Here is a 71,362-nt window from a genome sequence, read left to right as displayed (position 1 = left end):
CCGCCTCCCCACACCCTCCAGCCCCGCCTTCTCTTCCCCTCGGACTGACACTGTCTTTCTCTAATGTTTTGTTCTTTTGGCGAAAACCTGGAACAAGTCATGATATAACTACGTGTAAAATTAGCTAAGTAAAACCTTAAACGCCCGTTTCATCTCTACCATGAACATAAAACCTGCTGAATTTTTTAACTAGAGGAGTCATATCTTCATTTCCATCCTTCAAAATTTGCAAAATCTAAATTAATAAATATTTTATTAGATGTCTATAAAACATCATATCGACTCACTTAAATTAACTGTTCAACTGGGTATTCATAAAACTTCATTGCTCCTGAGAACAATTTATACATTGGTTGGACATACTCACCTCCCAGAATTCCTGAATATGCACCAGCATTGCCAAGAAACCGGGCCAATTATCATTTAACCAGGTACCACATTTTGAAAAGTGATTGGCCCTTACATATTTACAAATTAAAACATCATTGTTTCTGGGCATCATAACATGACACTGGAAAAAAAAAAAAAGCCACGGTTCACTGAGATACAACACCCATGAAATCGGCAAATCAGGGCATAAAATATTTACATGCCTACCAGTGGCCATGAAATAACTATCTGGACAGTTCCTCCTGAGTCTCCCCTGCTGCCCCAGGTCATCCTGGTACTAACCCAGGACTCCTGCCCTGCCCCGGGTCTACATGATATGGAACCGAGGCTTGGAACTGGTGGCAAAGGAAAGCCTCATTTTGAACAATTCTTTACAGCTGCAACAAGACACATTTGCCCCAAACGTTCTTAAAACAAAAGCCAGTAAAAATATGCTTCCAAAAAAATCCTGCAACCATAATAGATAACAACAAAAATTGGCTGGAAAAATGTTTTCTGATACATCCAAATCTTCAGAGTTTGGGGGTTTTTTTCATCCAGCAATGAAAACTGCTGAAACTACTCTTCATCTCCAGAAGATTCATCCTTTCCACCCGCTCCATGTGAAGAGAACAGAAGTAAAGAGCTGTGAAGGAGACATTTCCAGGTACAAAGCAAGACTGCAGACACGGACTGTGAGACAGGCTGGGACCTGGGACCAGGGACCCTCTGCTGCAGTGCTGGCACCTGCACAAACGTGAGGGACTACAAATAACCGCATGCACAATAAGACACAGAAGGGCCAAAACCCAACCGCCGCTTCTGAGGTGCTGGGGGCAAAAGCAGGGCGCTGCGCACGATCCCTGTACACAGCGCCACCAGGAGGGTGGGCAGACGCCCCTAGGCCAGCCCTCCAGCCCCACCCTCACGCCATTTAAGGGAGCAGCCCGCCCCGCCTCGGGGGGCAGCAAGGGCACCTGTTACGTGGTCTCGCTGCCCCTGCTGCAGCAGGAGCCCCAGTAAAGCCTCGCCTGAATCCCTCATCTGGCCTCTTACCAATTTCTATTGATTAAAGAGCCCAAGGACCCAGGTGGGTATCAAAGCCCCCTGCTGCCACCCCACACCTCCGCCCTCATGGGAATATAGCAGGTCAGCCCTGTACACAGCACAGAGAAGTGGTCGGCCAGCAGCTCCCACCAAGAACTGCTCCCAGGGACACGCTGATTCCCTAATTCAGTGCGTGCTTTCCCATGAAGGCTCCTGGGGTCTCAATGCTGTGTCCCCCCAGAATTCAGATGCTGAAGCCCTAACCCCCAGCGGTGGTGCTGATGGGAGGGGGGGCCTTGGGCAGGATGGAGCCTCACAGTGGGATCAGTGCTCTTACCAGAGAGACCCTCACTCACCCCTTCTCCATGTGAGGGAAGGACGGGGAGTCTGAGCCCCAGAAGAGGGTCCTCGCGGACTGGGCGGGCGTCCTTATCTCAGACTCCGGCCTCCAGAGCTGGGAGCAGGACACGTCTGCCGTTGCTAAGCCCCCATCTGCACTGTTGCGTCACCGCAGCCTGAACTGACTGAGACTAACGGTGGCCAAAGCTCTTCCATCCAAGATCCCAAACTTGAGTTTTCATTTCATGTTAAAAATTGAAAACCTGCGGGGCAGCTGGACCGAAATCTGCTGTTGACATCTCAGCAAAGTGTCCACACCACCTTCCGACGGGGAGCCCAAGAGGACAGCCCACCCCCAAAGGACGAACGTGGATCGGGGAGGGGGTTGATACCGGGAAGACGAGGAGAAGCACGTGGGGCCTGGGAGACAGCCCCCCAGGGAATCTGCAGCCCGTGCGCGGCCCGCCCATGGCCCTTTTCCTCCTGCCGCCAGGCAGCCCCAGGCTCGGGGTCACAGCTGTCAGGTGCCTCCGGGAGTGACTTCGGCCTTTCCCAGAGCCAGGAGCTCCAAGCCCGGCCCAGGGTGAGGGCTGTACAGCGCAGCCCTCCCGCCGGCAGCCTGGGCCACCCCGCGGCACCTCTGCCGGCTCTGCTCCTGGCCAGTGGGCGGGCACAGAGGGTTCTGGAACCTACGGCCCAGCGCAGGAGCCTCCCACAGGGCCCCCTTCTGCAAGCAGACCTCACAGCCCCACCTGTCTCCTCTCCCTGTCACAGGTGTCCCCCCAACCAAGCTTTTGGTGTCTTTTTCCCAGGTGACATGGAGGACACAGATGGGGGAAGCCCCTCTTCACATTCACTAACCTCCACGGAGATTCCAAAGGACCCTCGGTTTGGGGAGCAGACGGCAAGGAAATGCAGTGGCACCAGCAGGGCCCATGTCTGCATCCGAGCTGGAAAGCACGGCCCCTTCCTGTCACTGGTTCCTATCCCCTCGATAACCTGTAACTGGAATCCTGACGCTGGTCAGTACGTGAAGCTGTGGTGACCGCAACCATGGCTGCAGGTCTTGCTATACGATTACTGATTAAAAGCGCATATATAGTACTCTTATAGATATACTGTATGTAACACCTTGATTCTCACATCTTAATAACTTGTACTTCAGTATAATTTGCTTCCCTTGAACTCGTACGTACTTTATTTTGTGCATTTTAAAGCATTCTTCTGATGGGACCCGCGGCTTCACCAAAGGCACAGGTGGTGGTCTCAGACTCTGCCCTGAAGCCGCCACGTTCACCGCCCTGCCGCCCAAAGGATGGTGAGGGGGAAGAGATGCTCAGGACGGCTGCACAGGACAGCGTCTGCAGGAAGGCGAGGGAGCGTATGCTCCCGATTCCTCCCGAGTCGGCCCCAAGTGCAAAGGCAGAACAGAGCTCCCGCCAAGGCCCGTTCTCTGAGCTGGACCGGGAGCTGCGGGAGCCCCCCAGGCGCTGCACCACCTCCCCTGACATCCGTGGGCCCCCGGGCCCCCACACCCCCACCAGGTGCGGCCCCGCACTCGCGGGGCTCCTCACGCACCTGCCCGTCCACCCGCCCTCGGGGCCTCTCTGGGGCGACCAAACCGCCACGTCCCCGAAGGGCATCCCTGTTCAACCCCAGGACCTGCTTTCCTGCTTCAGGGTGCCCACGCTGGCCCCGGGAGCAGCAGCACCCCCAGTTCCCCCTGGCTCCCCCTCCTGAGGGCTCGCCCAGCGGCTCTCAGCACGTCCTGGGCTCCAGCCGGAGCCACCCACAGAGGCGGCAGCTTCCAAGCCGCTCCCAGCAGGCCCCCGTGCTCTCCGGGCTGCAGCAGGCGTGCCAAGGGCACCGCCCCCCCACGTCCCCTCCACCCACCCCGGGCCTCGCCTTGTCTTCCTTTGTCCGGGCTCGCTTACCTGCCTCTGCCCCGCACCTGCTGTGCGAAGCGCCCGAGGCGCCCGGTGGGCGGGGGCCGCGCATCAGTACGGCGCCCCCAGGTAAGCAGCTCATCCGTACATCCGTGTGGTGCCCACGCACCTGACAGCCCATCTGCGCGTGCTTCCTGAGTGTCGACACCACACAGCAGAGAGCGGCCCACCGCAGGCTCGATCCCGCAGTTGGAAAATCAGCGCCCGTCCTCGTTCATGGAGATCTCCAAACGAGCCTGCGAACTTGGTCATCTCTGCAGGACTGCTGCACAGACCCAACCCCTCCAGTTAAGAGCGAAGGCGCAGAACCTCTCAGGTAGCACCAGCCCCTCCCCAGCCTCCAAGCCCACCACTGAGAGTGGGCTGTTATGGATCAGATGCCCCGTTCCGACCGTGTGGAAACTAGGTGAGGCCTTGCAGAAGGAGGCGGGTAGTTAGCAGAGCTGTGCGACGGCAGCCCCGTCACACCGCAACGTCGGGATTTCCACACGTGCTGGAGCCAAAAGGCATCAGCTGAGATAGAGAGTGCATCCTCCAGTCATCGCGGCGGCCTCTCGAACCTCCCCTCCTGTGTCTCTACCGCTGGCCCATCAGGACCAAACGGACTTGACCCCCGTGGCTCAGGCAGGGCTCCCGACACCTGTCCGTCTGTGTGGCGTCCACACAGCAGCAGGAATCGGCTGTGAACACACAGAGCTCATCGCGGGGCCGCCGGCCTCCCACTCGAGGTGCACGCGGGCCTGAACTTCATTCACCCTGGGCGTGCGAGCCCCAGCGGCAGGGCTGCTCCAGATGAATTCGAACCTGGGCCCCAGCCCCAACTCTGACCTCTGTTGCCTGGTTTCATCCCCAGCCTAGCAGAGGTGTTGCAAGGCTGGGAGAGAGGCCTGCAGGGTCCAATGCACGTGGGCACCCAGCAGGACACAGCTCCGTACAGCATCGGCCCCAGAGCCCAGGGCCCCTGAGCCCCTTCCCTCCAAACTGACGCGTGTTTCTGCTCTCCTCTGTCTTCCCTGAACCTGAGAGCTACGAACGCAGGCCCCTCACTCTTACGCAGTGAGGAAGTGGGGCACACGGAAAGGGAACCAGGAGTCCAGGCACACCTGCATGGAGGGCTAGCATTCATGCTGCCCCGACCCGCAGCGGTACCCGCAGTACCGACCCGCACCCCAACCCGGTGTCCATGACACCCCCAGTCGTCGACACCTGCACCCAAGCAGGGGCCAGGCGGGGGGCGAGGGGTGGGCAGCCTTGTGGGACTGAGCCCTTAACCTGCGGCTCTGACTCTGATTCCGGGTAGACAGTGTCAGAACCGAGTTAAAATATAAATTGTAAAACGGGTGTTTCATCGGATCCCTGACAAGTAACTGACGTTTTCTCTAACAAAATAATGTTTCGGCTTGCATTGCAGGTGATGAGAGGGAAACTGAACTATAAATGAACAGCTTATATCTCTTTTATCTCAGAGCAATTACGCCTCAAGTGCATCAAGCCCCCCAGGCGCTGCACCACCTAAACGAATGGTTACCTAAACGAATCCCATGGAACCTCGACGTAGTCCTTAAGTCAGATACCTCCCATCCCCCCGGATTGGTGGAGAAATTAAAGGAGAATAGGGGGTACATTTTATTTCTCCACCCTTCCCTCCAAACCCTCCCCCAGTTAGATTTCCCATCAATGGAGAGAATTATAAATGCATTCACCTGGTCAGACACCTATTAGGTAATCTCTAAACTGAGATGCACCTGGTTCTATTGGAATCTAATCCTCCCCAATCCAGAGACGAGAGAGCTATGCCTTCCAAAACCTCTCCGATGACGCCATACAGCCCGAACGGCGCTTGCTCGGGAAAACCTGACACCTTTCTGAGGGACGATTCTGACGCCCATTACAAAGAGTCGTTTTCAGTATGACACGTTATTAAGTCGCTGTTCCCCGTCTGCCTCAGGAGGAGGGGGCCCATAGGAGCCACGTCCAAGTTAGGCCAAGGGATTCTCAAGTTCATTTAGTTTGATTATGAGAGTTGAAAGCTACTACAGATTCTGCCCTGGTTAACAACAGACGCTCCTGGTTAATGAATGCTTCTCGTTACATTGTAGCTCTTCCACTAATCGCTTTCTTTACTGCAAACGTCTCCCAAAAAGTGCCGAGTCACAACCCGCGTCCGCACCTGAATCATGAACTCTGCTCACACGCGCTCACGGGGAAGCAACTGCGGGGCACTGGTTAGGGTTGGGGGGGGGGGGGTGGAGGATGTTTATACACAAGAAAATTTAGATTTCACCCCCTCCTTGTTCATGAATTTGGACCACTCTCCCCACATCAAATACCGTAGACGCGTGGACGAGGCCCAGACTCTGCCGCCCGCCCCCGGATTTCTTTTACCTTGGGAGCAGCACAGGTGCCGTCAGACTCACCTGAGTTAGAACGTTCCCGTCCCTTCCGCGTCGCAGGCCTGGAAACCTCGGGGCTCACCGCCTCCACGTCGGAGAATCCCCGCTGCCTTCCTGCTGACTCACATCCGGCAGAGGCCACGCCCTTCCCGTGGGCGCGCCCCTTCCGGAGGCCACGCCCCTCCCCGAGGCCACACCCAGCTTGTCTGTGTGGACCAGGTACACGTGCTCCGGGCGTCCTCCTCTTCAAAAAATAAAACCCGCAAACGTCAAAGCCCTGCCCCGGGGCCCACCCTCCTCACACCCCTTCACCTTCCGCCCTGGGGGCAACCCTGCAGCTTACGCTCCAACTCACACACCAATTTCTCCACCAGGTTCTCTGGATTCCGCCTCCAAGAAAGCCTGCTCCGTCCTCACGTCCCTGGCCGCCCTGAGGCCCTGTTCTGTGGACCCTGCCATCCGTCCATCGTCCTTGGGCTCTGTGGGCTCCGTCCGGGTTGCCCTCCCAGTGCTGACTTCTCTTCCCTCGTCCCAACGCGGGGACCCCTGCCGCAAGCCTCAGCCCCGCCGCCCTCTGGCTTTCCCCTCCTCCCGGGACTCATTGACTCCGAGGCTTCAGCCACTGCCCACTGATTGACGATTTTCTAATCTGCTTCCGCTGTCTCAAACACCGGCCACCCCGATGCCATGCAGACACATGAATCTTAACACGTCCCTAACAGACATGTCACCCGCTTTCCTATAAATCTCTCCTTGCAAAGTGGTACTCGAGCTAAAAGTCTGGAGTCACTCGTGCGAATTCCCTGTCCCTGACCCGCTCCCCAAATCATGCAATGATGACGTCATGTCAGTTCTCACCCCTTAATTCTCTTCCATTTCTGCCCTTCTCTCCATCACGCGGCCTCTATCATCTCTCAGGTACATTAGCAGGTAGCCTCCTAACGAAATTCTATGCACTATTCTTGTCCCAGTCTAATCTCTGACAAAAGATCAAACACCATCCGATCACATCTCTCCTTCTGAGATCCCTCCTGGCCGTCAGGGCAAACTGATCCACGGGCCTGCGGCTCCCAGCCTTGAACCAGGTCCCATCGAAGGAACCATGTAGCCTTTGGGCCATTGCCCCCGGGTCCCTCAGCTTGGAATCCCCTTTCTGATTTCTACCCTCCCCACTTGGTCTGCATGCCTTTCAGTGGTCCTTAAACCTCAGCTGGGGTTGCATGCCTTCCAGGAAGCAGGCTCGGCCTCTGCCCTCCGGCTGAGTTGGGGACCCTGGCCAGGAGCTGGGGACTCCAGTCCATCACCGGCATTGCACTCGGTGTGTGGAACACTGCTCTAGATTTACCTGCCTCCTTCACCGGACTCTGAACTTTGAACCCTGGATTCTTCGTGTTTCTAGCCCAAGGCTTCACGCCTGGCGCACGGTAGTTGTTCAGTGAGTGTCTCTTGTATGGATGTGGGCTGGTGGGAAGGGGGTGTAGAGGTTACTGCAGCCACTTGTTTTGACTGGCAGAGACTCACAGGACCCCTATTCTACGCGTTTCTTACTTAGAGTTGACTCATCTTTAACCAGGAGATGCCTGTGCACCAGAGACAATGGGCCGAATTCGGTGCTTAGCTGATGGCTTTGTTTTGATTAAAAGCAAGCAGTTAGACAGAGACCCCACAAAGGGGGTCTCTCACAAAGGGCTGCCCTGAACACAAAATCTGCCCTGAGGGAGATTAACGGGGCGCTTTGATGCTAAAACAATGAGGGCAAATCTGTAGCTTTCAAAGGGTTGCAAGACGGTCTTAAGTAATCAACTTCCAGATCCTCAACTTACAGTCTTACTCTCTCCTAAAATCGATCTGCTTGAGAATGAGCCTGTGTCGTGAGTTCCTGTCCCCACTTTCCTTCCGTAGCAAAGGCTTGTCACTCACTCCTCCAAACGGACTGTGGCACATGCCTGGGTGTAAAAGCATCTCTGGCCAACAAAGGAACAATGCAATATCGTCGTCAGCTCTGAAAACGTGAGTGACGCCAATGACTACATAACAAACCCTCTTGCAAGTCTGATGGTTTCCAAATCTTTGCCTTCAACAAAGTTGAAGGAGGCCCTTAACTGAGTCTTGAGGTGATAGATCACTGAAAACATTTTTTGATCAATCACCATGTGACTGTTGGCATGCAGCTCAGAAAGAGTTGGAAATATTGCATGTCGCTGCTACAACGAAGTTTCTTCCATTTCTACGGTGAATTTACATTAACAAGTTTCTTAGCAAATATATCTATAACATCAGAAAACAGGAATAGACTTGAGGAGGAATGCTATCCCATTCTAGCAATGAGAAATATTCATCTACAAAGATACAACTAAATAGAAAAACAAGCTGTCTGCATTGCATCTATAAATACACTTCTGAATACTGTGTTTAATAGTTATTAACACTTACTTTAAATGATTAATACTTACTAAATATTATAATTTATTTATTTTGTTTTGATAGACTATGTCCTTACAATAATTATACTAAAAAATCCAGAAGAAATCAGAGCTTTATGAACACAAAATTTTCCCAATTATTTTAATTTTAAGCCTATGGATTTGTTTTTACAGAGAATCATGATAAGATAAAGGACCAAAACAACTGAGACATAATATTATATAACATTAGGGTAAACTCCTATTGGGAAGAGAAACAGAAGTATAAATTTAAGGGAAAAAATAATATTTAACTTCTGGCTGTTAAAGAAGAGTCTGTTCCTTGTCTTTTTATTTATTTTTTTAATAAATTTATTTATTTTATTTATTGATTTTTGGCTGCTTTGGATCTTTGTTGCTTTCCCTAGTTGCGGTGAGCAGGGACGTCTTCATTGTGGTGCACGGCCTTCTCACTGCGGTGGCTTCTCTTGTTGCGGAGCGTGGGCTCTAGGCACGCGGGCTTCAGTAGTTGTGGCTCGTGGGCTCAGTAGTTGTGGCACACAGGCTTAGTTGCTCCGCGGCATGTGGGATCTTCCCGGACCAGGGCTCGAACCCATGTCCCGTGCATTGGCGGGTGGATTCTTAACCACTGTGCCACCAGAGAAGCCCTGTTCCTTGTCTTTTTAGATTGATAGTAAAATGTACCAAATTGCTATAGTACTTAGACTCCACGTAATTCATTTTAAGGGTATTATAAAAGTTTAATTTTTAAACACCAGTAGATATTAATATAGTGGAAATTACATCTGTGTAACTATTTAAACTTCTGATGAAAAAACGCAGATGTCAGCTTAAAAGGTGCAAAGGGGTACATCGTTTTGTGATGCTCTTTAGGGACCCAAGAGAAGAAGCTTGAGGGTTGGTTATTCTGTGCCTTCGGCAAACTGTGTGTCCCAGGGGTCCCTCTGGGTGCTGGGGAGACACTCCCACCCTGCAGGATGGGAGCTTAGAGAAGTGAACAATTAACATGGGAACAGTGGGAGATCAAGGGGGCCTGAGGGTCTTGCAGGGAAGGCTCCATCCAAGAGAAATCTCGAGTCCTGGGCTGTGAAGTGAGTCCAGGAAGGTCTCCACGCAGGGAGGATGTTGAACAAAATGCCAGAGATGGGAGGCCTGAGGTGTATCGGCCCCAGGGCTGCAGGTGGAACAGAGGCAGAGGCAGTGTCCAGAGCTGGGTTGGAGAGGCTGGGCCGTGGGCAACAGGCGAGGGGTACCCCTGGGGTCTTCACAGAGCAGGGCATCGGCATCGGGTTTGGACACTAGGAGCGCCTCTCTGGCCGTGATGGGAAGCTGGGCGGCGGGGAGCCCAGCTGGGAAACGCCACGCTGTGCAGGGGAGATGGGAACGTGGACCAGGGAAGCAGAAGGAAGTGCAACCCCCGCCCTTCTCGAGGAGCCGGGAAAGGGCGAGGATCAGAAGGAACGGGGCTTGGGGGTCGCGGGTGGTGATGGGACGGTGCGGAGGAGCTGGGGGTGGGAGAGGGGATAGAACAGTCGAGAGTGTCCCGGACCCGGGGGTGAAACAGCCCTGGTTTACCGCGTACGTCCCAGCGCCCAGCACACCTGGATTAACTCTTTTAATCCTCACCGCAGTCCCACAGGGGAGGAAGGGCTCTTTGTTAACTGCCTTTGACAGATGAGAATCGAGGCACAAAGAAGAGGAGGAAGCGTCCAGGATGGTGGGACAGCTGCTTAGAGAGGCTGAGTGTGGCCAGCTGCGTCCTGAGGCCGCCTGGGGCAGCGGGCCCGGCTTGTTGTCCAAATACAACGCGCCTTGTAAAACATTACTTGGACAAAACCCAAGTGCCAAACGAAACGCATCTGCAAGCTGGCCTCTTACAGACCTCAGTCCTTGACTTGCTTCTCTCGGTCAAACAGGAAATTTGTATGAAAAGTGTTGTGGTGGGAGAAGCATTTGGAAGGATCTAGGATGAACCCCAGATTTTTCACCTTGGGAACTGCAAGCTCTTGGGTGCGGTTAGAGTGAAGATAAAGACTCAGCTTCAACCACACAGAGGCCCTCGTGGCGTGGCTTCGAGAAGACGCAGGATGGCCACGGGTGTTGCTCTCCCCACCGGGACTCCATTCAGGAAGTGTGGTCCCCTCGTCTTGCTGCTCTGCTGTCCCTGGGCCATGTCCTCATTTGCTTGGTCCTTCGTTTCCCGCCTGCAGGGAGGGGTGCGAATCCAGGGCAAGGGCCCCTTTTACTCCAGGAAGGGGGATTTCCACCCAGCACTTCTGCTCACGTCCCACTGCTGAGAACCTGTCCCACAGCCTCACCTTAGCCACAGGGAGGCGAGGACCCTTCATCTCTGGCCAGATGGTCTTATTCTAAGCAAGAAATAAAGACTCAATTCAGGAGGACAGCTGGCCATCAGCCCCAGAAAAGCCTGGAGAAAGCTGGTTTTGTGGACGTGAGAATGAGTCCGTTTCTAACGCACTGAGCTGAGATGCTCTGGGGGCATCCGGTGAGGATGCCCAGAAGGCGACAAAGCTGGACTGTGGTGCGCGGTGGCCAGAGACACAGGGTGACGGCCGCACCACTGGAGCTCACGCCCTTCTTGCCGTGCACAATGAGGAAAGAGGGGAGAGTGGGCGCTCAGTGTACCTGGAAAGCAGAAACAAACTGTGCACCGATGGGGTCATTTCTCCAACTATGGACAAAGCTCCATAATACGTCTCTACCAAGTTCAGTGTTCAGCTAAATAGTTCGAACAATCATTTAAATAAAATTTTCATTTTTCATGGAAAAATATAGAATTGGGAGTGGAAGAATGGGCCATGCTTTTTCTCACCCATCCACACCTGAGGACCTCCTGGAATCCAAGCCGACAGGACTGTGAGGGGCATCACTACCTGCCAAGTAGCGGCTACCAGTCCCAGGAAATGGCTCGGCCTGTCTACTCACCCCCACGGAGCAGGCCTGATACTTGTTAAAATTAGGGGGAATGTGAAACGGTACAGCCGCTTTGGAAAACAGTCTGGCAGCTCCTCAAAAAGTTAAACACAGAATTACTATATGACTATACTGTCATATTTCTATATGTGAAATACCACCTTCCCTTCAAGTTATAATAAATGAAAAATAACTTAAAAAGAGAGCTACCATATGACTCAGCAATTCCACTCCTAGGTATGCACCCAAGAGAAAGGAAAACACGTGTCCGTACAGAAACTCATACACAAATTTTCACAGCAGTATTATTCACAATAGTCAAAACGTGGAAACAACCTTGCCCATCCACTGATGACAAATGCGGCAGTATCCATATCCGGGAATATCATTCAGCCAGAAAAAGCAACGAAATACTGATTCAAGCTACAATGTGGATCAACCTTGAAAACATTGTGCTCAGTGAAAGAAGCCAATCACAAAAGGCCCCATCTTATATGAGACCATTTATATGAAATGTGCAGAATGGGCAAATCTATAGACACAGAAAGTACCTCAGTGGTCGCCAGGGGCCGGGGGCGTGCAGGGTGTTGCCTGCTGATGTATGAAGAGCTTCATCCTGGGTGATAAACGTAGTCTGGAGTGAGACAGTCGTGGTGGTTGCCCATCACTGAGATGGGGCATGTGAAGGAATGGAAGTGGTTAGAGAGATGGGCCGGGCTCTCCCTCCGTGCTGGGCAAGGCTCCCATCACCCAGACGAACACAGCTCCTGAGAGCGATTAGCGAAGACTGAAGGTGCAAAGGCCCGTGTGGTTGCAGGAAAGGAAGGGTGAACAGGCTTCTTTCATCTATTCTATCTTCACAAGTAAAACTGGGATCTAATTAGGATAATAGGGACAATGCCATGAGAGCATTCAGCTTGCACTGACACCTGACACGGCCGGCCATGTCAAATACCCAAAAGATGTTCCTGCCACAAGAATTTGTTGGAAGCTTTACATAATCTTATTCACGCCCCTGTAGAAGCAAACCTATCCAAAAACAAAACAAGAGAAATCAAGAGATGCAGTTTCATTACCTGCTGGAACAACAGTCCGAAAATATCTCTGTACATCTCACACCTCTGTTTGCAGAAACTTGGGGAGGCTGCACGCCCCTGCTGGTCCGCTCGCTGCCAGGTTTGGAGGTGTTGTTCCAGGAATGGAAAAAGCACTTTCCCTGAAAGCAATTCCTGCAGGAATCCTAGTGAAGAGTTAGGGATTTATTTGAGTGTTGCCATGTTTTTAAGCGAGTTGAGTGCTCAGGAGCCAAGTCAGATGAACAAGCTCATCCTTCAGGGAGCGGCCGGGATGCCCAGCAATGCCCAGACCCTGGTGCCACGTCAAGAGAGGCTGCCCCAGGCACAGGTGTCTTCACGCTGAGAACCCACAGTGCAGGCGGCAGGTTTTTGCCACTTAACTATGAGTAAAAATCAAGCCTGTGCCGTAAGTTTCCAGAAGCTGGTTTTACCACATCACAGTTTTGCTACCACGTGGGTCACGTAAGACTTAGCCATGGCTCCTACTGGACACTACGATGCTTCTTAATAAACATATGGGATCGAAAGTGATGCCAAAGCAGGACCACTGTATCCAGAGGAAGGTGCCCATCCTTCCTACTAGACAGTGGAAAGGGAGAGGTTTAGATAATTCATCTCATAAGATGTTCTTGAGAAAATCTATCATTTGCTTACGTCGATCCTGCTTTAGACAGTGGCGCTGACCCCAATGCAGGGTGCAATGGTTATGAAAAGGTTAGCAGAAGACAGAGGCCCGTGGCCGGGGAAAGATCTGTGAATGGCAGAGAATATACAGCTTCAGAAAGTGGCAAATATCCGGCACAGGTAGAAAGAAACGGTGACCTCTCGGGGCTTCGTCTACCCGCGTATAAAGTAGGAGCTGTTCCTGTTGCCAAGAAACGCTCAGGGGGCTCTAACCGCTGTGATGCCCTGAGCGAGAGGCTCCCCATCCCGTGAGCCATGGAGCACGCACACCTGCCCCTCTCAGGTCACCTGGGCATGCACAGAGTTTAAGAGCCAAGGAGGCAGGAGTGGTGAAATCTGTTTCGCTTTATGTGGTCAAGCATTTCCTAAACCTATTGGACCACAGGAGCACAGATGCTTCCCTCTCTCTTGGGTGCATACCTAGAGTGGGATTGCAGGGTCATATGATAACTCCATGTTTAACTTTTTGAGAGCCCACCAAACTATTTTTCCACAGTAGCTGTAAGATTTTGTATTTTCACCAGCAGTGTTGTGAGGGTCCCAGTTTCTTCATGTCCTCACTGGAACGTATTGTCTGTCTTTGTGAGAACAGCCATCCTGGTAGGTGAGAAGTTGTGGTTTGGGTTTGCACTTCCCTGATGACTAATGGTCTTTCGTTTGCTTATTGGCCATTTGTAAACCTTTAGAGAAATGTTTATTCAGATCCTTTGCCTATATTTAAATTGGGTTATTTGGTTTTGGTTTTTTTTATTGAGTTGTAAGAGTTCTTTATATATGCTGGGTATAAGTCTGCTATCACATATACAGTTTGCAAAATAGAAACCAAATAGAATAAGCTAATTCTTGACTTTTGGCCTCCAGAAGCCAAGATACTGGCATGAACGTCTGATTTGGGGGGACACATCTGGTGACATTTTTTTCCTCCATCACCAGAGAGAAGATAAAACTCTCTCAGGGTCAAGGGACGCTGGTGACGCGAGGAGAACCTGGATTAGACGCCGGGGGGTGTCCCTCAGAGGCAGGGGCTGGATGGGCACTGAGTGGCCGAGGAGAGATGATCACATTGTCCCGCCACGGACACAAGGACAGACATCCGCCACCTGTGAATCCGCAGGGTGGGCGGGTGAGGGCAGCCGGCCCCAGGACCGTGTGGACCACCCGACACAATGGGCGAGTGGGCAGCTCAGCAAGTCCACCAGGAGGGACAGAGGCATAGCGTCTGGACAGGGGCTACCCGAGGGCCTGCAGACTCAGGGGAAGGAGGAGGCGGATCCCAATGACTGACCCTCCGGGAGCTGGCCAGGACCGCCCTCTGCCACTGGGCAGAACCCGTGCTCAGAATGGGTACTAGTTGAATTGCAGGAAAAATAAGTTGAGTGCACAGAGCACCTGAGTTTTGTGGGTTGGAGTCTGGACCCTTGGCGCACGGCCCAGGTGGGTCAGGTGTCCCCCAGCTGCAAGAAACGTTCAGCTGAGACAGAGGGCGAGCGGATCCTCCTGAGACACCATCTCCTGCGAGGGGCCGGAGGTCTGTCCCAGCCCAGCTCCTACAGCTCTCCTTGGCTTCAGGCCTGGCCAGTGTCATGGTCCTGGGCTCACACTCCCAGGAGGCGTGGGAAACCAGGAGTGACCTGTCCTGAGCCTCACCTGGACGGACGCCAGATGGTCAGCAACGTGCTGGCCCCAGGACGGTTCCAAGGACGGTGTAGCTGAATCCCCCCCCCCACCCCCCACGCACACCCTCACGCCCAGCTGGGACACGTGTACTCAGTGACACCTGGACTGGGTCCTGGGGGAACCAACTAGAACCCGCTTTGAGATCCACCCGTGATTTCATCTCAGCACCACCCCTGTCCCGGTGGCAGGAAGGACCCTGGGGATCCAGTGGGCACCACCTCCTTCCTCCACGTCCTCAGGAAGGATGGGAAGCAGGGAAGGGGGCGGGGGATTGTGCATTGCGCGCCTGCTGAAAGCTGGAACTCACCTGTTACCCAATTTGTCTTAACTACCTTCGCCAAAGTGCATGAGAAATAATAAGCAAATTATTAAGACTATTTAATGAATAGCATTTTAGCAAAACAAACCTGCTGCCATCCATTGAGTCATCCGTGAAAGGGATGGAATGACCTGGAGTTTTGTTTTAGGGGATAAGTATGGAACTTGAGTCAGATCATGTAAAAGATGGTGAAATCATTCTAAGACACAAGCACAGTAACCTTATTTCACTTTTCACTAAAAACTTACTTCAATGAAGGAATACAATTAATACCCAAATTTCTATTTTTTTTCCTTACAGCGGTAAGCTAAAAACTCAATTATTATTAATTCCATTTCGGTTTTCTTAAAAAGCTCATGGATTTTGCTAAAGTAACTGTTCAGATAATCCCTTCTCAAAAGAGCAGAATCTTAACTGCTCAGGCTGCTGGAGAATGGTCCCCTGTTATCACGGATATGTGAGGAAACTGCTGGAAAGAGAAAAGCCCCCTGGTTCCAGGAGAACTAAACACTGACCTGTGCCCCGGAAGGAGAGCTGCGTGTGAGTCAGCAGCCGTGGGCCTGCGCAGAGAGTGGGCCCCTGAGAACAATCCTGGTTAGAATCCTTTCTTCGCCTTCTTTAGGCAGAGACAGATATGACTACAGAGATGCACGTGTGTTTGACGGTCCTTTTAAGCCCCATTTTTGCTAAATGTTTATGTGTTACAAAACATTCCCTTCCTTTTTCCTTCATTGGTCTGTGAATTCCAAACTAACAGCCCCACGCTCACCAACAGTCTCAAGAATGATGCAATGCGATTAAAACAAGAGAAGGACCGTTAGAACCCGGCACCTGCCGCCCTGGTGAGTTATTGGCCCCCGAATGCCTGCACCCCACCCCTGCAGTGACGTCTCTTATTTACCCTTAAGGCACTTGACAGCTGCTGTATGGCTGTCTATGCAGTTTGGTGCAAACAATAATAATACATTATAAATCAATGCAAATGGAGTTTTTGCTGTGATAATCTGATATAGATTTGCGAACATCTGTATGAAATTCAATTCTGTTTGATTACGTCAGCAGATGCTTCATTTCTTCCAGCACTATTGATTTTGAAGGTTCTTCTCCATGGGTCTAAATTATTTCTATTACATCCTTGCATTACTGTTCAGAAATAACCTGGGTAAACAGGAGCCATTTTTCCCTTTTCCGTTGTTTTTCCCTTTTGCTCACCCTGGTTCAATGCTCAGGTCTATAGTTTCAGTGGAGAGAGGTGCGTTTTGAAGAGAGTCTTCCTTTCTTCACCGAAAGTTAATGCTAAGCTGTCATCGCAAGGCGCCCATTTCCACTCTTAACATCTATGGTTGTCATTATTGTTATTTTCATTGTTGGTGTTTTCTGAGAGCATCTGTCTGTTATGATGGGTCAGATTTTTAAGGAGAATTTTATTTTATTTTTTTTGCGGTATGCGGGCCTCTCACTGTTGTGGCCTCTCCCATTGCGGAGCACAGGCTCCGGACGCACAGGCTCAGCGGCCATGGCTCACGGGCCCAGCCGCTCCATGGCATGTGGGATCCTCCCGGACTGGGGCACGAACCCGTGTCCCCTGCATCGGCAGGCGGACTCTCAACCACTGCGCCACCAGGGAAGCCCCCAGACTCAGTTTTGTTCACGCAGGGTCTTTAGTTAGTATCACCTGCTGTGGTGGGAACACGAGGCAAAGGGGAAAGTTAATATATTCACTGAATGAGGCTTTTCTAGTTGGAAATGAAATTGATTTCTAAATCAGTGCCCCAAGAAGTGCGCTGGCCTCAAAACAGCTCTGAGTCTTTGATATTGTTAAGGCTGAGTGATGATTACTTGCCCAAATAGTGGCACTTCTCACTCAAACTTGACCTGCCTTCTTTTATATAGCAACCTATCTATTGTAAATAAAGCAATTTAGTTTAACTGTAGCAATAGCTTTTAAAATAATGAGGACAAATCGCAGTATTATAAAGAATACACCAAGCTCGCCAGAACTCCAAAAGTAGAAGAAACCTTCTCGACCTTGGTAACTTATTTCAGCAATTCTTGCACATACCTTACATTTGTATTCACACGTGAAACAGAATCACTAGGTGCATCACATCACCTTAAAAACACAATGTTTTTATCTCCTCTGAGACAAATGCCACCTGTATCTGAGACTAGGTAGCACACAGCCATTTTTACCACAAGCAACATGGAAAGTTAGTTTGTTTTTCTTTTCTATTGCATCATCACTCTCTTTTTTTTTCATCCATGGCCCTTAATTTTTAAAGCACTGCTCTTAGGGACTAAAAACAAAACAAACCCAGTTGCTAGAGATCAACACGCGTTCTCCGTGCCTCTGCAAGGGCAGGCTCTCAGCCCCGCCTCCCTACAAAAGCTGGACGGACAGACAGACAGAGAGAGAGCAGAACAATGGCGCCGGGGATGGAGGGGCCTCGGAAGGCCGGTGGGTCCGCCCACAGCCCCATGCACTTCAGCCCAAACCATCCGGAGAGATAGGCGGCTCCAGGGGCAGAGTCCATGAGCGCCCTCGTAATGTGTTTTGGAGTTAAATAAGGCATTTCACCTGGGCTGCCTGGGGCCCTAAAACTAAGTTGAAAACATTCGGAAAATGTGTAAATATCTAAGCCAACAAAACACTTATGACAGAGTCCTCTCAGACTCTGCCCATGGTGATAACGACTCAGTAGAATTGGGGGTGGAGGCAACTTGCCTTGATTGCATTCAATGATAAGACATCAGAGTCTCTGCAAAATAAAGACAACTTTAGCAAACCACTTTCTAAAAATTTATTTATTTAGTTTTGGCTGCCTTGGGTCTTCCTTGCTGCACACGGGCTTTCTCTAGCTGCGGGAAGCAGGGGCCACTCTTTGTTGCTGTGCGTGGACTTACTGCGGTGGCTTCTCTTGTTGCGGAGCACGGGCTCTAAGTGCACGGGCTCAGTAGTTGTGGCTCGCAGGCTCAAGAGCACAGGGTCAGTAGTTGTGGCGCACGGGCTTAGTTGCTCTGCGGCATGTGGGATCTTCCCGGACCAGGGCTCGAACCCGTGTCCCCTGCATTGGCAGGCGGATTCTTAACCACTGTGTCACCAGGGAAGTCCTGAAACCGTGTTTTTTAAAGACATGCATTAACTTTATTTTACTGAAACTTTACTCCAATTAAATTAGTTTTATACATACATACATATATGTGTGTGTGTATATATATATATATATATATATAGAGAGAGAGAGAGAGAGAGAGAGAGAGAACGAGAGAGAGAGAGAAAGAGAGAGAGAGAGAGAGAGAGAGAGAGAGAGAGACATGTGAGTTATCACCAGGAGTTACTTGGTCAATAACAGCTCCCTTTAAGTGACTTTAACAGAGGAAACAGAGCTTTAAAGGTAAAGATGTTTTTTTAAAAAGAGGGAAGCATCAAGCTACTTTATCAGATTTAAAGTTTCAGGAGTTTATTTGTATGATGCCTTCGATTAACAGCTATCTTTGCCTGTTAGTCAAATGTTGACCCTGAAGACTTTAACATAAGTCTTAGTTTAAAGTTTAAATTATACCACTTCTGATTTAACTTTACCAAAGCCATTTCTGAGGGCGTTTTCTGTTGTGGTTTTATAAATCGTGTTCACACCACTCCCCTCTATTCTTTCATGCAGCAAATGTTTCCCAGACACCTGCCTGGGGACAGTCACACGGCAGCACCTCGGGGGACTAAGGGAGTGAGTGGGGGCAGCCAGTGCGTGAGGCCAGTTTCATACGGGCAGAGGCTGAGCCACACAAAGGTGAAGTCAGACCTTGTGGAGCTGGAAAATGCACAAGTCCCGAATCGTAGGCTCCAAATCATTCTTTGGGGGGGTTTTGGTGCACATACGCCATTCAAGCCCTGTTCCCTCCTGACACCCTCTGCATTTCATGCCCTAGAATTAAAGTGAGCTCTGAGTGGCCTACGGATATAAGCATCGTCTTCCGGAATGGCGTTCAACGTGAAGACAGGATCGGGGCTTCCAGGAGGACCTATTATCACACAGACACCTTCAGCTTTGTGACTGGGCTTTGAATCACTTGCCAATAAATTAAGGATATTTTAAAGTGAGAGAGCCGTGTGGGATGTGTGCGGGTTGTTAAAAATGCCATCTCTGACCTATTTCCGGGACTTCCCTTGTTACCCACTGGCCACGACCCTTCAGTGTTCTGAGACCTTGTCTCTTCTAGGTCAACCAGACCCTGGCGGAGCTAAGACCTCCCGCATTACTGTTTTCTTACCTTAAAATGCCTCCAAAGACCCCAGTGCCACTGCCTCCGGCTCTGCTGGCCTCCATGGTCACCCTGAGTGGGGTCTTGGTGCTGTCTCACGGGCTGGGTGGTGTGTCCTGGGGCCAAACATGGGCCTGGCCATGAGCCCACCCTGAACTCTGTGCCCAGCTTGGAGCGACACCGGTCTCCCCCGGCCTCACTGCTCCGTCCGGAAGGCCCAGGTTCTGCCTGCTTCTCCACGCCTGAGGCTGTTTTCTCGGGTTTGTCTAAAGGCACCTGCATTTTGCATCGTGTGGTCATTGCGAACCCACATCCTTCACCGCGAGGGACAGCGGATGGGCACCTGTGCTGCTCCGAACTCCCAAGCAGACGCCAGGTGAGGGCACACACCTCCACAGGGCAAATCAGAGACTTGGAGCCATGAAACACAAGGCGACATAAACCCGGGGGCTGGAGTCCTGGGGGCCCATTTCTCATTCCGTTTTCTCCACCGCAACACGCGGGAGGTCACTTCACAAAATATCCCACATCAGCCTCTAGCTTTTATCAAATGGCGGTACCCTTGCCAAGAAGCCCGGCTGTGGGAAGGGGCTTCCAGACCACAGGGAGAGGTGCAGAGCCTACCGCAGCGGGTGCAGGGGCGGGATTCGGTCTCTCGTGCCCTGGAACGGGCTCCGGGCTGGCTGCCAGGGGCTGCCCAGGGCAGCCGAGGGAAGGTGCCCACTGCCCACACACACACCCAGCTAGCCTGTGAAACGAGAGACGGGCTGAAAGGCCCTCAGTCGTCGTGCCAGGGCTGTGTGGTGTCCATGTTGCAGTTGCCACGGGGTGGAGCGTGTTCATTTCAGAAAGACAGTAAGCAGACAAAAGCTTCGAGGCTCCTGCTTCGCGGGCTCCGCGGCCGGCTGTTCGCTGGCTGCTGTCCCGACGGTTCCAGCAGCTTTGCAGGACTGTGCTGATGGCTTGCCCACACGGCGGACACGTTTTCCTCCACCCCTGCTTTTTCTCGCGGCTCACACGCACTGTCCGACCCTCTCCACTGCCTCCTCGTCCTTTTCAGTCTTTCTCGTCAGGCCCTTCCGTGGCTGTTCAGCCCACTTATTGCTCCCAGCAGCCCTGACATACCGCATGTCATCTGAAACCGCAGACGACAGGATGCTATGAGCTGGAGGAAAGCGGCAATCGGAGGACAGTTCTTCATTCACCCTCGCTCCTGACTCTCTGTCTTCTTACCCTACATAGAAAATAAAAAAATCAATACCACCTCACAGCGCTTGATAAAAGTGCTGGCCGAGTACAGCAGACACACTGGATATAGTAAATTAAAGTGATCAAAATTTTCCAGTCCACTCTGCCCACACCCTCCATAAACTAACAGGCCTGTCGGCCGGGTGTCCATCACAAGAAGCTTTATTTCATCTGCGCCTCTGATTATCTGGGGAATGAACGCATACCTGCCGGGGTCCGGGAGCCTCGGTATCGGGGCGTGAAGACATGTACCTGGGGGAGAGGTTATGTGGGAGCCGAGGCCGGGCCAGGCGCCTGTTTTCCATCCGAGATGCACGTGTGGTCCACGGGACACACGCCTACAGGCGCGTGTTTAAGCTCCTGAGTGTGGGAGAGAAAAGTGTCACCTGGTGTGCTGTCCAGACGCAGGTGGAAGTGTGGGCTCGGAGGGCCGGCTCTGCCCCCCATGCAGCCGTAGGCGAGAGACGTGACCGAAGCAAAGCCCAAGGGTCCTGCTTGCAAAACAACAACAATGGCAGCAGTAGTAGTAACGCCCAAAGTACAGCATTGAGGGGATAAAGACAATGCGTATAAAAGACGTGGACATCACAAGTGCCCACACAAGGTTGATTTTCTTCCCCCTGGTGTGCAGGCAGACATACACCCACACGCTCACACATACACACACGCACAAGCATAGACACACACGCGTGCACGGACACACATGCGCATAAACATATACACACATACAAGCAGACGTGCAGGTATCCACAGGCACACGCGCAGATGCGGGCACCACAGGAAACCGAAGAACTGTTATGCTTTTGGTCTCACTAAAAGACAATTTCCCCTCCAGGTAGACAGACACTCATTGTACATATTCCTAGTCGATCAAATTACGAAAGAACTATCCATTCGATAGCAGCTCTTTACATACAGTTTACCAGCATAGGAATAAACATTGTATTTCGTACAATTCATATTAACTGGACTAAAATCCAGCGGGTTGCCACCAGGAGGGGCTGGAACGACTGTGCTCCCGGCAATGACAGCTGAGAAAGCGCTGGCCCTGCTACATTAGCCAGATTCCCCCGGCAAAGCCGCGACCCGTGTCAAGTAACTGACACTTGCCCGACGTTGGAAATGAACTAAGAGCTTCCACTGACCGTCGGAGAAATGAAGAAGGAATCAGAGAGCAGTCGGCACGGCCGGGCCGGCCTTAGAGACATCACGGGACAGCGCAGGAGCCCGGGCACCACCTAATGGGACAAATCGCACCTGCCGAAGCGCATGCATGTTCCCACGCCCGGATGTGGCCCCCGCCGCGCCGCGGGGATAACAGGGCGGTGCTCGGGAGTCTCCGTCCACCGCCTGCCTTAGCGGCGCGCTCTTTCCGTTGAGGTTGGAGCCATGCGGCCTGCACGGAGGTGCCGGGTGAACCGGGCATCCACGGACGTGATCATCGGTCCCAGGGCTGGGGGCACACCCCAGGGCAGGCGGCTGGGGCCCTGCGCACACCTGGCTCTAACCCACTGCCTGGTCAGCACGGAGCGCGCTCGGCCCAAGGCTTCTCACGAGTAAAATCGGGGTACAGGCACCCACATTCGGTCTCGCTGGGAAGAACAAGGTGAACACGTGCAGGACGCCTGCCGTGAAGTCTGCCCGCGATGAATGGCAGACGCCCTTCCTGCAAAATCGGAACTAGTTCACGGCCACCTGGCCACGTGTGCTCTCGGGGCCGGTGGCTAGAGACGGACAGGAACACAGCCCGGCTCTTCCCACGGAGCGCGCTGCATCCAAGCTCAAGTGACCAGGCCACACACCCTGGCTTTGATCTCAGCCCTGTCACCATGGGTGACAGCTGGCCTTCAAAAAAGTAAACATTTATGATGGGAATGTTGGAACTCGCATAGAAACCGAGCACCGCGGTGGGCCCGTGCGGGCCCCGCACCACGATGGGCGGCGCCTGGGTCGCCTGGGTTACCTGCGTCCTGCGGGTTCTCTCCACCACACCTGCTGTTTCACAGCAAATCCTGACAGCGTTTCATCCCTAAACACCCTTCTTTTCCAACGTAGCCTTGTCGTCATTACTACACTTTAAATAATTAAAGACAATTTCCTCATGTGATCAAACATCTAGTCAGTTTTCAAACATCCCTGAGGGTCTCAGAAACGTCTTTTTATAGTTGGTTTGCCTGACTCTTCGCCACCCTTTCCACAGTCTGGGCTAGAAGCAGGCGCTCAGCCTGATTTCCGGGCACGAGACGCACTTGCTATGTGTCGTGATCTGCTCTGTCACGAGCTCTCATCTCTCCCCAACTCCTCCTCCCCGGCCTTCCGGGACCCTCGGGTTTCTCTCCGTTCAAGTTTCTGTTCTGAGTTGTACCGTAGTTGCTTCATTGCTGTTTCATTCGAGACCAACTCCAGAAGCCTTGTCTGCAACGCGAGGACTTTCCAGTCCTTCAGAGGTCCACATCTCACATCTCACGTCCTGGGCTACGGCCGAGAAGTGAGCCCCAGAGCCACCCTGCCGGCAGCACACGACCTCAACCGGGAACGGCTCCCCCTTGCCGTCGAGACGAAGACCAGTCAAATGCGAAGCACCCTCTCGCTTTAGCGCCTGTCTGAAAAGCTTGACTGGTGCGGTTCCGTCTTATGAAGCATCTCTCCTCACTGCAATCTCCTTTCTCGCCTCTTTATTTATTTATTGGCTGCGTTGGGTCTTCGTTGCTGCGCCCGGGCTTTCTCTAGTTGCGGCGAGCGGGGGCTCCTCTTCATTGCTGTGCGCGGGCTTCTCATTGCGGTGGCTTCTCTTGTTGTGGCTCGCGGGCTCTAGGCGCACAGGCTTCAGTGGTTGTGGTGCACGGGCTTTGTTGCTCCCCGGTGTGTGGGATCTTCCCGGACCAGGGGTTGAGCCCGTGTCCCCTGCATTGGCAGGTGGATTCTTAACCACTGTGCCACCAGGGGAGCCCTCTTGCCTCTTTTTAAAAAGGAAAAAGTTTCTCCCTAGACACACTTAGGGCTGGAGTCAACTCCCCTAATCCCTTTACCACGTTTTATTCCCGCCTCCATCCTCTCTCCGTGAGCTCTCCTCCCCAGGCCGCCCGTTTGCTCTAGGTGCACACGAGCCGGTCTGTGTAAACGTACATCACCTCTTCACATACAAGTCAGGGCCCGTCGAGGGCAGCTTCTAGAGCTGGACACCCAGCGTCGGCTTGAGCCGGCCCCGTTCTCATGCCGAGGTTGAGATGCGTCTCGTAACAGAATCTCGCACGACTGGCCAAGGGCGTTGACGTTCTGAGGTCACGGCCTCTCTGCCTAGCCACGACCCCCCTTGCTCTCTGTCTCCCCAGCTTTGGAACCAGACCCAAGGCTTTTCTTAGGAAGATTCTTACAGCCAATTATTAGGAGTTGATTAATAATGAACACTTCTGACAACTCTAATCTTTTCATTTATCATCTAGTTTGGGGGAGACTCTTAGAGTTTCACAAAGGATGTGATTTAAAGTGCACCTGTATCAAGCAGAGATGGGCATAAGCTATGTGACTATGATGTTTAGTAGCTCCTGCTGGATCGTGACACTTACGAAGGCTCCCTCTTCTGTCGAGCAGACTTCTAGGACTGCATCCCACAGCCGTCTGCTTGGACAGAGGCAAGGAAAAGGAGAAAACTTGGAAAAGCATTCCCATCCACCTGGCGTGAAGGTTCTGGTTGTGTCCTGATCTACAAGGAATGAGAAAAAGCACACTTACCAGTTCTCCCAAATTCACATGGAGTCCCTTCAACTCTCCCCCAAAACTCTCACTCTAACAGGACTACTCGGGCGCAGAGCCTTCCTCTCCCCTAAAGAGACAGGAGGGGCCGAGGGATGGGACAGGACACATCGCACGGGTCACCACGGAGGCTGAGCCATCCGAGTCCCAAATGACCAGCTCAGAGCAGCACAGGGTCCTCCCACCGCCAGGCCCGCAAAGTTCTCTATCTCTCCCGGAGCAGAAAGGAAACAGGAAAAGCCCTGTACACGTGGTGTTCAGAGACCTTCCCTCCCAAGCTGGTTTTGGTCACGAGCTTGGCCACAGAGAGGGACCGGAATTTAAATAATTCAGCTCATCAGATATTTTCTCTAGTGTGTGTGATGGAGACCCCAGGCTGAGCACCAGGAACCAGGTTCTGAACCTAAGATCCGATGACTCCAGGGCACACTCTGTTTAAAAGCATGGTTTTTCTCTCCCGGGAAAGGAAGGAGCTCCTGGTGGAGGCTGCCTGCAATTTCCACAGCAAAGCTGGCACCGAGTCTAGGGCGGTACTGATACGACACCCACAGACAATGGGCCCCTCATTAACCTGGCGGTGACTTCACAAACCCCACACAACGCAGACATTTGGAACCTTGAGCTCAGCGGTGTCTTTGTAAATCTCTTAGATGGAATTGCTGTTTTTATCTTACAAATAAATATCTTTCCATCTCTTTACATGTATACATTCTAAGTAATAGAGTTTTGTTTTTTTTTTTGCCGTACACAGGCCTCTCACTGCTGTGGCCTCTCCCGTTGCGGAGCACAGCCTCCAGACGCGCAGGCTCAGCGGCCATGGCTCACGGGCCCAGCTGCTCCGCGGCATGTGGGATCCTCCCAGACGGGGGCACGAACCCGTGTCCCCTGCATCGGCAGGCAGACTCTCAACCACTGCGCCACCAGGGAAGCCGTAGAGTATTATTTTAATCTGATCATCATGGAAAAAAGAGGTCACTTCTAATACAAATAAAAGGTCATTCCATCCCAAATATGACATTCTGGTATCTAAAGGCCTTTACTTCAGATCACCCCCTTGTTTAGCAACGTCTGAGGCACTTAGAGGAAAGGCAAAGCTCACCTGGTGTAAGGAAGGTTAGTCTATAACTAAAAGATGGGGCTGCAGGACATTTTTCTTAAGTTTAGTATTCAGCTCTAACCTGTGGACTCTGCTTGGTTTATGGCACTTGTCTGAGGACAGGACTTTTCAAAAAAATTGCCTAATGATTTGTAGGACTGGAGGAGAGCAGACCCTAAAGATCTTATGGGGTGGAGGGGGACATTGGATGGTGACCATCTGATGTCAGTAAGAGAACTGGTTTGGGCGCTTCCTGTGGAGTTGGGGGTGGGCTCAGAGACAACAGGACTCAGCCTTGGGACACATCCTGCGAGACTGGTTTCTCCCCTTCTGCCTCCAGGCAAATGTTGGGACACATCCAATGGGTGTTTAGATGAAGAATTTCAGGGTGTTCCCATTCTTTCATTTTCAGCAGAATTGGTATCACCTTTCCTGATGTCACTAAAGATTCCCCTAAACACAGTCGGCCTCTGGGGACTGCATTTCACACACAGACTCGCACCCTCTGAGTGCGTCTCCTAGCACTTTTTGTTATTGTCTGGGGACGGATGGTTCTGCTGGCCCTTTACTGCAGCAGAAAAGCCTGATGTGTAAACATCTACTCTTATCTGATTATTCCTTAAGCAGAATTATTCGGTCAAAATGCAGGAATGTTTTAGCCTTTGATACCGTATGGTTCTGATAAGTGAAAACTCAGTCGTTTCCCTAATTCCGAGATGACCCAGGTTTTTTCTGTGAGTGTAAAGCCTGACGTCGGAGCTACTTCCTCCGGGACCCTGGTCTGGCTGTGTCCACCCCGGCCTCCTGCCCCTAGGCTGGAAGATTCCACGTGGAACTTGGGCAGGACACCTGAGGAGGTGAAGCTGCTGGCAGCCCCTGAACCCACAGTTTCCCCAAGACTCCCCACCCGACGAGAATCCCGTTAACTTCTAGTCTCTGAAATTTAATGTGTTGCCAGCCCTCACGGCTACTGACCATGACGACGTAGTGCCTCTTGGTTCCCAAAACGAAGGTTAATGATCAGAAACCACCTGCGATCCTAGCAAGCTGTCCCCGAGCATATTTTCTTACGTCTGTTGGTCTCATTCTTGTCTCCACGTTAGCCTGCAGCTTGGAGATGCTGCTCTTAGCTGAGGAGATCAGGCCCTTCTCCATCTCACGAGCCTTCATTTTTCTAAAATCCTCAGCTGACACCCTCACGCGAGAATTCCGTGCTAGGGAACCGCACGACCAAGGGCTGCCTCGTGTCCCCCTCCACTGCCCTTATGCTCCTTCTGTCCTTAACATGACAGCAGCGCGAGGTGGACGCTCCAGACCCTCTAAGTGCCTCTCGCAGGGCCTCTCAGCGCCTTTGGTTGGTACCACATTCAATGGAAAAATCACATGTAACTCGAGATACAGAAAAGAGGAAAGCAAACCCCAGCAGGGGCAGCCTTTGTTGACACGTGAGGGAGGGACAGGTTGGAGGGCTGGTTCTTCTCTAAGACCCTCCTGAGGCCACCCACGTGGGCAAAAGTGCCCCTGACCTAGGCGCTGTGCGCCAGGGGATCTGTCCAGAGAACGCTGTATTAAGAAAGATGCGGCTATTCTTATACTGAGTTAAGAAAGATTCACATCACTATTTGAGGGGGAAAGAAGCATATTGGGAAAATAAACAGAGGAAGACAGAGAAAGGAGACCAGAGAGGGAAATGATTTAAAAGAAAAATGTAATTATATGTGGAATCAAAAAAAATGATACAAATGAACTTATACGCAAAACAGAAATAGACTCACAGACATAGAAAACAAACTTATGGTTACCAAAGGGGAAAGCAGTTTGGGATGAACAGATATACACTACTGCATATAAAATAGGTAAAGAACAAGGGCCTACTATATGGCACAGGGGACTCTAATCCATATCTTGTAATAATGTATATGGAAAAGAATCTGAGAAAAATATATACATACATATATATGTATAACTGAATCACTTTGCTGTACACTTGAAATCAACTAGACTTCAATTCTTAAAAACAAAGTTAAATGCGGGAAAAAAAGCCAAAAAGAAGAGAACTGTGAAAAGCTCCACTGGATCCTCCCCAAAGGGCAAGTTACCATCTCTTATACTCTCTACCTCAGGAACCTCAAAAACAAATGCTGCGTCTTCCCTGCTTGTCTTCGTGTGTTTGCATAAACTGCTAGAGAAGAGTCATTTCCGCAGGGATTGGTTTTGTAAACTCATGGTTCAAATAACAGCTGCAGGAAGTAGGAAGTTAGGTGATGGACAGGGGTGGCCGGGGGTGGCGACCGAGGACGCAGTTTGTAAACATCATCTAGAAGTAGCCTGTCCCGCTCACCGGCTCCCCTGCGTGGACCTGGCGTGTTCAATAAACGTCAAAATTATTTTAAAATACTTGATCACCAAGAGAAAACTTTCACCCAAAACTAAAATTCATCGGATTAGGGGGAGTGATGGCAGCAGTTAGGCACGTTCATTTGGAATGCTCTGATTCTGGTCTGTGTTTTCACAAGACCCCGAATTCCATCTGCCCGAACCTGCAGCTGCGGGGACTCTGCCCTGGCCCATGGCGTCCTGCGCTGGCTGCTTCCCGGGCGGAGACGCCGACCGCGTTCTCTTTGGTTCAGTCTGTTTTGCCCTCTCGTCTGATATTTCCAAGGCTTTTTAATCGCAACCCCAGCAGATTGATCAATGACAGATACGAGCAACAACTTTTGCATGCTAACCGTGCCGGATGTTTCATCTGAGATAATATTTCTCCCTTAAAAAGTCTCTGCACGGCTATGTATTAATTAAAATCTAAATACTAAATATTGATTGATGTGTTATCAGGCCATAGCAGTTGGGCTCTGCCACATTGATTTTTTGCTGTGATTTATTATCATATTTAAGAAAAATCATTTTGTGTGATTATACGGAGAAATAGACTTTAGTGAGGGTGTAATTCTTTTGTATCACTTTTGTTGTGTGGCGGTCAGGCCAATTCCTCAGTTGCGGCCGAGACCGCCGACACCCTTCATCGTCTCTTCTCTGCGGCTGCACGGCTGAGGCTTTAAGCCTCCTTGGTCTTGTCATTAGGAATAATGGGTAATAGGATTCCCTCCTTAATCACAACTAAGATTAACAGATGGATGAACCCACGTTCTTAAAATTATCTAGTTATTAACAAGTACTTCTCTTTATCACATTAATAACACTGTCGCAGAAGATTACTTTTTCCTTTGACGATGAGAATTAAAGCAAAGCCCCAGAACAACATCCAGGCCAGCCCGATGTGTCGCCATCAGCCAATTAATCTTCTCTCTCAGTGCAAAAGCCACGGGTGCAGAAACAGAATCCAGCCATGAGGAAAAACAGAAACACACAACTACACAAAACAGCCCGGTGCTGGGCTGTACCTGCAGTTATAAACGCAATTTATACACAAACAACACACGCTATTAAGGAAAGAAGCCTTTCCGACTGCTTAGATGCCAGTCATTTACAGAATTTCCCAAAACGTAAGGGGAGTGACACAGACTCAGCCATCCGCACTTCAACTTCCAGATCAAAGTATTCACAGAAACATATTCACTCTGTCATTTGAATTACTGAGTCTAAATATTCCTAGCATTTCATTTTCTTCTCATTTACTTGGTGTGTTCATCTTGGGAGAATAAAATTACTTTAGTATTAAGTGAACGCCGGAACCACTCATTGTTCCTCCCGCTCATCACTTCTTTCTGACCTTGGAATAAAAATAAAAGAAAACAAAGGTATTGTCTTGAACTTCATATTAGTGATTTTCCGGCTATAGTCAACGATCCTTAAATTACATGGAATTTCAGCCATGAAACCTCCCTCGACACTCAACTTACTTACGGTCTCTCCCTCTCCCTTGGCTCTAAGGGAACCACTGTCGCCAACAAACCTACCTGCACCTCATCACTGTCTTGCTCTTATCAGGAAAATCAGGATGCCCTGCACGCGTGCTCAAAAAATTCAAACAGCAGGCTTGTTCCAGGTTTGCAAAGGGATCGTAATAAGAAACATGGAGGAAGTGGATAAGGAGCCATGGGGAAGTTTGGGAAGAAAAAAGGAACACTTTTTACGGAAAAGGAATTAGACCATCCCATCATCGTTAAATTGAAATAAATTTAAAATACGAGGTCTTTTTCTCTAATTTCTCAAAAATTTAGCAAGTGTATGTAAAACATAGAATCAAAGGTAACGTTGGGAAGAGACCAAATTGGGGGAAAAATATAAATGCACTAATGTTGTGCCTATAGTTTGTGTCTTTCTCTTGTTATTGGTCTGTCCTCAGAGTGGTTTCATGAGAAGGAGGGAAGGAAAGGGGGAGGGACGGAGGGAGGGGGAAGGGACGGGAACCGTTGCTCACAATAAAGTTTATTTCGGGGGACACGAGCGTGCTCACTACACGCTCAGCAAAGCTGACTCTCAGGACCCCTCTAAGCCCAGGTCGGAGGACACAGAGATCAACCAAACGCCCGCCCTGAAGCCACCCACGGTCTTGGAAAGGTCACCTTGTGGGTAACCCGAGGCGCACACACGTGCTGTGGGGACGTGGACGGGCGGCATCTAACAGCCACAGAAGCTGGGCGTGTCCATCAGGAAAGAGCTCCTGAACTGAGTAGAGAAGAGCAGGGGTGAGGGGTCCGCCAGCCCAGCAGGGAGGCCCGGGAAGGGCAGCGGACCCGGACGCAGCACCGGGACCTCACCAGCCAGGAGCTCTCACTCGTCATGAGAAGTGTGTGTGTTTTATGGGCATCCACAAAAATGAATTCTGAATCCAGTCTCCTATATCAGGCAGGGTAGAGAGCCTGAAGCGAAATTTGTGGAAATTATTTTATAGGAAAAACACTAAACTCAGTCGTACCTATAAAAACTCTGTTTCTAAACCTTGGCGTGTGGAATTGAATTATGAACCAGAAAGTAATAATACACGGTTCCTCCATCCTTCTCACAGCTGCACACAGGCCCAGTGACGAGAGACTCGCACAGTGTGGAGGGTGGGAGGGAGGGGACCCTTCATCCTTCCTTTTACTGGGCTTTGCTTTGTACTGAACAACAACCCGAAAAGCAGCTTAATCGCGCTACTGCATCGCTCCAGCCAAGCACAGCGTCTTCCCAAGAAACGCGGTTGCCGGTCCCTCACGTGGAGAAAACTGTTGCGTTCGCCTTACTCCTTATAGTTGTGGGAAGCCTATTATCGAAACCTCTAAAGCCGTGCGCTGGAAAAACCTGCCCTGGTTTTGCCCTAGATTTCCCACCTGTTCTGGAAGGAGGGCTACTGAGAGTCCTGGACAGAGGCTCTGGCCTGTCCCCCGGCTACAGCTCACTGCAGCCAAATGCAGACGCCAGAGGAGGGGGTCACACTGGGAGACACGAGCTGACCTTGCTCGACGACAGGTCAAAGGCCCAGGACTCAGGAGAGCAAGACGGGAACCGGGAGGAAGACGACGGTCTGATCCAGATGGACACGTCCAACCAGCCCGTCCAGCATCACAGGAGGAGACACCCGGTCTTGACTCTGCTCCTGTGGGTCATGGGACCTAGGCACCCAATATCCCAACGTGTGCTACACGCACCGGGGCCCCTAGTGGGGAGCAGCGCTGAACCCAGGGAAGCTGCACCGCCTGCAGCCGGGAGGGCTGGACAGAAATCCCATCTGATTCTGGACGGCACAGGCCCCGCTGAATGAGGTAGCGTCGGCTCTTATGATGTATTCATCACGTTCATAATGTTACCTAATGTGGCCCATTAAAAGGTTATATTTACCCAGCCCCCTTGCTGTAAAGTCACTATGGGAAGATCAACTCTGTGAAAATGGGAATTTTCTGCATTGTAAAGCCTACCAGGGCCACTCGGCCCTGATCACACCGCATCGTCACGCTGACACCGGTTCAGTGCAGAACACAATGCGGAGGAACGGGAAGCACCCTCCGATCTCACCCAGAAGCAGCAGCATCCCCGCAGGGCCCCAGACCCAGGCGGCTCTCAGCCCTGCTGCCGGAGCATCCAGGCGCCCGCACCGTGCGCTCAGCACCTGGTCATCCTCACTGGTGTTTGTCCACTGCTCCTTCCATCCTGAGTCCCTCCCGCCACCCCGTTCCTGATCTGTGTTCTGCTTTGTGCCTGAGCCTGGGGCGTGATGGCGGAGCTCCCTCCCCAAAGCCCGATGTACCGACAGGAAGGTCCTTCCTCAGCCCTGGGCCAGCAGGTCCAAGGCCCAGGCACCTTCGCTCTCACCACACACTGGCTAACTAGCCACAGGTGACGGGTGTCACCAGACTCAGCAGGGCCGAGGGTGGTCCTGCAGGAAGCATGGAGCCTGGCACTTGGATGTGACCCCCAGCCCAACAGCAGTCACGCTTGTGATGGGTGCTACAGACACGCTGATGACCACAGGTGACCTGCTGACACGCGGCCATCTTCTTAGTGACCTTCTTTAGGACCTGACTCGTGCTCTCCCCACGTGAGAACGGAGTTTCTAAACTGCAGCCCAGCTCCACCCGTTGCATCCGGCCTCTGTTCATCAAAAGCTGAGTCACTTGTTCACAAATGTAATTATGTGCGTAATGTTCTTTCTTTTCCTGGGGGAGGGGGTGGGTACTGGGGGTGACTTGTGTCCGCCTGAACTATATATTAAAGTCCTAACCCCTGGCACCCATGAACGTGATCTTATTGGGAAACAGGGTCTCTGCAGATGAGGTCAGGAGGGTAGGTCCCTAACCCACTCTGACTGGGATCCTTATACGAAGAGGAGACGGACACTCAGGGAAAAGCCCACACGAAGATGGAGGCAAGGACTGGCGTAATGCATCCACAAGCCAGGACCGTTGGCCCTGCAGAAGCGGGGACAGGGCCCAAAGCAGGTTCCGCAAGAGCCTTCGGGAGAGCCTGGCTCACTGACACCTGGATGGTGAGCTTCTGGCCTCCAAAGGGTGAGAGAGTGGATTTCTGTTAAGCCTTCAAGTGTGTGGGTGCTGTGGCGGCCACAGGAAGCTGATCCAGGGGTGAAACCTAAATCTGATGCTGGTGAAATGCTCTCACCCCCAGAAACAGAAGACCTTCCTCATTCCCACAAGGACCTCACCCACCGCTGAAGAGTCAGCTCAGAGCAAAGATTTTCAAAGGCCATGCCCACCATCATGCCCATCTCCATCTCCATGACAACCCCATCACCATCACCACCATCACCCTCATCATCCCCATCTCCATCTCTATCTCCATCCCCACCACCATCCCCATCCCCATCTCCATCTCCATCCCCATCTCCATCTCCAACACCATCACCATAACATCTCCATCTCCATCATCACCATCACCCTCATCATCCCCAGCTCCATCTCTATCTCCAACCCCACCACCATCCCCATCCCCATCCCCATCTCCATCTCCAACACCATTGTCATCATCACCATGTAAGCGAGAGCACTGATTACTACATATGCCTCCAGACAGGCCACTTAATCTCTCCATATTGCTGTCCTTGTCCACAACATAAAGAGGCTGCCTTATATGCTCTCCAGGATGGTCCTCATTATCTGTGGACCTTAAAAGCTGCCCAATAAGTGATCCGTTCTGACTCTGGTGTGGGAGTCCAAATCCAGTGAGTCAGAGCCTAGTGAAAACCACGCAGGTACAGACCACCCAGTGGTCAGACTGGAAGAGCCTCAGAGAAGAAAGATGCAGGCCTGTGAAGCCGGGTGGATTAGACCCACCTTTTGCTGGCATCCCAGGTGGTGCAGCATCCAGTGATGAGTGTCTCAAGTAGATCAGCACCACGCTCTGTGAGTGCTAATACCCACATTGGCGGTATTTTAAATATCAGCCGCCGTTTAAGAAAAAACTGCATAATTACTCTGACTTTTTGAAGAAACCGGGCAAGTTTCTAACTCAGAAAAAAGAGTCTGCTGTGTAGACAGCACCTTCTTTCCCAGCGTTTCCTTCTTGCCCCTCACCAAGGGGGACACCAAGGGAGTACCCGCAATTCCAAGGCACAGCCTTCTTGGTGGCCAGGGGCAGCCCAAAATCAGCGAGATGCAGAATTCTAACGAGAACAGGCTCATCGCCGTGGCGTTCATCCCTCCCTCTGGTTCCTCTGAGGTTGAGGAGTGTGGTTTATCCGGCCGGTCCTCTCCATTTATATCAATAGCTACAGCACATCCACCCACAGTCCACAGCATTCCAGGGGGACTTCAGCCCCACGCCTCCAAGCCATCATCCTAAGAAATCTCCTGAGCTCTCCTGTTAATTATCTTCAGCCAAATGCAGAATTCAGGTACTACCTGGAGTAAATAGAAACATCATACATTTTCACAGGGCGTCCAAATTCCATTATGGATTTTCCATCACATCTGAGTCGTGTGACACCCACGCGTCCCGTGGATGTGATGGCTAAGAGTAAACTACCTCCATACAAAATCATAAAGCTACTGTGGGCCGCCAAGTAGCAGCCCTAACTTTCTCAGCGTTTTCTAACGTTGCCATCTCATGCCACCGTCTCCATATGTGTAGAGCGTGGCTGATAGAGGACATCCTCCCGGTATCCGTAGCACCTGCTACACATGGGCAGTCCCCTAACAGAGCAGCCCCTGCCACTGCAGACTGTCTGTTCCCAGAGTTCTATGTCACCGAACGCAGTATTCTTTGGGATATCTAACAATTAGAAGTCACGGAAAAGCAGCCTTGACCTTCCACGGAAACGGGCTTCTTCACGTGGAGAGCCCTGACGCTACTCCCCTCCGAAGGGCCAGCCGAATCTAAGCCTGAAAAAAGGAAGCTCTGCTCTGGCAGGACTATCGTGACGCTGGCCAGGCAGGAGCCAACAGACACCTCCGCTGCCAGCCTCGGCCCCCCGCCTGGCACCACGGCCCGGTGCCCACTGCTAGCAGGCACGAGTAGCAGCGCCAAAAGGCCAGTGGACAGAAAGGGGCCGCCAGGGCTCCGCTCCATCCTGCGGGAAGGCCGGCTCTGCTGGCGTCAGCTCCCAGCCCTGGCTCCATCACGGGGACTCGTGCCTGCAGAGAGAAACCGCCCCGAGGAAGGAAAACAGGGCGAGAGGAGCACAGAAGGTGAGCACTCCTATCAGCAGGTGTCTGTCCACCAAGATCATGTTCTTCTAGAGGAAGATGGCTTCCTTGTGACTAAGGAACAAACTGACAAACAGGAAATTTCTGAAAACTGCTAACGTGAGAAAAAGCTCTAAGCTATAATGTGCTGAGCTACAAACCCCAAACAGCCTCCGGGCGAAGGACGGAGGGGCAGCCGCGGAGCTCTCGCTGCCTAGCTGGTCCTGGTTGTGGCCGCATCTGCAGAAACGCACCTCTCTGCCCTTTCTCGTATCTTCCTGCGCAGCCTGTCAAAGTCCTGCTGGATCCTCGTTCTCATTGTTCTAAACTGTGGTTTCCAGATAAATCGTCACAGCGCTCTGGGCTTGCAGCAGAAGGCACAGGACGGGTGAGGAGAGCCAGGCCTCCCCGTCGATCTAAATCTTCCTCCGACACTCTTCTGGGGTCTGCGTACCTTCGTCAGAAGCATGTCATCCCTAACTTTCCACTGCAGAGCACACGGCCGTGGAATCCTGGCTATTCAAAGCAAGGAGCAGCTCAGCTCGCAAGGAAGGCGTGTCGAAGTTCTTGTAACCAGGAAGTAATTACTAACACATACATCGTGGGTGTTCTACTTTAAAAAAATCTTTACCATTCTAAGATAAAATAGGACCAAAGAAGTGATGTCTAAACTGCAGCAATAATTAGCAGTTATAATCAGTCAGTCTCTCCACAGCCCGGAATGTATGCCCAGAGAGATAATAGGACATACATCATCTTTTTAAGCTTACAGGGAAAAGGAGACGTAATTGCCTTTTGGGGATTTCCTCCTAAAATGGGTACTAACTGTGCAACATCGTAGAGCTGTAGCTGTTTCTGACTCCATGGATTCTCCGTGGTCAGACTGTACAAAGGACAGAGATTTTTCTTGAAGCATAAGAAGAAATTTTATTACGGGCTCCTAGAAAGAGATGCTTCGCTTGCACCAGAATTATGACATCGTCCGTCGCTGTAACTCCGAGCTAAGCAGGACTAGGGCGTGGCTTTTCCGCGGTGCCGACGCCCTAGGCCTCCCTTTCGGCTGTGGGCGCGTGAGGTTCTCAGCCCCACGGGCACCTGACCGGTCCCGGCGCTGCCCACTTACCCAAACCAGCGATGGCAGACCTTGCGGAAAAGCTGTTTAATTCAAAGCCAAGCAGACTTTTATGATGTGTTCAGCGAGCCAGTTCTGTGATGACCTGAGAACACGCTCTAACTGCATTTTGTAATTATTCCCTCCATTCCAGCCACACTATGACAAGAGAAGAAAACCAGCGCCCAGCTCTCTGGACACTGAAGGCGCCTTGCTGACCGGGAAAGTGGCCCTGAGTGGGCGCGCGGCCCGAGATGTGACGTGCACGTGAGAAGCAGCTCACTTCTTCGGCTGCAACTCAATTCGTTAGATTTAGAACCCGACCCCGCCACGCCCCACATCCTGGTGCCGCGCTGCAGGGTCCTGGGGGCTGGGCGCCCAGCAGAGGCCCTCTGGTCTCCTCAGGAGCGTGAAGCACCAGCTACTGAGATGGTCACCGTGAAACACGAGCTGCCCGGCCTCCGTGGGCGCGGGGCTGCAGCCGCCTGACCGCACGCTTGTGCAGCCGCGATTTCATCCTCACTGCAAAGATGGTGACATTTGGACATCTGACCCCTTAGCCGCCTGTGTCTGGGGAGGTGTTCCCGGCTCACACCTGGTGTCCGCACTGAAGAGCAGCAGCAGTAAATGCAGGTGTGTGGTGAGCCCTGGATGCAGAGGCCTGGGCCCGGGGCCCCTGGCACGGAAGGGGCAGAACAGCCCTTGGAGGGCCGCCGTCGCTGGGGACAACACCCCCTTTCCTCCAAATCCACGGTCTGGTAGTGCGCCGGACAGAGCGCGACAAGGGACCAGGGCAGCTGGGCTTGGGGAGCGGTGTCTGCCCAGTGAGGACTCCAACCGTGATGGGCACCATGTGGCGGAGCCCAGACGCTAGACCAAGAGGACGGCCCTGAGCCTCGCCTGGCCGGCACCCGCTTGGCTGGGGCGTGGGGAGGCACAGGGCGGGCCGGCAGCCGGAGCTCATTCCCAGTTGCTGAGAACTTCCCAGGTCCACGCCAAAACCACAGGCCCCACCAGGACTAGACATGCGGTCCAATTCACAAAGCGCAGCCTGCACGTAGGCGCCCTTGGAACGGGGTCGCGGGAGGGATGTGTGTGCCATAAAGGGCCTCGGCCACAAAAACGAGCCACCACGGGGCTTCCCATGGCGCCCGCCCGGGCCTGTGCCAGAAAAGGGGCCCCCAGACCCCAGATGCCGCAGTCCACCCTCACGGGCTCGGCAGCCACGCGGGTGGGACCAGGGCGACCTGAGACAGGTCGGTGCTCCCTTCATGTGGTCGGGCAGTCACCGCTGATCCCCTGCTCCCCGAGTAAATCAAGGGGGTCCCACCCGTCGCTTGCTAAACTCCAGCCCCCGATCCAGCTCCGGGGTGACCTACTGCGTGGAGGACCGAGGGGAGATGAGGCACCAAGCCCACACTCAGGCTCGCGCAGCCCTAGAGCAGACGGCAGACACCCGCGGAGGAAGGTGCGGAGTTAAGTTACTCCTGGGAGGACGTGAAGCCACCCGGCCACGGCTCACCTTCTCTGGAGGCCCGGCTGGCCCAGACTAAGGGGAAGGGAACCAGAGCCCCAGGACTTGAGTGCCTCCCGGGCAGGAAGAGGCCCGGAAGCCCTGGGGCCCGGACTCAAGTTTCCGGTGTTCCCTCAGCAAGTCTGATGGCAGGAAACCCCTTTAAAGGTGGACCACAGTTTTTCTCACTGAGTAACATCTTGTGTCAAGTTTGGCCACTCATACGTTCATCCTTTTCAGATAACACAGAAGTAATACATTTACCCTTGCACTAACCTCACGACAGCCGAGAACAAATGTGCTATTGGTCTCTAAAGAAAGGCATAGGATAAAAGAGTTTTCTCCAATTATCCACATATATGCCAATAATTTGTGGTCAAAACCATGTAGCTGCCATTTTTCAAGAATTAGGGGATAATCCGTTCCTGAACCGCATGGGTCCCCAGCGGCAGTGACTCCATGGGCTGCGCACACCTCCCACAGGGAATGGGAGACCGCGGGCCACTTCTCAGGTGGAAGGATGGTGCTCTGTGGCAATCACTGAAACACCTAATTACGTTTAAATATTACTCAGGGCAACCAAACTTTTCAGCACGTGCCTAACAGAAAGCAAAGTCCTCCACGCACAAATGATGCCTTTCTTTCAGGATTTTTTAAGGGTTTCTTTCCCGAAGAAAGCCGGCTGGGAGGCGTGTAGCAGAATTCTAGCCTGAGATCCCGCAGCGGCAGGACGGGGTTTGTGGTGTGAAATGCACGGCACGCGCTTCCCACCCAGCCCTCGGCTTTGCCATCCAGGGACAGGAGAGACGCAGGTGCCATGGCCTGGAGTGGGTCCAGCATCGTTCAGTGAGGGGAACACTGGGACATCATCATGTCCCCAGCCCCGTTCCACGTGAGCCCGTCCGACGGCCCGCACCACAGAGACCATTCACTGATTGTGTTAAAATTACATACAAAGACAGTTGACAACATCGACTTCCTAAAAGTAACACGTGGAGAATTGAGATGAGAGAAAAAGTTGCAGAAAAGCTGGCAGTGATCCGAGTGCAGAAGCAACAACAGAGATTTCAAAAATGCACCGGCTGATTGTCAGCACAAACACGTAAGTTTTCGTCAATTTTTTTGGAAATCACAATGTGATATTATTTTAATTCTCTTTGAAATTGGTGCATTGTGACAAAATAATAGCAGCTAAATTATCTCTGCATTGATAAGACTAAACCGTGTGTCTAACATGGAATATGAGTAGTTAATATGTTTGTGTTTATAAAGTCTTTGTAAAATTCAAGCACCAAGTGACTAGAGGGAAAACAATTCCAGCCAATTCCAATAGGAATTATAATGACAGTTCTCAGCAAGAAACTAGAGTTTCCAAATGTGTGTTTGGGTCACCCCACATACGTACAGTTCGCACAATTAACAGGTAACGATGTAAAATGAGATCCACCCTAGCAAGCAGTACACGTTCTAATTCTTTTTAGAGCAATTACCCAAATATACCACTTTTTTCTGATAGCTCAGTTCTTAAACGAAAAAGGCAAAGACCATCCCAAAAAATCTTTATCTATTATGTAATTTACATTAAATGTATTTTATAATATGCTTTCAATATTGACATTTTTCAGCCAAAATCTGATTGATAAAAAAGGAAAAGAAAAAAGCAGTCAGCATAAGCAAAATGAAAGAAAAATTAAGTTAATAAAGTGGAAAATTCACTTTATAAATAAATTTTGCTTTTTTTTTTTACTTTCAAATAAATATGGGATATGTGCCTCAATCAAAGAAAACAGTTGTATTTCCACTTAACTTTACACATGCAGCCATGGTCTAATTTCTTAAAAATATATAGTGTTACTTATGGAAGGAAGGGTTGGGATTAAGGTAAACTGAGGTATAAATCAATTAACAATTCATTCATCTGCCTTGTCCAGTATCTTCCCTTGTGTAAAAGACTAATCACTCGCCTTTCAAAAATTTAAAGACTAAAGAAATCAACAAAAAGTGAATTACAAGTCTATACTTTGCAGAAAATACTAGTATATGAAATTTGCTTTTCATAATCACATGGCAAATTGGTCTCATTTAAAAATATATATATCAGAGAGTTGGTTCAAGATGGCGGAGTAGAAGGACGTGCTCTCACTCCCTCTCGCGAGAGCACCGGAATCACAACTAACTGCCGAACAGTCATCGACAGGAAGACGCTGGAACTCCCCAAAAAAGATGCCCCGCCTCCAAAGACAAAGGAGAAGCCACAGTGAGATGGGAGGAGGGGCGCAATCACAATAAAATCAAATCCCATAACCGCTGGGTGGGTGACTCACAGACTGGAGAACGCTTAGACCACAGGAGTCCACCCACTGGAGGGAAGGTTCTGAGCCCCACGTCAGGCTTCCCAACCTGGGGGTCCAGCAATGGGAGAAGGAATTCCAAGAGAATCAGACTTTGAAAGCTAGTGGGATTTGATTGCAGAACTTCAACAGGACTGGGGGAAACAGAGACTCTTGGAGGGCACACACAAAGCAGTGTGTGCATAACGACCCAGGGGAAGGAGCAGTGACCCCATAGGAGACTGAACCAGACCTACCTGCTAGTGTTGGAGGGTCTCCTGCAGAGGCAGGGGGCAGCTGTGGCTCACCAAGGGACAAGGACACTGGCAGCAGAAGTTCTGGGAAGTACTCCTTGGCATGAGCCCTCCCGGAGTCTGCCATTAGCCCAACCAAAAAGCCCGTGGGTTCTGGTGCTGGGTCACCTCAGGCCAAACAGCCAACAGCAAGGGAACTCACCCCTACCCATCAGCAGACAAGCGGATTAAAGTTTTACTGAGCTCTGCCCACCAGAGCAACACCCAGCTCTACCCACCACCAGTCCCTCCCATCAGGAAACTTACACAAGCCTCTTAGACAGCCTCATCCACCAGAGGGCAGACAGCAGAAGCAAGAACTACAGTCCTGCAGCCTGTGGAACAAAAACCACATTCACAGAATGATAGACAAAATGAAAAGGCAGAGGACCATGTACCAGATAGAGGAACAAGATAAAACCCTAGAAAAACAACTAAATGAAGTGGAGATAGGCAACCTTCCAGAAAAAGAATTCAGAATAATGGTAGTGAAGACGATTCAGGACCTCAGAAAAAGAATGGAGGCAAAAATCGGGAAGATAAAGAAATGTTTAACAAAAACCTAGAAGAATTAAAGAACAAACAAACAGAGATGAACAACACAATAACTGAAATGAAAAATACACTAGAAGGAATCAATAGCAGAATAACTGAGGCAGAAGAATGGATAAGTGACCTGGAAGACAGAATGGTAGAATTCACTGCCACAGAACAGAATAAAGAAAAAAGAATGAAAAGAAACGAAGACAGCCTAACAGACCTCTGGGACAACATTAAATGCAACAACATTCACATTAGGGGTCCCAGAAGGAGAAGAGAGAGAGAAAGGACCCGAGAAAATATTTGAAGAGATTATAGTCGAAAACTTCCCTAACGTGGGAAAACATCCCTAACATGGGAAAGGAAATAGCCACCCAATTCCAGGAATCACAGAGTCCCAGGCAGGATAAACCCAAGGAGAAACACACCAAGACACATAGATCAAATTGACAAAAATTAAAGACAAAGAAAAATTATTAAAAGCAACAAGGGAAAAACGACAAATAACATACAAGGGAAATCCCATAAGCTTAACAAATGATTCCTCAGAAGAAACTCTACAAGCCAGAAGGGAGTGGCATGACATATTTAAGGTGATGAAAGGGAAGAACCTACAAACAAGATTACTCTACCCGGCAAGGATCTCATTCAGATTCAACAGAGAAATCAAAAGCTTTACAGAAAAACAAAAGCTAAGAGAATTCAGCACAACCAAATCTCCTCTACAACAAATGCTAAAGAAACTTCTCTAAGTGGGAGACACAAGAGAAGAAAAGGACCTACAAAAACAAACCCAAAACAATTAAGAAAATGGTAATAGGAACATACATATCAATAATTACCTTAACTGTGAATGGATTAAATTCTCCAACCAAAAGACACAGGCTTGCTGAATGTATACAAAAACAAGACCCATGGGCTTCCATGGTGGCACAGTGGTTGAGAGTCTGCCTGCCGATGCAGGGGACACAGGTCCGTGCCCCGGTCCGGGAGGATCCCACATGCTGCAGAGCAGCTGGGCCTGTAAGGCATGGCCACTGGGCCTGCCCGTCCAGAGCCTGTGCTCCACAGTGGGAGAGGCCACAACAGTGAGAGGCCTGCATACCACAAAAAAACAACAACAACAACAACAACAAGACCCATATATATGCTGTCTATAAGAGACCCACTTCAGACCTAGGGACACATACAGACTGAAGGTGAGGAGATGGAAAAAGATATTCCATGCAAATGGAAATCAAAAGAAAGCTGGAGTAGCAATTCTTATATCAGACAAAATGGACTTTAAAATAAAGACTGTTACAGGAGACAAGGAAGGACACTACATAATGATCAAGGGATCAATCCAAGAAAAAGATATAGCAATTATAAATACTTATGCACCCAACATAGGAGCACCTCAGTACATAAGGCAAATGCTAAGAGTTTTGAAAGAGGAAATCGACAGTAACACAGTAATAGTGAGGACTTTAACACCTCACTTACACCGATGGACAGATCATCCAGACAGAAAATTAATAAGGAAACACAAGCTTTAAATGACACAATAGACCAGATAGATTTAACATATACACACACACACACGCACACACACACACATGCTCACAGGCACTCTCACACACTCACCCTCACAATCACACGCTCGCCCTCACACTCACACACACCTCTCTGCTCACTAGGCAATAAACTTGTCAGCTGTCACTGAAGCCCCATCTCTCTATCAAACAGCTGTCTTCTGAAATACAATGACCCCCTTAATCATCTCTCCTGTGAGTCGTACCTTGTGTTCTTCGAACCAGGAAATGCTGGATTGAGCCCCCTTTACCTCAACATTAAAATGAGTTTCAGACACAAGTGTGATCTAGTCTTTGTGACCAAGAGAATCCCCTTTAACAAAAGTTTTGCTGTTCTAAGTTTTCTGTGATCATTTTAAGTCACTTCCTTGAAATTAATTTTTCAAATGGTGCCCATTTTCCTGAAGCATTATAGCTTTCAATAGCTTCAAAACTCTGCGACACATCAGAACAAAATTCATCCTTAATAATCACGTGACTCTATAGGAATATTTTAAAATGTCTGTATGTGCGCATCATGTTTTAAATATACGTATTGATACATACATTGTTCATAAGAGTAGAAGATACCACTTTGCAAAACTCCATAAGCAGAGCGCATGACATCAAATCGCACTAGTTCCAGACACAGACCGTGAACCACTTGCAAAGGAAGCGCCGTGGGGCAGAGCTGTACCCTGTGTCTGCACGGCAGCTCGTTATCTTTTCTCACAATTTAACCCGCTCTATAAACAGACACTTCCCTGATTGTGACGAAGACGTTGTTATAACGGCAAATACCACAACCTTGGGATATTTAAGTACCTGTTGACCATGAAAAGACTGATTTACCCACGTCGTCCAAAGAAAGCCTCTCTATATTCAAAAGCAAAGGTCGACATGAGTGCTGCCACCTTGTCGGACTCTGAATGAAAGGGTCGTCGAGAGACGTTACGGGAAGCCAAGGCACTAGTGGTCCACTCACCCCAGCACCGCGAGGTGTGGTCACTTCCCAGGAGCACGATGCCACTTCCTGCTGCGCCCACCGGAAAGTTCTTAAACACAGACGTACCTGACGCCCTGGATGGCATTTCCATTTTACACAAACTCCCTGCAGCATATTAAGATCTTTGTAAGCGGAGGGAGGAAAATAACTTCGAAGCAGGCATCGATCATGAGGAAATGTTGGACCCTGTGGCATGTGCCCAGCCCAGCCCATCCCTACCTCCCAGGCAGTCGGGGGGCCTCTGATGGGCCTGGTAGCTGAGGGTTGACCGTGTCTGGGTCCTCCCCCTGGTACTTAGCGCCTGACCCTGGGCCTGGGCCCGAGCTTTGAACCGGCTTCCAAGGGTCCCCCACATCCACCACCTCCACGCTCCTGCCTCCTGCACCACCCCTTACTTTGAGACGTTCATCTTCTCTGATTTAGTGCAAAGAAATAAAAGGTTCTAACGACCAGGGGAAAGTTCTTATTTGTTTAAGTGGAGCCGCTTTTCTCAAAACACAACCCCAGAAAGGGCCCAGGACAAGAAAAGGAGCCCCGTGTCTGGAGAGGCCTGAGTGTGGCCGGAAGAGGCCCCGGAGCTGTAGCCGTGTGGCCTGGACAGTCACACCGACACCTGTGGCTTCGGGGCCCTCATGCACAACATGAGGACGGCAATGAGCACCTGTAGGGTATGAGGGTCAAAGGGGACGAACGTGGCGGGTGAAGAGTAAGCGACCGTATCTGCGCAGGCATGTGCCCAGTGCAGACGGGCTATGCGGGGACTGAGCGCCGGCCGGCCGGCCACCCACCGCCCACTGCGGCACCTGAGCAGATGGGAAGGAAGCTAGCAGGACCCGGCCAGGTGAGACGGTAGTGATGCTCAGGTGTCGCGGGCTGAGCAGGGTATCCTTAATATCTTCCTTAACAACTGTCTGGGACAACTCCTGAAAAAATAGAATATTCTTTTGTTACTCACTGTGTCCGTGATGGCACAAAATACGTGAAGAAAAGAGGAACCAGAACCTGGAATGCTTCCTCAATCAAAGAAGTCTAATTCCAAAACTCAGTCAAGAAAAAGCAAGCAGAGCTGATCTCAGGGGCATTAGATGTTCAAAGAGGGGAAGGTGGGTGGGAACCAACAGTAAAATCGGCTTACGCGGCAGAGGGTCAAGGCAGGACGGCTGGAACTCAGGTCATCTGAGCAAATTCATCTGCAGAAGAAGACATACTTTGCCCCAGAAACCCAACCAAACAGCAGCCGTGACCAGAAGGATGAGGGCAATACTCTCCGAGTCCCTGAGGCGGGAGACAGCACGCTTGGGAAGGCTGACGTTGTTGCGAGGGAGGCAAAGAAAACGCTGGTGCCACGTGGGAAATTCTGAACGTCAGCCCAGCGAGAGGATGCATTAGCAGTAGCAGAAACTCTGCACCATAATTGGGATGGTTCGTGCTCTCTAAGGACTGTCTGCAATTATAGACAAAGTGACCACAGGCTCCTTTACTAATTAACAAGTGACCTTGGGCATGTCATTAACACCCTGGATCTGTTACATCAACGCATCTGTAAAATGGGTTAATAAGCAGAGCAGTTGGAGAAATTGAGGAAATTCAAGAATAAAGGTGAGCGCTCCTGTAGGATGCCTGGCTGCACAGGTGGTCAGTACAAGTGCCCCAGGAACAGAGAAGTTTAGAGGGAACAGAGGACAGACTGCGAACCACCCTTGAGTTAGCCCGGGAAACCCAACAGGAGACAGGGTAAAAAATTTCACCAAAGGCGTGTGTGTGTGTCTGTTCCCCTTAGATCGCTCCCAGCTGCCCTGGCACCAAGCAACCCCCGCCATGGGGGCTCAATGGAGCACTCAGGGCCCTGAGGTCTCCTAGAGAAGATGGAGAGCCTTCTGGTCTCAGCTCACGAAAGCCGGCTGTGAAATGAATTTGAGAATAATGTAAAATGAAGTCTGGGGAACTCCCCTGGTGGTCTCATGGGTGAGACTTAGCCTTCCACTTCAGGGGGTGCGGGTTTGATCCATGGTTGGGGAGCTAAGATCCCACACGCCTCGTGGCCAAAAAACCAAAACATAAAACAGAAGCAGTATTGTAACAAATTCAACAAAGACCTTAAAAATGGCCCCCATCAAAAAAGAAAAAAGAAGTGTGGCCAGAGTTAAATTGCATGGGAAGGACTGTGATCTTCAGGGTCCACAGAAGAGAGACAACTGGAGAAAACGAGATGAGAGCTGTGCTCTAGGCATGAGAGCAAGTATGATTTCTTCTGCTCAAATTCACCAAAACAAATAAATGGCCCCCATAGTCATTCTGTTTACCAAGCACTTTCACAGCCACTTTCACAAATTCTGTGGACCTTCTTTCTAACAGAGGACGTGGGACTTGGCTAAAGACAGAAGCTGGGGCCGGGGGTGTGGGTGCTGAGCTCAGGTGACAAAGACCAGGTCTCACTAGAGCATCTCTGTGGTGTGGACGCGTCGGTGGCGGAGACAAGGGTGGTCCTCCCATCACGGTACAGGGCACAGGGTGCTGATGTGTGCCCTCCCTTCAGGCTCTCTGGGCGAGGCCACGGCTCTGGGGCCCGGGGCCACTGCTCCGTCACCTCCTCCCCCTCTCTCTTCTTCCTCATCCACGCTGGTCTCTCGGCCTCCCTCCTACCCCACCCTCCTCTGGCGGGGCCACAGCCCCTCCCATCCTGGTTTCTGGGGTTTCTCTCCCACGCTCCTTTTGCGGTCATAGTGGCTCCAACATGTAAACAAGCGTTCCCTCTTTGGTATAACTGTCACTAATGCCTTTATTGTTGCTGGCTTTCCTCGCATACCTAGACTCCCTCTTCCAGCCGGTCATTTTCTCTTTCAGCCTCTGAGGATGCCTTTACCTCAACAGCTCTGACCAGGCCCGAGGTCATCACGGTCCAAGACAGACCTGCCGCCGGCCCGGGACCGAGGGCGTGGGGAGCAGAGCTGCCCAGTCCTCGTGGGTTTCTGCAGTGGACAGACTGCAGGCTGCAGCGTCTGCCTGGAGGATTTAAAGGAAAACATCCTCGGTCCCGAAGAGCCACTCCATTTCTGCGGGGGATGTAGGTGAGCCTAGTTTAATGAAATTGGTATGTCACTGTGCATACTGGCTACTTCACCGTATACTGCCCCACTGGCTACTTTAGAGAAATCTGCAGTTACACACCCAGAAAAGTGAAGAACCCTTTGTTGAGTGAGTAATGGCCCCTTCAACTTTCTTTTTTCTTTTCTTTTTTTTTTTTTGCGGTACGCGGGCCTCTCACTGTTGTGGCCTCTCCCGTTGCAGAGCACAGGCTCTGGATGCGCAGGCTCAGTGGCCATGGCTCACGGGCCCAGCCGCTCCACGGCATGTGGGATCTTCCCGGACCGGGGCACGAACCCGTATCCCCTGCATCGGCAGGCGGACTCTCAACCACTGCGCCACCAGAGAAGCCCCAACTTCCTAATTTATGAATTCTAATTCAGTAGGTTTTCTTAAAGAGCACACACTCACAGCATGCAAACATCTCCAGACTTTTGGAAAATCCACTTTCTGCGCACTGATTAAAATTTTTATAAAAGATTCTTTTTTCCTTAACTTTCTGATTCCAAGAAAATCAGTGTCTTTGGGGTACAGTGTCTCCCTCCATGGAAGGGCAGGGAGCATACCCTTTGATGGAGGAGCCTCTGCATCACTCCTCCCATGTCTGATTTCAAACAGAAAAGTCTGGATGAATCAGACATATACGGCTCAAGATGCAGAATACATCGTTAGGCAAAACTTGCCAGCAGTGGCCAGCGGTGCAGAGGGAGAAGCAGAGATGTGCAGATCTGAGGGCTCCCTGGGCACGTGTAAGAGCAGAAGGTCGGTCCTTTCCCAACACGGGTCAGGAAGGCCGAGAGAAACACCCTGTGCCTTGGCTGCATCCACACAGGCCAAGCACAGTCATTAGCGAGGAGGGGGCCCACGTGTCTGGACAAACCTACTCATTTATTTAGCTCATCAATCCTACTGCACGGTTTGAGTGGGAGACTGTTTGTTCTGCTACCAGGTCGGTTTTCTCTTGCTGTTGATGGTTTTCAGCAGAATGTGGACTGACTCTAATTGTTCCTCTCCCCCATGCCTGACCTTCAGGGACAGCCTGAATGGGTCCGTTCAGTGAAAGGCCCGGGGCGTCCGATCACAGCGCAGACGTCCACCCGGAACGGGAGCGGACCCGCACTGGGGCTGAGTGGTCTTTGTCGCCAGCACAGCGCTTCGGGGACCTCGAGGAGCCCTCCGCAAGGCCGGCTTCTGCAGAATTTCAGCTCTGCGCTTTTGCAGAGATTGGAGCCAAAGCAAACGACACTTGTGATAATGAGGAAGCCAAGACCGATGGGAACGGTCACATCAAAGTTGTGCCCGCCTTCCTAAAACGTCTTTGAACACGTTATGGAGAGCGGCTGTGCTTTCCAGCGAGGCGCCTCACGCGTGGTCGCGCGCGGGAACCCGCGCCCCTCCCCCACCGGCCCGCGCCGAATTCGCGGGGTCTCATCCGGGCCCAGGGCCGGGGTGGGGCGGCGCCTGACGCCCAAGCACTCCAGCTTCGCCTTGCGAGACCCCAGCCCGGCGTGCCAGGCGACCGCAGGGACCCCACGCGGAGCCCCGGATGCCCCTCGGGTGGGCCCGACGGCGGACTGGGACAGCGGGCCGCGTCCTCCAAACTGAGTGGCGTCCGGACGACGGGGGACCCTCCGTGCCCCGGCCCCGCCGCCGCGCGGATTAGGAGCCGGGGAGGATGCGGTGGGCTGGTCTTGCTTTTCACATCCCCGCCCCGACTTGGTCCGCGACGTCTGAGGGTTGCCGAAACGCGGGTGGGAAGGATTTGCGGAGGGGTCGAGGGCAGGGGTCCCTCGGATCCCACTGAAGCGAAGGCCCCGAAGACGGCCGCCCTGGAGACTGAGTGCCTGTAGGCGCGGCCGCCGGGCCCGAGAAGGTGCCAGGAGGCTTCCGCCCGAGTCCTCCCTGTGTCCCCCGCCGCACCCCACGGCCCTCTCCTCCCAACACGCGCCCGAAACTCGGCCTAGACCGGGCCTAGGCGTGCAAGGGCGCCCCCTGGCCCGGGGACCCCCGCGGGCGCCCACGCGCAGACACGCGCGCACTCGCACACCGCCGGGCACGCTCGCGAGCCGCTCGTCCCCGCGTCCGGGCAGCCTGCTGGCGCGGGGGGCGGGGCGGGCGGGGGTGGGGGGGCAGGAAATGCTGTTAATTGGGGAAATGCACACGAATTGCCCGGACGGACGGCTTTTGATGTGCTCCTCGGGGCGGCGCGGCCCCTCCAAGCCGGCGAGCCCACCCGGCGTGCGCCCCTCGCCGCCCGCGCTCCCGGGAGCGCAGCGGGCCCGACAGCCAAGGACGCGCGACATTGATCTCGAGCGAGCAGGAGGCGGAGGGTCTCATCCTGTGCCTCCCGTCAGGCAGCTCGCACGGAGCCCTTTTTGTCTCCCTCCACCCCCGATCCCCTGGGCCTCCCGGCTCCCGGATTCCCCCAGGGCGGGTGGGCAGGCCGAGCCCTGCGGAGGGTGGTCACGCTGCCCGCGCGCGTTCTCACGAGCAGAGGCCGCCTGCTCTCGGCCTAATGTATGTACACATATAAATATAGTGTTCGTCCGAATGACATTCCGCTCACTCTCCCTCCGGCCCCCCGCCCTCCCCCCTTCTTTTCATCATCAGCAAATAAAGATTAGCCGGGAAGATTATAGAAAGCGTTTGCAGGCTGCTGATCTCTATTCCGGAGGCTTTGTGATGATATTGATGATGATGATGGTCAAGTGGACAGTTTGATTTTTGTGTTTGGAGCTAGTTATAAAGAATCAATATTATATCAAGGGGTAACTTTCGTGATAAAGGACTTTAACCAGTCCGGCTATTCATCATAAGTCTGTAGCAAGCAGATAGGTCAAAAGAAATGATATTGCACTAAAGAGTGAGTCTTCTTATCTCTCCCACACCAGGGGAATAGGGACAAGCCGATCGATACAGTAGCTGCTGTATACTTCTTGCAATTATCAATAGCTGATTTCGCCTTTTGAGGCCTGCATCTAATACTGCAAGCTAATAATAATCGTTTGAGCCTCCCTATGGGCAAGGGAGTCAAAATTTTAGCTGGCCATTATGGAATTATACATGCTGGAGTGCCCCAGCCGGGCCCACATGCAGCCCACATACGCGGCTCAGCGGTCACAGGAGAAGTACTTTCACATGGCTTTTTGCGTCCCTAAGTGTGAAGACGAATGGCTGCGTGCTGATGTTTCCCTGCGTGTGACGGAAAAAGACATGGAATGTTTGCCTGTGATGCCCACATGTGAGGTTGCCAGCCGACCTGTAAAGAACATACAAGACAGCTTCGGAGCACACAGACCTAGATGGATTTATATATTACACACGCGGCGCCTATCTATAAAAATGTTTAGACATATTTATCTCAACAGCTTTGAAAGCAGAGGGGGTGACAGCAGGAGGTGTGTGCAATGTGGGCACGGCAGTTAGCTAGATGTTGGGTTACTTAAGGAGAGCATTTTATTTTTACAGGGAATGTGATTTTCAAATGGGTGGGCAAGACGCTCAGAAAGAAAAAAAAACATACGTATAATTTTTGGCTACACGTTTCCTAGCCCAGCCCCCCGCCCAAATGTAATAGAAAAGCAACATCTTTATAATTGGCACTTGACATGCTGTTTGCGTTGGGCTGTGGTACACCAAGCACAGATTTCCTGTTGATGGAAACATTTATCATCATGATTGCCCCAGAGTGGCAGGTGGTGTTATCAATTACCTCTTCTTACCAATAATAATATTAGTATGGTAATATCTTTGCTCAAGTGAGAACCAATTAGCAGTCACTTGTCACAGCATTAAAGACACAAAATCACGCTGGATTTAATGGTAAGGACCTAAAACAAAAGTTGGGGTGGGGGAGGAACCAGAGACAGGGGAGAGAAGGCCAGGGAGAAGAAGAAAGGAACTTTGATTTGGGAGGGAAAAAAAGAATGAAAAGAGAAAATAAAGCTCTAACATTTGAATACTCTTTTTGTATAAAGTAGCTGGGGAAATAAGCACATTGTAAATAAAGTAACAAATGCACCTTATGCAAAACTGTCTTTTGTGGATGCAAAGCCAGTAGCTTCAGTAAACTGGGACATTAAAATAGAAGCAAGTCTCCAACATCCCCTTGTCAAGTCAATCTTGCACACAGGCTTTCTGTTTTATCTGAATAAATGATACAAATTAATCAAACACCTAATTATACGTTCCACAAGTGTAAAATATACAGTATTAATTTGTAAATAATATTATTAAGTAGACAAAATAATAACGTGTCGCCTCCTAAGATGAAAACAACATTGCAAGAGGAAAGACAATTAACAAATTAGATTTAATTATAGGGAAGAAAAGCAACTTTTGTTTTTGCAAGAGTGTTTAGGTATCACAATATTTTAATAGGCAGTGGTCATGTGACGGTAGGGACTTGTGTGTTGCCAGCGCGACTCGGTGTCTGCGTCTCTGATGCACAGCTCCGGGGGTCCTCCAGTCTGGGCGTGACTGGAGGACACATCCTGTACCTCATCTGTGAAGATAGTCTGCTTGACACGTTGTCGCCTGGCGATAAACCTATTGCTGGGACTCAAACTTTAGACGCCTATGCTTTCATTAAAACTTGCTGCACTAAATAAAAACAATTAAAGAAAAGTTTCAGACCTCAGTGGAGGAAGGCGAGGAAGGGAGAACAGGTTAACTCAGAAGGTAATTCGCCTTTTATTTTCGGCCTCTACTTTTTTTTCTTAATTTTATTGATCTTGAACACCCGAATCAATTTTTTAAAAGGTGCGCCACACAATTTACTGATCCGCACCATTCTGGCAGTGGCGGGGAATTTGTGTAGGTGCCCCTTTCACAGCCTCCCTGGCTCTTTCGTCCAAGTCTTTGCTCCATCTTCTCAACGAAATCCCAGCGTGGAGAGCGCGGGGGCCGAGGTGGAGCCCACACCTTCGGCCAGGCGACCCCACCGCGCGCGCCCTGGGCGGGGACCGCACCCCACGCCGGGCCGGTCAGACCGCGAGCTCCGTGTCCTGCTCCGCGGCCGCTCACTTTGGTGGAACCACTGCGTTCACCGCAGCGCCGAGCCCAGCCTGCTGTGTCTCCGCACTTACAACGCGTAGCGCGGGCGGGCGCGACACCTCTGCAATCTGACGGCTCGCTTCTTACAGATGAAGGGCCGGGGTCTCACTTTCGCCTTCGCTGGAGGGACTTAAGATCCTCCCCACGGCCGCACACCGTAGAAAATGCACAGCAAGTCGACGGAATTAAGCAGTGTCGTTCAGGAGTCCGGGAAAGCCCTAAGGAAATCGTGCCAGTGTGTCGGAGAGAGAGTGGGGGGCTGGGAGGGGCGGACGAATGGCTTTAGGAATAAAAAAAGGTGGGGCCGGTGCGTGCAAAGCGGCCCAAAGAGGAGGAGTCGGTGACACCGGGCCAGGAGGCTGCCGGGGAGCCGGGCTCGGGCTTCCTCTGAGGGACTTCGGACGCCGCGGGAACCTACGTTTGCTTCTTTTCCCCAAAGTGTCGATTTTTGTAAAAAGAGGGAAAAAAGAGAGAATTAAGCAGGCAGTGCACCTTTAACCCGACCCACCGACAATCGTTTTGTGTTCTTTCTCTGCCGGGAAGCAGACATCTACCTCTCTGAGGCTGCGGCGCTGCAACTTCCCCAAACTCTGGTCCGTCCTGTAAATTCTGCAAGAAACTTCCACTCTCTACCACCACCCTCCCCCACCAACACACGTCCCTTCCTCTTCCCTCCTCTTCTCTTTGCCACTCTTTTGCCAGGAGAGTTCCTGGCCCGCTCGCCCCAAAACCCTGGCTGCGAACTTTCCACTGCCGAGCGCCTCTGCGCCGGATGCGAGAGCGTCCCCCAAATGCTTGCAGCATTTGCCAAAGTTGACAGCGCACTAGCGATACAGACCTTTCTCCCCACAGCTTAACTATAAAAGCCCTACCGTGGTGTGTGTGTGTGGGGGGGGGGGGTAACTCTAGATTTCGAACATCTTTCAGATGTCATTTTTTTCTTTTCAAAAACGAAATTTCCTAAGTGAATACGCCTGCCACCAAACAGCAAAACAAAACCGACCTTCAGGGATTGGTTGGGAGGAGGGTGGCAAAAGTGGCGGCGGGGTCTCTTTGGAGATGATTCCAACCTGTGCACTTCCTTCCTCTGTATGATTTTCCTGCGCTTTTCCTGGAGCCCAAAGCTGTTGCTTCGTGAAACTTACACAGTTAGAGGCGCGCGGGAGAACCGCGGCTGGGTAGCGGGAAGATTCTAGAACGGAAAAGCAGCCCTTGGAGAGCCGGGCGAGCGGCGCGGGGCCGGGGTCCAGCCGGGGCGGGGGATCCCCACTAGTCAGAGCCCCGCGCCCAGCCACGCAGGGAGATCGCAGCCCTCTGGGCGCCCGGGGCTGTGTGCTCGCCGGCTGTTCCCCGCCAGCACGCGACCCTGGGGGAAGCGCCGGGAGGCCATCTGTGCCAAAGCTTCGTATCAGACAGGGCCACTTGTGAGGACAAAAATTATAAATTTAGGAAATGAAAGAAGACACGCTGGGGCGAGGGCACAGGCGCAGGCTCTGCGGCGACGGGGCCTGGAGCACATCCCAGCAGTCGCTCGCGATGGAAGACGCGCGCGGGAGTGGGCGAGGGCGCGCGTGCACGTCTGCGGTGGGGTGCGCGCGCGGGGGCGAGGGCGCGTGCCTGACAACCCGCGAAGGTTGGGTGCGCGTGCGGGAAGCGCGCGGCGCCGGCTGCCCGGGGATGCTGGGCCGGTCCGAATGTGCGCTCCCCCTCACCTGCCCTCCCCCCACGTCGCCCCCGACAGTCCTAGAACACGGGGGGCCGCGCGCGGGACTTTTGTGGACTTGGAACTTTCAGTAACGCGGTCTCGGGGCACCCTGCGCCCCCTGCCCACGCCACAGGCGCCCCAGGACTGCACCCATCGGGCAAGGGAACTGGTGGGGGGGACACCGGAGCCCTGTCATCCCCTCCCTTCCCCTGGATTTAAGGAGCCGCTGGCGGCGGGGAGGCCCGGCGGGCGGGCGAAGGGCTGAGGCGGCCCCGGTGGCGGCGGCGGGCGGGGCGGGCGCTCAGGAGTCAAGGGGCCCGGGGGTGGGGGGGCGGGGAGACGGGGGTGGGAGCGGAGGGGAGGGAGGACGAGGGGAGGGGAGGGGAGGAGCCGCTCGGCCCGCGCAGCTTCCGAACCGGAAAGTTGGTCTTGCCGAAGTCCCGCCACCCCGGCGTGCGCACTCCGCTCCGCTCCGGCCGCGAGCCTCCGGGCCGGGCCGGCCGCCGGGGGAGCCCGCGGAGGGGACACGAGCCCGGAGAGAAGGTCCGGAGAGAGGGGACACCAGAGCCTGAGCGGGGCCGGCGCGCCAAGAGCCGCCGCGGACGAGTGGAGGCGACCGGCCGGTCCTCCGCGCCCGGAGCGCAGGAGGCTCGGCGCCCGAGCAGCCCGGCGAGACAAAGGCGCCGGCCGGAGCCCTGCCCGCGGCCGCCCGCTCCGGGAGGGGCGGCGGGCGGTGGCGGGGGGGGGGGGGCGCGGGGCGCGGGCGGCGGCGCAGACACTCTATAAAGGGGCGAGCCCGGTGCGCCGGCGGAGAGGCGCCGCGCGGGCGCCGCCAAAGTTTGCTGCCTGTGCCCGGGGCCAGGCGGCCGCCGCGGCCCGCGCCGCTCCCGGCCCGCCGGGCCGCACCGGGCGCCGAGGAGAGCGGAGCCCGCGATGTGAGGCGGCGCCGGCCGCGCGCCCGGGTCCCGCAGGCGCCGGCCCCTCCTCGCCGCGCGGCCGCTAATTGCGAGCGCGGCCTCATTTGCATAGGCCGCCCGAGTCCGCTGGAGGCCGGCCAATCGGCGCGGCCCTCCGCTAATGGCCATGCATTATTCACCAGCCTAATTGCTCAGCCCCATGCGCGGCCCGCGCAGCCGCCGCCGCCGCCGCCCGCGCCCCGCGCCCCGCGCCCGCCCGGCAGCCCCGCGCCGTCCCCGCTGGCCGCCCCGCTGATGCCGCTTCCCCGCGCGGGGCCCGCGCGCCGCTAGCAGCATGTCTCGGCGCAAGCAGGCCAAGCCCCAGCACCTCAAGTCGGACGAGGAGCTGCCGCCGCCGGACGGGGCTCCCGATCACGGTGAGGGCCCGCGGACCGCGGCGGCGCCCGGGGGCCTGGGGGGAGCGCGGGCGGCGGGCGCCGCGCACCGGGGAAGTTCCCCGGCTCCTGCGAGCCAGTGTCTGCCGCGCGGCGCTCGGCCCGGGCGGGCCTGCCCGGGGACCCGGTCCTCCACCGGAGCGCGCGGCGCGGGAGTGCGGGAGAAGTAAACTTGGCTCGGCCGCCCGGAGTTGAGCTGCGCACGGAGGCGCCACGGCTCTGGGACCGCTCGGAGTCCGCGCTGCCCGGCGGAGGCCGGCGGGCCGAGCCGGGCGCTGGCGGGAGGGGCCGCGCCGCCGCCTCCGCGCCGCCCCTCGCGCTCCCCGCGCCCGGACGCTGGGGCCGGCCTCGGCGGTCGCGGCGGCGGGGACGCGTCCGGGGCTCACCCACCACCGGACGCGGGCCGGGGAGGCCGCTGCCGGGACAGCTTTGTTAGGCGCCCGGCGCCCTGGCCGGTGCGCGCTCGGAGCGGGTCCGCCGCCCTGACCCCGGCTGGCCAGCGGCCGCCCCGTGTGCCCGAGGGCCGCGGAGCCCGCGGTTCCGGGCGAGCCGACAAACCAGTGATCCCATTCCGAGGAGAGTAGGAAGCCGGTGTCGCCTGGCCTTTCCTAATGGCCGCCTTGGGAATTAACCCCGGGGTGAGCTGCTCAGCGGCGCGAGGGGGTGGTCCTTGCACGCGGTAGGACCCCGGCACGTTTCTGGTGCCTCTCGGTTTTCTGGGGCCTCTTCCTGTTCTTTTGGAGGCGCCGCGGGCAACTCTGCAGCCAGCTGGCGGGTAGGAACTTCCTGCCCATCCAGGAGGGAAGGTAGGAGCCACGAAAGTTAGCGCTCGGCGAGGAGCCGGCTGGCCGTGGCCGCGCCCCAGCCCGGGAAGTTAGGGCCCCGGCCGCTCCGGCCTCCCGCTGCCCGCGGGTCCCCAGGGGGCGGGAGGGGCGGCCGCGGCGCGATCGCGGGACGCAGGGCGACCCTCCACTGCCCCGGAGCCCGGGCATCGAGTAGTTTGTTCCCTACAAAATAGGCCGGCCAACTTTTTGGATTAACCTATTCTAAGTGGTTTAGAGCAGATACGCGTCTTTTCGCTTTGAGAATTAGCCTGCAGAAAATAAAAAGTTGAAGAGTTTAGCGTGCGGTGTCGTAAAGTTTGCAAAAGCCGGTATACGTCCGCATCGGAATGGAGAACGGGAGTAAAGACTTCTTACGCGGCTGGGAATTCAGGAATTAAACAAAATTTGAGAACTCGTGAGGGTCTTTTTGTCGCAGCGGAGGTAAGGGAGTCTTATCTGTGTCGCCTGGTCACCCAAGATTAGAACGGGAGATATGCTAAAAAGAAACGCTTGCATATGGTGGGTAGATTAAGGACAAAGAATCTTTTTGTCATGGAAATGGATTTTTTTTTTGTTTTGTTTACTTCATCACATAGAATTTCTCACACTTGGTTTGTTTTCTATTGCCCTCAATGACTACATGATCAAATGAATGGATTTATTTCTGCCGAATGAGAAAGACAGTCTTTCCTTCAAAAGAACTACATTGCATCCCAGTGAGGAATTTTAAAGCTTTATTATTGTGGCTCCTGAATAGCTTAAAATCGGCTTTCACAGCCGCCCCAAAATGCAACAATGTAAATACTTCTCAGCTTTGTAGGGTCGTTATCAAAATGTGCAATGTCTCCTTTTATTAAAGCATATTTTAATTAATAGAGTAAAACCCCTTGTATTTAACAATTAACAAGCTGAGGCACTGCTATTCATTTTTAATTTCACTTCAGAAATGAGAGCGTGGTGAACCTCCTAGTGTAAGCGTGTGGAGGGGTCCAGAGCCCTTATTTGAAAACCTAAGATGGAGTAAATTATTCACAAGTTCTCTTTTGAATTCCCCTTGTTGTTACTGAATTTATTTAGGGGTGAAACACATTCAGGTTTTTTTTAACCCACCGTGGGATTAAAGTTTCTGTCAGCCTGTGTTTTTCACAATCATTCAGAGTTGTAATCAAGATATTGCCACAGTTCCTGATCGTATTTTGCAACAGGCCAAAAATAGCCTGTCTGGGGCTGAGCCTTAGTCAAGCAGTGTGTTCCCTCGATTGTTCGGGCAAACTGTTTAAAAAATAGTTCTTTCTGATTTAATGATTCTGAAGCTGATTGTTCATGGAGCATAAAAGATAGTCTGTTCTCTCTTCACTTAAGGCACGTTCACGTATAGATTGCTCTGTTGTACTGACCGTCATCAGGAGGAGAACTAAGTAAAATATTTTTTTTAAAGCTAAATGGTCGTGAAAACTAAATTACTCCAACGTGAATCAGATATTCTCCAAATTATATTCTGTTAAATGCAGTGGAAATCAACAGACTATGCATGAAGTTATAAGCGAGCTAAGTTAGGTTACAGTGTTTTAGAAACGAAGTAAATAATTCCTTTGTATTCCTTTGGATGTTACATGTTAATTAAAGCAGTAGATGCCCGCAATAAAATGGAAGGTTCTTGATAATGATATGAAACACAAATATTCTATGCAAAAATTTTAGTATAATATGGGGGGAGGCAGTCACATTGATTTACAGTAAAAGACTTTATTTCTTAAAAAAAAAAAAAAGAAATCTGACTATTATCTTTCCGGCTTTGGTTTTTAGGCAAGCAGTGAAAAGATAGCTGTCCAAAAATGCTTCAGTGCTCTCCAAACCTTATTGCAGGAATGAAATATGATGACATATGTAGAATGAGAGGAAGTGATAAAGATTTACGTTAAAGTTCTAGAGTTATCCTGTTGTAAAAATGTGTTTTAAGGACGACTGGGACTAAACCTACATTCCCACTAGGTACTGTCTTTTAAAATTGCAAATTGTTTCATTCCTGTTTCCGAAAATTTAGAAAGAAATGGGATGCAGCTTTCGGATTCAGTTAATTAAATGTATGCCACAATAAAGAAATCTTTTGAGCCAGCCGAATATTTTTGTTCTAAGAAAAATTAATTAAAACTTCTAATGACGGAACAGCACTTACACTCCTACTAAGAGCTTTAAAAGGTGTTTGTTGCTGTCCTTCACTGGATAAAATACAGCTTAGGAAAGATACATTTTACTGCCCTTAGAAGGAAAGTATGTATTTAAGGAGAAACAAAAGGATATTATAATTTAAAGCAGTTTGCCATCCTGTATTTTGTTTGTTTTTATTTTCTGCCAACTCACAGTTCCATGGCTATCTTAAAAATCCTTTTAAATGATCCTGTGATTTAAGACTTTACCAGTGGTGTTCATAGACCGTGTTTGAATTAAGGGGAAGAAGGCCCCCAGCCCTGGGTGAAGAGATCTTTTCTCTTTTATCTATCTGTGCATGGTTTGCCTTCAGAGCCCTGGGCACTCACTCACACACTTACAATTCAGCATTCCAAAAGGAAACAATACAGAAGCCACTTTCTGACATCCCTAGGCAGACTGTTTTCTCTGAAACATGAAAGGTAAGGAGTAAGTTAAGCAGGGAGGGAAAGGAAAAGAAGAATTTGCGAACGTTTATTTTTTAAATGACATTTAAAATCCTAACCTATTTAAAAATGCATAATTTGGTGGCCAATAAAAAGCATGCCAATTAATTCTCACCTTACAGAGAAAGAGCTGATTATGTTACAGTTAAGGGATTGGGTTTTTTTAAGGCACATTTAAACTTCCACAGTCTACTCATAATGCAATATTTTTTGATCTGTTTAGAGCCAGAAAATGAAGAAGGTATGGACCAACAGCAGGAATTACTTACCAAGCTGATTATGTTTTGTGTACAAGATGATGGCAAAAGGAGGCCAAAGTGGGTCAGATTTCATTTTCAAGTACAGTCTCTAAGAGGCTTTGCCATTCACCCCGAGATAGCTCCAAGAACGTTTTCTTTTGGGGGGAATTCAGCAAAGGTACAACCAGGGTTTCCGTTCTGTGTACTGACCACCAGTTAGAATTTAGCATTCTTGAATGTAAGTATTTTATTTACATGAAATAAAAACCACCTTAACTGTCAATGAGGTCATGCCCCATCCTTCAATGCTGCATATAGTTTCAAGAAGGATAATTTTTAAATAATACTTATAATAGGAAGAGGTTTTGTCAGTTTTCATTTTCCTTCGTGATTTCTTGACCAGTTGCTAGGGTACGAACAGCATATCTTAGTCTTGTGAGGATGAGGGCTAATTAATTCTACCACTGGTGGGACAGGTTTGTAGTTACAGCATATGTGAGGTTGCCACACACTTCATATAAAATCAGGCGTAAGTCAAGTCTGTGTAGAAATTGAATGTTTTACTATTACCTTACATAAACTTTGACATTTGAAAAAAAGAGCCCGGTCCTTGGATGTTTTTTCTCTTGTTAAGTTGAACACCTTTATGACCTAAAGTGCAGTTAACTGTGTGATTCCCAAGCAAATAAGGCGAGTCATATCGCAGAAAGTGAGATATTAATTGAAATAATAAAATAATGCAATGGGCTCTATTTATGTTAGAGATTAGGATTTGATCTGTTTGTTGAAGGCAAGAGTTCTCTGGGCTGAACCATTGCCCACCAAAGAGACCTGAGGCTGCCAGGGTGGCGTCCAACTCCGCGGTGCCCTCCGTGGGCCTGTCTTTTCCGGTCATCCCAGATTCGTTATGCTAACCATCGGGGACCCCTCCCCTCCTAATTCCCGGGAAGCCTTGGGGCCCACACAGCGTCCAGCCTTGGTGGCCTGGGGTCTGTGGGAAGGAGGGCGTGCAGAGGGCTGGCAGCTTCCCACCCATCTCCGCGAGGGTGGGTGGTTCAGGGTGCTGCTGCGACAGACCTGCTGATTTAACCTTTGCCTGCTTTGCCCTGCCGGGGGTGGCCGCTAGATGTCAAGCTCATAATACAATGAGTGCATCTGTGCTGTTGACCTTGGCAACAGGACTCACCAGTGTCCTGTTAAGTGTTAACACTGGCTCCGGGTGCGGACTGGGGACCCACGAGTCTGCTCTGTGCTGCTCGGTTTATCAAATGCCCATCTAGTTCAGCACAAGTGTTTATAGTGCTCAGAGAGGGAGAACCGTTTTCTTTTGTGTGGCTGTTACATCTTGAACTGTTTAATTAACCCTGCAGGTGCCGTGGCGCTTGGTCTTCATTCGCCGGCATTCTCGGTCCTCTTTTCCAGAGTGCCCTCTTCACAGCACCGTCTGGTAATTGAGTTAGGGCTCTGCACAGGCAGAGCCACTAGCTTCAACCCCCCAGGGCAGGGCTTTTCCTGGATGATTTTTCGCATGTGTGTAAACTTCGCCCGTAGAAATGGAACAGTGCGGTGAGGTGATGACAAGTAATGGAAATGATTTCATGACCTAACCCCGAGTGCAAGCAGTCCGAGGGTTCCAGTTGATCGGCGCCTTGTTCCCGGACACCGTGTAGTTCCTGCGGCTCTGGGGCTGTTTAGACCCAGGTGTTCATACGTCTAAGTGGCTTCGCTTATTTATGTGTTTTTATGCGCGGTGGATTTGAAAAGTGACGTGTCGAGGCCCGTAGGCGCTTCCGCAGAGGGGTGTCGTGGAGCAGCACGTTTAATTTCGTGTGTGAGTTTAAACCTCCGCCTCTGAACCGAAGGTGACCCTGAACAGACCTTGTTTTTCCCCCTCCCCGAGCTTTGACGGAAACTGTTTGCATTTGCCGCCGTATTCCAGGTTTGGGCGTTCTCGGTGAGGCAGAGTGATACCCGTGCATTCATCGTAAGCGAGATTACAGCGTAACATGTGAGTGAAAGAACTATTGTGCAACCTTAAAGTGTAACAGACATCTTATTATTTGATGCCGCAGACAGTTAAAACAAGTGAACGTTGTGGCCGCTTTCCATCTGCGTGTGTCCATAAAGGAAACAGTGTTTCCCCTCCCCGGTGCATCACCCCACAGATGAAAAACCGCAAATGTTTTAAACAGAAGACGTTTGGCGCCTGTGCCACAGGTGGTCCTTACTTAACAAATTTGAGGCGTGGGCCGCTGAGTCGGCGGAAGCGGCCTGCGGGTCGGTGCGGCTTGGGCGAGGCACGAGCGCCCTCCGCTGTTCCGCTCCGAGCTCACACGCTCGGAGGTCTAGGAAAAGGACAAAATTTTTCTGTAGCGTCTGGAATTTCGTCTACATTGTTAAACACAGTAGGGGTCTCTATTTGTCTCCTCCTGCTTCACAGCTTGGGCTCAGTATGTGATAATTCATCTTTCTTTATGGGATTCAAAGCTATCATAAGGAGTTAAAAAGAATTAATTTGCAAGAAAATAGGGTCTCCTAACAATTTGGGAAAACTTGAAAAATGGCTTCCTAGATTTTTAAGGGATGGAAAAGGCACAGGAGAAAGTAAGGTTTCCTTTCCTAGAGACCCACGTGGCGTTTTCAAGTTACTGATTAAAGTGGAGAAGTTAACATTCCTTTTCCCGGTAAGGAACGTTTGCTTCTCTTTTCGTTAATTGTAAGGGATTTAAAATGCGTAGCAGAAGGGTGGCAGAATAAAGGTGAGAGTTTGGGCTTGATCAGCAAAATTATCAAACACCTGTTTACTACCCTTTGTAATTCGGTCACTTATTTACAAGGCCCAGCCTCCTGGAAGGAGAGAATAAGAAAGCCTTGCTGAGAACTGCAGTTTGAATTTTTTAAAGAAAGCATCTTGTCTCAAATATTCTTATCTATGTTACAGGCACGCTTTTAACTCGTGGCTTTAAAAGATCATCGTGAGTGTAAACATTCTCTCCATCTTCTGCCACGTCGTTTTTATTTGGAAGGCCACATATGCTTTTGCAGGCAGCGAAGACATGATCCTTGTATAACATGATCCTTGTGTATTGTATAGCAGACGAGGAATCGGAGCTGAGAGAGCAATGGGAAGGGGATCCTTTCACACCCAGAGTTATCCTAAGAATAGGGACATTTTTGCTAAACGTTTTCTGCATTTTTTATCAGTGAGAAGGGAAAAAAATCATGTCATTTTAAGACTGCTGTTGAAGCTGTTTTTTGGTTGGAGGCCTCTCTGAAAGGCGATGGCACCCTTTCCCCCTCCTGCAGCCCCCAAGAGGCGGCACACTTACTCAAGAACGTTTGAACGGTGAGGCTTAGAAACCCTGGAAATCTCAGGTATAAATAGCAAGTGTGGGGATAGCTGTAGAAACTAATTGCACATTTCCTCTCCACCTGAAATAGCTTCCTCTTTTAGCGTCCGTGCTTTTCGCTCCTCCTGACTGCGTTCAGGAAGACAGACTCGGCGTTACGTACAGACACCCGGCTCACAGCCATGGCTGGTACATCCTCGGTGTTAGCAAAGTAGAGAGTTCTTTCCAATACATCTTCTTCCTCGCATTGATAGCCAGCGAATACAGCAAAACTGTGTGGCACTTTCAGAAAGTAACCTCGACCAAATACTCCTGTTAACCAAGAAGGGAAGACTCTTGGCTAAGTTCTGTTACTGGGTGCATTGGTTGGCGTTTTTCTTCACTAGTTCTAAGAGAACCCTGGTGCACGGTAAGGCCCCTGCCTGTTTACAGTTTGAAGTCTCTTAGTTATCGAGGAGCCAGTATGCAAAAAGTAAATTATGTCGACATTAATGATAATGTTAACAGTGCTTGTTTTTCAGTTCCCCCTTTAAGGAAGAAAGAATCTTCCCATTGCATTGGAAATAAATTTCTCAAACCTTGACTGTTGTTACAGTGGCTCATTGACGTGGTTTTACCTTGAAACAAAATTTGTTGAGCCATGTCAATAAATGGCTATAATAACTTCTATTTTTAGAATGCAAAAGCCAGTTACAAATGTAAATTTAATTGAAAGGTAGTTGGATACATTCGCATCCGACATAATACTGGCTTAAAACAATGGCAGGCTTAAGGGCTTTGGAAGTTGCATGATAAAATTTGGAGCTGCTGTCAGATCTCTCCTATATGGGTTTTCTAGTTACATAGAAAGCATTTTTTTAAGATAACTACTTCCAGATGAGCACATCTACACTGTAACATGGTGCACGTAATCACTGTAACGAGAACCGCCGTCGAAGCAAGTGATAACAACTCACTCTGCCTCTCGCTCTCCTGAATGTGGCAGAAGGCCGCTGCTTTCACTCTGGACTCAACTGCAGTCTTGCTGCTTCTGAAGAGCTGTGTCCCTAGTGAAACAGGCTCGTTTTGGTTCTCCCCTACCAACCAATTCAGTTGAAGTGCCTGTTGTTGTTTGAAAACATTCTTAAAATATGCACCCAAAATTTCAATTGTACACATGACGTGTTAGAGGCTTTTCATTTGCATCCATTGTATTCGAGACTGTCTTGTGAAATTTGTGCTTCTCTGTAACTTTTATGGAATGCTAATCCTGCTGAGATTTTGATCGTGAAACAAGTGGAAACAACAATCGAAGTGATCACGTTATGGTACTTCATACAGACCCCAGTAAGAAAAATGACAGATGGTGATTCTAAATTATTTGCCCCCAATAAAAAATCTGAATTGTACTGAAGAATGTTTTTCCTTCGCTTATTGTAGTTTTTAAAATATGTTTTCGTTAAAAGGCAAATTTATTATGAAACTTGGGTTATAAAATCCAACAATTATTTGTTTTGTTAGGTTCATTAACATAATGAACTACCAGGTCCAAAACGCCATTTTCACCCAATTTCCTCCCTTCGGTGTTGCTTTCCTTCTTCAATTTTAGAGGAATACAGTGGAGGCTTATTTTACTTTGACAAGAATATCTTCACTGTGTTTAGGTAACTATCAATTTGCGTTAAACAAAATGGCTTATTATTTGGTAAATAGTACTTAAATATTATTCTATGCACAGTTTCTGCAATTGAGAAATAATTGGAATTTTGCTAACCTGCCAATGGGAGAGGAAGAAAATTACCTTCCCAACTTCCGTGAGTTTGGAGGTGAACCCAAAATACTTAACACACGGAACAAACCAATAGAAGTGTAAAAATTTATCTTTAAAGTAAATAGAGATTTCTTTGGGCTGCTTAAGACCTGTGAGAAAAGTACAGTGTAAAATAAAAGTCCTGTTTCTCTATTTCACACGCCACAGTTGTTACAAAGAAAATCTGGGAAATGTTCCTCTGTAAAGATATAATTTATTTATAATTAGTTAATTCTTCCAACAGTCAACGCACTTTAAATGATCCAGAAGTCAGCCTAATTTTTAAGCATTTTCTCAGTGAATTGTCCCTAGCACATATTCCATATGAAAAAAAAAGTATTCTTTTATAGCACAGGGAACTATATTCCATATCTTGTAATAATCTATAATGGAAAAGGAGCTGAAAAAGAATATATATATATAAAACATAAATAAATAAATATATATATATAAATTTACTGAATCACTTTGCGATACATCTGAAACTAACACAACATTGTAAATCAGCTGTACTTCAATAATAATTTTTAGGAAAAAGAAAAAGTATTCTTTGGACAAAATATACACTGTGTTTGTGTACAATTTTAAATGTATGTACCATGTGAACGCTTTTTTATACCATGTAAGTTACACGTTTTTCTTCTCTAAGGAATAAACGTAAAAAACGTTTCAAGAAATTAGCAATATTTAATTTCTTGGTGTTTTTCTTTTGAAAAAGCATTAAAATTAAAAAGCTCTATGAAGAGTACGGCAGGCCTTCTAGATCATAGCTTTCAAGTGTTAGTGTTCAGTTATAATTAATAATGACACTAGTTAATGAGGTAACACGGCTTCCAACTCGATTGCTTGGTGCAGGTGAACTTTTTTTTAATGGCCACTTACGTCTTCAATATGTGGGTCTACAGGAGAACATTCCGCTATTGTAAAGAAATGTAAAAGTAGAGATTCTTTGCATTGTGTGATAATTTTTAAACTACATAACTAAAAATTGAGACAGCCCCTGTTTCCTTATCAGTCACTAAGAAATTATTTACCTGAAGAGTTGAGGGGTGTTTCCTGCCCTGTTCCATAACCTTTGCAGGTTTCAGATGAGTTTTTGCATACCTTGAACAAAGTTAAGCACTCCGAGTATTTATTTTGTTAACGTTCCTATCTGCAGTATAAATCAGCTGTGTCTTTGCTTCCAGCTACACTCAACCTCATTACAGACACCTATTACATTCCTCCCTCATACAGTAATGAGACTTCTTGCAGTCTGAGCTTCAGCACCGAATTCAGTTTAAAAGTCTAGCAGGTCCCTATGGGCTGCAAGCTCTAACTTCTTTTCCCCTTCAAATGGTTGAGCCAGTTAAGAAAATGCTAATTGAACACTGCTAATAATTTTTTAAAGGCAAGTATAAATTACCTGGAAACAGCAACCTCATGGAGAGCAGCCTGCTAGCCTCAAAGAATAGTTTGACCTTCTTTTCCAGTAGAGGGACTACATATTCTTACAGGATATTTTTTTACAAATCAGATTTCTCTACTGAGATCAGTGCCGAATCCTTCTCCTAAAACTCTAAAAGAGAAAACCTGGAGCCTTCTTAGCAAATCCATTTGTCCATGTTTCAATCGAAAACGATTTCCGGGGACGCAAACTTGAGGATGTGTGGCTCTCACACTCAACTATGCACGACAACAAAGGGCCGATTTGCAGCTGTCATTTGTCTCCGTTCAAGCTGATTTGTTGCTGTCACTCCACCCACAAGTTGACAAAAAGCAGTTGCAAGGCAGTGCTACTCTACCCAGGCCGGCATGCGGAGCCTGAGGAATCGTTGAACGCTGCCTGTCACCCCAACGTCCCAAAAAAATAGGAGCTGGGAATGTCATCGGATGTTGATTTCTTGTTCCCGTATAGCTATTTATTTGATCAGGTGTGAATGAGAGTTGTTGATTAAACAGGGCTGTTATTCGGCAGAGGAGGGTATAGGAGTCAGGAAGTCGCTGCCTACAACAGTAATTAAACATGTGTAACCAATTAGAGGGTTTCCACTATGGCACAAGTATATAATTTGCTAAGTCTTTCCATGAGAACAGATGAAACTAGGTACAAAAAGTGTGACTACGACATTCTCATGTTAAACATGTCAGCATAAATGAACTTTAAATATATAATTTCTAGTTTGTTAATCTGTAGAACACGATTGGCCAGTAACAATAACGTGTAATTTTGGTTCATTTAGCCAAGAAATATTGCATCTGACAGAGCCAATTAATTGTATTAAACGTGATTAATTTTAGGCCCAGACTATATTGGTGGTATTCATTTGGCAAATGCTGAAATGTAGAAATGTACCCTCTCTGGAGGAAAGTACGCCGGCCGAAAAGATACAGGATTGATCTGTTGATCAAACTACAGGTTGGAGAGATTGTTTTTCTGAGCAGAGATGTAAGAAGTGCTTATATATTCTTTGTTATATTTACAAATGAAAGTATTTAGCTGAAATTTCCTCCATGAAATAAATGCCCATTGATCTGAAAGCTTCTGTAGAATTACATTAAATCTCTCATGTCTCGGCGCGGCATAAAGATAATAAATCTCCGTGGTCCAAGCCCAGGAGAGTGGCAGCGGCCGGCTCTCCTGTCAGGTGCTGACGTGAGTTTGAAAGGTTACAGATTAGTTTAGCAATGTTAAGTGAACTGGCAAAGGCATCTTTAATTTTGCTGGAAATGAGGAAGCCCAATGGTCGGGGGAGTCCTAATGAGCCCATCGAAAGCTGGCGTTGTACCCAGCAGACAGGGTGGTTGCAGATTGTATGAAAATATTGGAAATCAATGGCTTCTATGGAATTTCATTAAGAAGCAGTATCCACAATTGATAGAGCCTCATAATTTGATGGATTGTGCTAAGAAAATGATTAGCTGGCTAGAAAGAGTCATAGAATACGCATGCCGGGACGTCAGAAATGTTAAAGTGGGGTAATTTGTACAAAATAAAAAATATTGATTTTACTTATGTGCAAAAGTTTGAGATGGAGGGCAGGCCGTCTCGCAAGGCCCTGGCTGATGTAATGTCTTGCTTTTCCAGCGGCCCCCGGGGAGGGCGCCGAGGACGGGGACAGCGGGAACGAGAGCCGGAGTGGAAGCGAGGAGACGCACGTCTGTGACAAGTGCTGCGCCGAGTTCTTCAAGTGGACGGACCTCCTGGAGCACAAGAAGGCCTGCACCAAGAACCCCCTGGTGCTGATCGTCAGCGAAGATGAGCCGGCCCCGCCCTCTGAGGAGTTTCCAGAACCTTCTCCGGCCAGCTCTCCCAGCGAGCACACGGAGAGTGAGGCTGCCGAGGAGACGGCCCCCACAGAGGGCGGGGAGGGCGGGGAGGTGAGGGCCCCCGAGAAGGAGGACGAGCCCATGGAAGTGGGCCCCTCCGTGGACAAGAGCTTCCAGAGCCCGGGCCCCACGCACGCAGGGAAGCCGCCTCTACCTCAGGTCCCCGAACCGGCCCCCGCGGCCGCCTACAGCATGCCAAACACCAACGTGACGCTGGAGACCCTCCTGAGCACCAAGGTGGCCGTGGCACAGTTCTCCCAGAACGCGAGGGCTGCAGGAGCGGCGGGATCCAGCGGCGGGGTGGCGGCCGTGGCCATCCCCGTGATCCTGGAGCAGCTCATGGCCCTGCAGCAACAGCAGATCCACCAGCTGCAGCTCATCGAGCAGATCCGCAGCCAGGTGGCCATGATGAACCACCAGCCGCCGAGGCCACCGCTGAACCCCAGAGCGGCCACGGGGGCCCAGAGCGCCCCGCTGCCCACCTCCGGCCAGCTCCCGGGGCTGGCCGCGCACCCGGCCCTGCAGCTCTCAGCCGGGGCCGCCCCCGTCCCCACGGCACCCGGCCCTGCCACCCAGCCGGCCGCCTACGAGGGCCCCCAACACCTGGCCCAGCCGGCGTCCGGAGCCAGCACTCCGCACGTCGCGGGCGGGGGCCCCTCCGGCCCCGAGCCCGGCGCCCCGGCGTCCTCCGGCGCGGCCCCGGCCTCCACTGCGCCGGCCCCGGCGGTCAGCGCCTCCGGCGCCCCCTGCCGGCCGCAGAACGCTTCCACGCCCCCCGCCCTGGGGCCCGGGCCCCTCCTCAGCTCGGCGCCCAGCCTGCCAAGCGCACTTCTACCTCAGACCTCCGCCGGCAGTGTCATCTTCCCCAACCCGCTGGTCAGCATCGCAGCCACGGCCAGCGCGCTGGACCCCCTGTCGGCCCTCATGAAGCACCGCAAGGGCAAGCCCCCCAACGTGTCGGTGTTCGAGCCCAAGGCCAACGCCGAGGACCCCTTCTTCAAGCACAAGTGCAGGTTCTGTGCCAAGGTGTTTGGGAGCGACAGCGCCCTGCAGATCCACCTGCGCTCCCACACGGGCGAGCGGCCCTTCAAGTGCAACATCTGCGGCAACCGCTTCTCCACCAAGGGCAACCTGAAGGTCCACTTCCAGAGGCACAAGGAGAAGTACCCCCACATCCAGATGAACCCCTACCCCGTCCCCGAGTACCTGGACAGCGTGCCCACCTGCTCCGGGATCCCCTACGGGATGTCACTGCCCCCGGAGAAGCCGGCCACCACCTGGCTGGACAGCAAGCCCGTGCTGCCCACGGTGCCCACGTCGGTCGGGCTGCAGCTCCCGCCCACCCTCCCCGGCGTCGGCCTCGGCAGCTATGCCGACTCCCCCAGCCTCACCCCCGCCAGCCGCTCCCCGCAGCGGCCCTCGCCGGCGTCCAGCGAGTGCCCCTCTCTGTCCCCAGGCCTGACCAGCTCCGAGGTGGTGACCGCCGAGTCCCCGCAGCCGGCGCCCGGCGGGTCTTCCCTGCCCAAGACCGAGCCCACGAGCCTGCCTTGCACAAACGCCAGGGCCGGGGACGTCCCCGCCACCGGGCAGGTGTCTGCCGCGTCCGCCCTCGCGGACAGCAGCCTGTCCCCCGGCCTCTGCAGCCCGGTCCCCCCGGCCGGCGCCGAGCAGTTCAAGGCCAAGTTCCCCTTCGGAGGGCTGCTTGACTCTATGCAAACGTCCGAAACCTCCAAGCTGCAGCAGCTGGTGGAGAACATCGACAAGAAGGTGACGGACCCCAACCAGTGCGCCATCTGCCGCCGCGTGCTGAGCTGCCAGAGCGCCCTGAAGATGCACTACAGGACGCACACGGGCGAGCGGCCCTTCAAGTGCAAGATCTGCGGGCGCGCCTTCACCACCAAGGGCAACCTGAAGACGCACTTCGGGGTCCACCGCGCCAAGCCGCCCCTGCGCGTGCAGCACTCCTGCCCCATCTGCCAGAAGAAGTTCACCAACGCCGTGGTCCTGCAACAGCACATCCGCATGCACATGGGGGGGCAGATCCCCAACACGCCGCTGCCCGAGGGCTTCCGGGACGCCATGGACGCCGAGCTGCCCTACGACGAGAAGGCCGCGGACGCCCTGAGCGGCTACGACGATGACATGGACGAGAACTCCCTGGAGGAGGACGCCGAGCTGAAGGACACGGCTGGCGACCCATCCAAGCCGCTGCTGGCCTTCTCAAGCTCCTGCCCGCCCTCCCCGCCGTCCGTCATCTCCAGCATCGCCGCCCTGGAGAACCAGATGAAGATGATGGACTCGGTCATGAGCTGCCCCCAGATGACCGCCCTCAAGTCCCTGGATAACGGGTCCGGGGAGAGCGACCGTCTGAGCAACGACTCCTCGTCAGCTGTGGGCGACCTGGAGAGCCGGAGCGCGGGCAGCCCGGCCCTGTCCGAGTCATCCTCCTTGCAGGCCCTGTCGCCCGGGAACAGTAACAGCGAGAGCCTGCCTTCTAAGTCCCCGGGCCTCGGCACCCAGGAGGAGCCGCCGGAGACGCCACTGAAGACGGAGAGGCAGGACAGCCCGCCCCCCGGGCCCGAGAACGGAGGGGCGCTGGACCTGACGGCCCCCCACCCCGGCCGGCCGGCCATCAAGGAGGAGGCCCCCTGTAGCCTGCTGTTCCTGAGCCGAGATCGGGGTAAGTGTGCGAGCACTGCGTGTCGTGTCTGTGCGAAGCCTTTTGCTTGCAGGAGCGCGCTGCAGATCCACCTCCGCAGGCACACCAAGGAGCGGCCGTTCGTCTGCGCGGCCTGCGGGCGCGGCTGCTCCACCCTGGGTAACTTAAAGCAGCACTTGCTGACCCACAGGTTGCGCGAGCCGCTTCCCCAGTTGCTTGACCCCAGCTTTGCTCTAGGTCCCGGCCAGGGCACCCCGAGCCTGGGTCCCGGCTCCGCGCCCGCCACGATCAAAACGGAAGTGAACGGGCACAGCAAGGCCGGCCCGTTGGCCGAGGGCCCGCCGCTGCCGGCTCCCATCCAGGTGCCTGCGGGGCCCCCGACGGTGATGAGCCCCGGCCTCGCGCCCATGCTGGCCCCCCCGCCGCGCCGGACGCCCAAGCAGCACAACTGCCAGTCGTGCGGGAAGACCTTCTCCTCGGCCAGCGCCCTGCAGATCCACGAGCGCACCCACACCGGGGAGAAGCCCTTCGGCTGCACCGTCTGCGGGAGAGCGTTCACCACCAAGGGCAACCTCAAGGTGAGGGCCGCCCGGGAAGCCCCCGCGTCCACCTCCTGTGGTCCTGGCCAGGGGCACGGCTGCTGCGGAGCCCCCGAGAGACAGCGCGGCGTGTGCCTGCATGGCGTGTGGTGTGAGCGCGCTTGTGTGTTATGGGTGAGTCTGCACCGTGTGCGTGCCTGCGTGTGCGCGTTGCCTGCGGTGCTCCCACACGTGGCCGGTGGCAGCGAGGAGCTTGCCTTCCACGCGGGCCCGGCCTCCCCTTGAGGGGCTGGTGCTGCCTGCGTGGCTGCAGGGCGTCAGGGTGACACTCGCTGGCTGACAGGGCAGGCCCAGGGCCGGCGCTGCCCGGAGTCCAGTGGGACGCCGATACCAAGAGAACCGGGCCTGGAGATGCTCGCAGGTGACGCAAGTGATGCGAATCCCGCCCCGAGGCCAGGGGTCAGATCTGTGGTTTTGGCCACTTGGCTGCCACGAGGGCCCAGCGGGCACCTGGGGGAAGCTTCCCAGCCTGAGGGCCGGGGGAGGGGAGGACGGTACGACGACGTCACGGTCGCGTCTGAGGTACGGCCACGCTGCCCGTTTTCCCCGGAGGTGTGGAGTGTGTGGCCGGGCACCGAGGGACCCATCCAGGGCCGTGCCCACACCCTCAGGGGAGTGTGCCGCTTTGCAGCCCACGTCAGGCGCCTGCGTGGGTCTCAGTGAGCCCTCAGGGACCTGTGGCCTCCGCTTGCTGGTGGCATGAAAGCCGCCCGAGGGCTCTGCTGACCACAGGTGCCCAGACGGGAGAAAACCAGGCACGGGCACAGTGAAGCCAGGGGTTCTGGGGGGCGGGGCAGGAGCTTCGGGACCCTCCGGGTGGCCCATGGGTCTGACGCCTTAGGGGGAAATGATTCCATCAAGCCGTGCGGCTCATCGGTTAGCTCATCGGTTGGCTTGTTTGCTCTGTGTACTTGACCAAAGGAAATGTTGCAGGTTCAAATATAAGACGCTCAGAAAAGCTCACCTAACAAGTTTGTTGTCCCAAACGAATGCTTGGGCTGGGGAAGAGGGGAAGGAAAGGAGCTGGAGGGAGTCCCCAGGTCCCCGGGCGTCTCTGTGACCCCAGGGCTGGGTGCGCTCACGCCGAGGTGTGTCTCGTGTCCCCCGCAGGTGCACATGGGCACCCACATGTGGAACAACGCCCCTGCCAGGCGCGGCCGCCGCCTGTCGGTGGAGAACCCCATGGCCCTGCTGGGTGGTGACGCCCTGAAGTTCTCCGAGATGTTCCAGAAGGATCTGGCTGCACGAGCCATGAACGTGGACCCCAGCTTTTGGAACCAGTACGCCGCAGCCATCACCAACGGGCTGGCCATGAAGAACAATGAGATCTCCGTCATCCAGAACGGAGGCCTCCCCCAGCTCCCAGTAAGTCTCGGGGGAAGCGCGCTCCCCTCCCTGGGCTCCCTGGCTGCCGGGCTGGACAAGGCGCGGCCTGGCAGCAGCCCGCCCATCGCAGGGCTGGACAAAGCCAAGTCGGACGCGGGAGCCGGCCGGCCGTTCACGCGGTTCATTGAGGATAACAAGGAGATCGGGATTAACTAGCCGCGTCCCTGCCCTGTGGGTCCCCTTCCCCGTTCACCCAGAGCAGGAAAGGCGTCACCGGGTGGCTGCCCGAGGTGGCCTCACCCACCGCCCGGTGCGCCTTTCGCCGTGAGCTTGACCGTCCTCGAGAACTCGGCAACCTTTGAAATAGATTTAAGTCAAAAAGAGACGTCCTCGGAGAGCCACCTTGGGAACAGAAGGGGCTCAGAGCACAT

At 52.0% G+C, this 71,362-nt stretch overlaps 1 protein-coding gene across 1 annotated transcript; it reads left to right on the top strand.

Moving 5' to 3' along the window:
• Positions 1 to 54,082: 54,082 nt before the first annotated feature.
• On the top strand, positions 54,083 to 71,147 carry SALL3 (spalt like transcription factor 3). The gene is made up of 3 exons (XM_065890054.1): positions 54,083 to 54,164; positions 66,106 to 69,584; positions 70,716 to 71,147. The coding sequence occupies exons 1-3, from the start codon at positions 54,083 to 54,085 to the stop codon at positions 71,145 to 71,147; spliced, it is 3,993 nt and encodes a 1,330-aa protein (XP_065746126.1).
• The last annotated feature ends 215 nt before the right edge of the window (positions 71,148 to 71,362 follow it).

The sequence above is a fragment of the Phocoena phocoena genome, chromosome 13 (assembly GCF_963924675.1).
Source record: "Phocoena phocoena chromosome 13, mPhoPho1.1, whole genome shotgun sequence".
In the NCBI taxonomy this organism is placed as follows: Eukaryota; Metazoa; Chordata; class Mammalia; order Artiodactyla; family Phocoenidae; genus Phocoena; species Phocoena phocoena.
The sequence above is the reverse complement of the archived record's forward strand: the minus strand, read 5'-3'. Positions and strand labels throughout refer to the sequence as shown.

Excerpts from the sequence above, each read along its gene's own strand:
- SALL3 (XM_065890054.1), top strand. The coding sequence starts at position 54,083 with ATGTCTCGGCGCAAGCAGGCCAAGCCCCAGCACCTCAAGTCGGACGAG. Across the intron at positions 54,165-66,105 it reads GGACGGGGCTCCCGATCACG|CGGCCCCCGGGGAGGGCGCC; the intron begins GTGAGGGCCCGC and ends TTGCTTTTCCAG. Across the intron at positions 69,585-70,715 it reads CCACCAAGGGCAACCTCAAG|GTGCACATGGGCACCCACAT; the intron begins GTGAGGGCCGCC and ends TGTCCCCCGCAG.